This window comes from Miscanthus floridulus, chromosome 3, assembly GCF_019320115.1.
Source record: "Miscanthus floridulus cultivar M001 chromosome 3, ASM1932011v1, whole genome shotgun sequence".
Taxonomy (NCBI): Eukaryota; Viridiplantae; Streptophyta; class Magnoliopsida; order Poales; family Poaceae; genus Miscanthus; species Miscanthus floridulus.
The window spans coordinates 45,860,075-45,914,783 of record NC_089582.1 but is presented as its reverse complement, the minus strand read 5'-3'; the positions used below and the strand labels follow the sequence as shown (position 1 = coordinate 45,914,783).

General features: G+C 43.9%; 5 protein-coding genes, 1 long non-coding RNA gene and 1 pseudogene across 7 annotated transcripts; all 7 read right to left on the bottom strand.

Moving 5' to 3' along the window:
• Window positions 1–4,786: 4,786 nt before the first annotated feature.
• LOC136543663 (uncharacterized) lies at window positions 4,787–6,274 on the bottom strand. Its single transcript, XM_066536049.1, has 5 exons — window positions 6,245–6,274; window positions 5,940–6,020; window positions 5,812–5,865; window positions 4,949–5,011; window positions 4,787–4,873 (listed from the first exon to the last, which is right to left on the bottom strand). The coding sequence occupies exons 2-5, from the start codon at window positions 6,015–6,017 to the stop codon at window positions 4,787–4,789; spliced, it is 282 nt and encodes a 93-aa protein (XP_066392146.1). The 5' UTR covers window positions 6,018–6,020; window positions 6,245–6,274.
• Window positions 6,275–14,334: 8,060 nt separating this feature from the next.
• On the bottom strand, window positions 14,335–14,885 carry LOC136543662 (uncharacterized). Its single transcript, XM_066536048.1, has 2 exons — window positions 14,555–14,885; window positions 14,335–14,423 (listed from the first exon to the last, which is right to left on the bottom strand). The coding sequence occupies exons 1-2, from the start codon at window positions 14,883–14,885 to the stop codon at window positions 14,335–14,337; spliced, it is 420 nt and encodes a 139-aa protein (XP_066392145.1).
• Window positions 14,886–20,196: 5,311 nt separating this feature from the next.
• LOC136543661 (beta-amylase 2, chloroplastic-like) lies at window positions 20,197–21,051 on the bottom strand. The gene is made up of 2 exons (XM_066536047.1): window positions 20,959–21,051; window positions 20,197–20,889 (listed from the first exon to the last, which is right to left on the bottom strand). Exons 1-2 carry the CDS (start codon window positions 21,049–21,051, stop codon window positions 20,197–20,199), a joined length of 786 nt encoding a protein of 261 aa, XP_066392144.1.
• Window positions 21,052–26,169: 5,118 nt separating this feature from the next.
• Window positions 26,170–31,260, bottom strand: LOC136543660 (uncharacterized; annotated as a pseudogene).
• Window positions 31,261–35,155: 3,895 nt separating this feature from the next.
• LOC136543659 (uncharacterized) lies at window positions 35,156–37,900 on the bottom strand. Its single transcript, XM_066536046.1, has 6 exons — window positions 37,072–37,900; window positions 36,531–36,588; window positions 36,284–36,428; window positions 36,059–36,145; window positions 35,767–35,966; window positions 35,156–35,699 (listed from the first exon to the last, which is right to left on the bottom strand). Exons 1-6 carry the CDS (start codon window positions 37,898–37,900, stop codon window positions 35,156–35,158), a joined length of 1,863 nt encoding a protein of 620 aa, XP_066392143.1.
• A 2,927-nt stretch (window positions 37,901–40,827) lies between these two features.
• LOC136545631 (uncharacterized) lies at window positions 40,828–42,560 on the bottom strand. Its single transcript, XR_010781099.1, has 3 exons — window positions 42,283–42,560; window positions 41,916–42,154; window positions 40,828–41,564 (listed from the first exon to the last, which is right to left on the bottom strand). It is a non-coding gene; the product is annotated as an uncharacterized lncRNA (long non-coding RNA).
• Window positions 42,561–46,033: 3,473 nt separating this feature from the next.
• On the bottom strand, window positions 46,034–52,126 carry LOC136545630 (disease resistance protein Pik-2-like). 2 transcript variants are annotated; one of them, XM_066537637.1, is made up of 3 exons: window positions 51,191–52,126; window positions 46,552–48,311; window positions 46,292–46,472 (listed from the first exon to the last, which is right to left on the bottom strand). In XM_066537637.1, the coding sequence occupies exons 1-3, from the start codon at window positions 52,042–52,044 to the stop codon at window positions 46,426–46,428; spliced, it is 2,661 nt and encodes an 886-aa protein (XP_066393734.1). In that variant the 5' UTR covers window positions 52,045–52,126; the 3' UTR covers window positions 46,292–46,425. The 2 variants fall into 2 exon arrangements, with proteins under 2 accessions (XP_066393733.1, XP_066393734.1); XM_066537636.1 differs by having other exon boundaries at window positions 46,034–48,311.
• Between the last annotated feature and the right edge of the window lie 2,583 nt (window positions 52,127–54,709).

The following is a 54,709-nucleotide window of genomic DNA, read 5'->3' as shown; positions in this document are numbered from 1 at the left end:
TTACACAATGGGAGTTGGATCATATCGCTGCAGACGCGTATCACAACAACTGCGCAAATCAGGGAGTTCATCTCGATCTGTGGATCAAATTACTAGATGTGCAGCTGCCGGAGGGCGTGCAGGACTCAATCACTTGAAAGTGGACGGCTGAAGGAAATTACTCCACTCGCTCGGCATATAGGATACAATTTCGAGGTTCACATCGGAAATTTCACCATGACCTCATCTGGAAAGCACATGTGGAAAGCAAATGCAAAATCCACGCCTGGATCCTCATGATGATAAAATCCTAATGGCAGGTAATCTTAAGAAGAGAGGATGGCCACACCAAGAGCACTGTGTCATGTGTAATGGCCCCTGGAGACAGGGGTACATCTCTCCTTGTTGTGCCCTTTCGCTAGAGCAGTTTGGAACCAAATTCTGTCATAGGAAAATTTCTGTGTGCAACTACCACAGCCGTACCTGCTTTGCCAATTGGTGGGAGGAGGCGGCAAGCAAGGTGCCAAAACAAGACCGAAGGCGGTTCAATGGAATCATCATTTACATTGTATGGAACTTATGGAAGGAGAGGAATAGGAGGATCTTCAACAACGCCCAGAAAACGGCCCAGCAGGTGGCCTACTTGACAAAAGAGGATATAATGCAACGTCGCACGCAAGGTTTTCATTTTCGGGAATTAAAATTTATCGGGGGTCACAGATAAAGAAGATAAACAGGATATATCAGAAATATCGGACCAAATTCAAATAAAATTTAATTTGAATTTAAGTAAATTTAAATAAATTTAAACAAAATTTGTACAAAAAAGATAGATATTTTCTTATCGGCACCTACGGATAAAAAGGATATATCAGAAATATCAGGAGATTTCGGCCGAAAAAGGAAACCATGGTCGCAGGCTGTGTCCTTTGATAGGTAAATCCTCTTAAGGGTGGGACATGTGTTTCATTTCTGGTCTTACGACCGTAGTGTTGGCACCAGGGGTGCCTCCTTTACGTAAAACTCTTACCCCGCGGCACTGCCTTTTGTTAAAAAAAAAAGAATATGTGCAAAGGAGCACAGTTCCAACGACTAATGCTTGAAGGGTTCATAGCAATATTTTTCTGGGGAATTCTGTTCTTTTGGCATTGGTGGTGTCATTGTGTCGACACCGAATTGTGGCTAGCTGACAGCACATTATTACTGATTTGATTTGAAACAGAGATACACTGAAATAACGCATGGTTTCGTGGTGTAGTTGGTTATCACGTCAGTCTAACACACTGAAGGTCTCCGGTCCGGGCGAAGCCAATTTTTTTAATCGCAAAACAGGATTGCTCCTCTCTCTCTCTCTCTCTCTCTCTCTCTCTCTCTCTCTCTAACCTTGCTTCCACCAGGCTTAGACCATCTTGTGCTATCACTTACACAAACATATACTATCATAAGGTAAGGTAATAATATCACTGCCTTTTGGGATTACCACGTGAAACGGACATCTTGTGCTACCTCTTACATATCCTACAAAAGGTAGAAGTAAAGCACTTCTGTGTAAAAATAATTCTTTACACGGGCCTTTTGCTGGTTGCTGTGCTAGCGCTACACTGTTGCCCTTGTTACACAAGAAAAGTTCCCAGGTTTCTCCCGCGCAACTCTGTTCCCAGAGGCAGTCAACACTGACTTGAAATTCAGCCCCCTGTGCACCTGCGCAGAATCAAATGCCGAACAAAGTTTAATTTCATCCACATGATGTAAATCCCAAAATATGAACATGGAGCACGACCCACCTCAATCACGTGTTCCATCTTTGTATTGCACCGAGAAGTGAAACATTGCTATATTTCTCGCCACAGCCCAAAACTAGGAGGTACGAGCACCTCATCGTCACACCCAGTTTTAAAAAACTGAGTACTAACTATATGTGTGTCTAGGAAGTCAAATCACACATATAGTGACAAATTACAATAGTATTAAGAGACAATGCTTTATTATATAACAAAAATATACTCATATTTAATACTTACATCAAAGTATCATGGAACGGTAGCTAATCTTGAGGCTCCATCCTTCACAGGGACAGCTGACTGGGGTATCATATGCCTAGCACTCAGTCTTCTGGGAACTTATTTGTAACTCCATCAATCTTCGGAGCAACTTTTCTAAAGTCGGGTGGTGTGGAAAAATAGCAAGGGTGAGCACATGTCGTACTCAGCAAATATAACATGGGGTTCATGGGGCTCAAAAGGTTTGACACAGGTTTAACAGCATTTAGCTTTTAGTTATCATAATTTTAGCATATGAATAGCATCAAGTTGTCGTAATCCCATAGTAAACACATGATCAGTGTAAACATGATTAATGAATAGCATAAACAAATAATTAATAGTGATCTTCTATTCCATAAGGGTTCCAAAGCCGCTTGTGACCGTGAGCACAACTGATATACCAGTTTTACACTCTGCAGAGGTTGTACACTTCACTATAAGTCGTGTTTCCTATTTGCCCGGGGTTTGCAAGTGCCCAAAACACTACCAAGGTAAGCAGGCAGGGTACACTATGAAACATTTCAAAGGTTCGTCTAACAAGTTAAGGCCGCTAGGTTTCTGTGCCCTGCAAATGTAGGGCTCCCCTTTCCGATGGCACATTCCGCGCAGGCTATACACACAAGGACAGAGGGCGCACTACACCCAACCCGAAACACACCCCATTTGCGCCTTTTAGTAACCTCTAACAAGCTAAAAAAAAGGTCCTTGTACTGAGCTAAAGCCAAAGCCATGTGGCCCTCATAGTTGTACTGTAAATCCCGGATGATCACTTATAGATAAGTCCTTAGGAAGAGGAATCTACAGCACCATAAAACCCAATGCTCCAGCCCTCTTAAACTAAGTTGCTAAAAAGCATATTTTAACGTTTATTGCATATACCATTAGTCAAGTTACAAGATCATGGTTTCGTTGAGCACTAGCATTAGCTACCCAATGCAATATCCCATAGGAGAGGCATAAGTACAATTCTAGAAAATCCTTATCAAGGTGACACATGCATATATGAATTAAATGGATTAAGGTTAATAGGAAACAAAGATCTCACATACTATACTTGCCTTAAACACTTGCTCAACTCTCACACCATCAGCTTTCGGTCATGACCTTCTTATCTGATCTCAGCGCTCATAAACAGTTCTTAGTTCTATTCATAGCAAGCACCATGCATAGGCAACAAATAAAAAGCAACTAAGAACAGTACACCACATGAGAGAAAAACAACGTACTAAAAGAGAGCTAATTCTACGGTCACGAGATCACAAGAAACGTCGATAACGAAACTACCGTTAAAAAGAAATGGCTACCAGATGTTTTATATTATAAAAGAAAAGGTAAAGCCTACATGCTTGTTTTAATTAAACAAAATCATGTGAGCTAACTAATTTAGATTAGAGAAGTTATATATTTCAGTTTAAAAAGACAGGGTTAAAACTAGTTATATTTTATTTATTATAAATAGTTGAACATCATTTATACTGATAACTTTAACTTACAAATGCAAATTGACATGTGCGAGCATCTAATCGAATTGTATATACGTGTTTAAACTAAGCAAACTTATAATTTAAAAGCATGTTAATGTTTGCAATTAGTCATATTAATATTTGTTTATAAAACACCGAAATATATACCTATATGGCTTTTAAATTAGAAAACTAGTTGCTAGCACATTAATCAATTTAATTATAAACATATAAATTACGTCTCTACAAATCTAGTGCGGAAAGAACAAGCTGAAACATAGCTACGGCGTGAACATGTTAACTTTAGAAGAATTATCAGGAAATAAGATCGATGGAAATATGAACAGAGGAGCAGTGAACCGCACCGGAAAGACACATGATATGAGTTTACATGGAATTAACCATGTACATAAGATGGAATTAGATGATGGGAGCATGACGAGACAGGATGAATAATGTATGTAATTTCAGATGCAAGCATGACGTCTGGAATGTGTGGTAACCAATAAAATTATGAGGAAACTAATTGGAGTTGCAGCTCACCTTTTAAAACACGATCCTCTATCCATCATGATCGAGCAGCAGCTGCATGGTCCTGCGTGCTGCACCAGAGCACCGCTTTGGCCAAGTTGGAGAACAGAGGCGAGCTTAGATTGCATCGGACCGGTGCTAGAGTCTCAAGACTGCGGACCTTGCGAGTCAGGCGACCAAGGTATAGGCACTGCAGATGAGGTTCGTGCTGGCGTTACGGGTCTGCCGCAGCAGACATGGATATCAGCAAATTGGCGTTGACAGATATTCAGATGTAAATCACGTATGTGGACATAGAGCTTGCATGGCACACAGGCTCCATGGTTAGCGTACGTGATCAAAAGCGAGAGGATCAGCAACCGGACAAGCGAACAGATAAGATAGAGAGAACCATTGTGCGCGATTTCTTACCAAAGCACAGCAACGATGAAGTCGAAACGGACCGGGGCGATGATGAACTCCGGAACGGGTCGGACACCAGAGTTTGCATAGAAGTCGTACGTAAACGACAGCCTTGGATGATGCAACAACACCGGAGGCACCGGCATCAAGTCTTCAAGCAGGCAACCAGAACCAGAACCAGCCCCGTCGCTGAGTAGATATACGATTTTGGTGGCACATCACGCACGGCATGTCACGGCTGCCGAGCGCCTCGAGCAACGGCGAGGTACTAGTACGTAGGTTAAGTCAACAAAATCTAACGTAATTTGAATGGATTAAAACAGGGGGAGGCTGCAAAGTTATGTGCACGCTAATACAACGTCGCAAAATTTACCTTCCAGTTACTGGCACATTGTTACTGGGTCTTGAATCGTCGAACTGTCCATGGTAGAAAAGTTCAAAAGGCCTTCGCCCGTCCTGCTCTCCGACGAAGAGAATCAGTTATTATTCAGATACTGCACAATTGGTGAACGCTTGACTCGGTGGTCTTACTTTTTTGAGTAAGTAAAACTCAGGTGTGCAGACTGCTCCAAAAGCCTTAGCTACTTCTTGAGACTGTAAGTTGCAATAATAATAGTGACAAACAAAAAATAAATAAAATTAGTCAAAAGGAAGAACTCCGATGCTAAAAGCATAGCACTTGAACTAAACATATTCATGGGCACTGAAAAGCATAGCACCTCACTGTCACTAAGCAAAAGTTATTGTGTAATATATGCTGATTAAATTTTGAAAATTTGAGTATGATAGATGTAAGAGCACATAGAAAGAGTGCTTTTGCTGGTATGGTGCGATGGCTCCCAGAATGATGCCGACAGAATGGTGGGCGTGGTACCAAGATCTGGAGCGCCCTGGTGGAGGACTGCCTGGATCCCCTGTGGTAACATCCACTTAGTTGGTGTCCTCGTGTGATTAGCTGTGCTTAGTGGTGGGTGGTAGTGTTCCTTTTGATGTTCGTCAGGTCTTGGAGGACTGTGCGTTTTTCCTGGAGTTTGTGTTCTTGAGCGTTGAGGCTCTGGCTGGTAGTTGGTTGTTGGTTTGAAGGTTTCAGATGGTATGCCATCATGGTGCTGTATAACGGTTTAAACTGTCTTTTAACTAATGTTGAAAGACTGGGGCTATGCCCTATAATTCTAAAAAAGAAAGAGTGCTTTACAGTCTGTAGTTTTGTTTTACCGGAGTAGTCATAGTCAAAGTCTTGCATTCCAGACCTTAAGAATTAAAAGGCACAATAAATTTTGGGGATCCTTATGTTGTGTCCAAAAGAGACTCCTGGTGCTGTTTCAGAAAAAAAAAAAAAAAAAAGCAGAAAAACTAAGTGAGAAGTAAGGCAATCATCGGTTGCAACTCCTAACCTGTGGATGTGTCCTAACTGAGTTCGATGATATGGCAACAGCACCAAGTCCTTTCTGCATATTTTATCTAGAAGTCATTACAAATGTAAACAGAAGAGGAAGCTCTGCCAGCTCTTCCAGGTCGTTACCTCCACATAGAAAGAGGTGAGCTTGGCAATGTCCTTCTTCAGATGTTTTACAAATGGACAGTGGTTGCATATGAACATAACCTGAAAAGGAAACAATTCAGACAGGGTTTCAGAATGTGAAGTGCAAGAGCAGACAACAATCAACAATGGAACTGAGCATATGTCTATAGATGGTGAACAGAGATGTTTGTTTCTTCAGTCAAGTTACAAGCAGAAATCAGACACAGTTAGCTGCAGAGGAAATGTGGTGTACGTGTTGAATGAACTTGAGGACATATATAATACTGAAATAAAAATCCACTGACAAGCAGTGCAGAGTTGCCCTCGAAGTCATCCAACGTCCCTTCCTATCGCAGCAAACGAATTCATGTATCCACTCCAATCCACGTGCTTTAACATGCGCATGCAAACAGTGCACCCATCGCAGCCGTCCCTTCCTATCCATCGCAGCCGGTCCCCCGTCTCCGGCGCTAAAAAAAATCTCCACCGCCTCGCTGCTACCCCGCAAGGTCGCCTCTCTCTCTTCCTCTCCCCGGCCGCCGCCGACACCCGGCGGCTCGGTGGCCTCAGCGCTTGGCCGCCGCTGCCCTCGTCGATCCGCCACTGCCCGCGCTCGCTGGTCCGCCGCTGGCGGCGACCTTGGCCTTAGCACTTGGCCGCCGCCACCCTCGCCGATCCATGACTACCCGCGCTCGCCAGTCCGCCGCTGGCCATCAATGCGGATGTGTTTGCTGATCCGCCGCTGGCGGCGAACTCCCTCGCCGTCGCCACCCCGTCGCTCCATGCCGTCTGCCGCCTCTCCTCTGCTTCATCCTCCTCCGCCCCCGCTAGCTAGCCTGACCCAAGTCGGCAAACCGGAGGATTGCTTCCTCACTGGGATACAAACCGTATTCATGGAAAAGCACAGCCCTCGGCCATGCCTCGACGATCTTGCCCGCGCCGCTGATGGCAGGCATAATCTGGCGGCCTATCTAGTCGCCCTATTGCTCTATAGGCACAATGGCGATGCAGGCGACAACGACACTGTGAGGCGGTACATCAGACGGGTCGAGGGCGAGGAAGTATCACGGGCGGCGGCGGCGAACCAACGAGTAGGTGGCTAAGCAACAAGGGGTGTGTGCTGTATCCACATCAATGCACATGTGTTGGAGTGCAATGGAATGGAATTTAGTTTAATTCCACTCCAATCCACTTCAATACATGTGCATCGAGAAGAATACGTGCGCATCCAAACAAGGCCTTAGGTGGGTTAAACTCTGTTGAGCGTGGTGTAGCTCAGGTCCTTTGGCCATTTTGTAGCTGGTTTGTAGCCCCTGTTGGTTGCTTTTCGCTGCAGATTTCTTAGTTGTCTTTGATCTGATCTATAATATGCTAAACATTCATGAGTGCCTTTGATCTCTGTTGAAGCCAACTCGTGTCTTTGATAAAATTTATTGAACTGGTAAGAACCATGCAACGAGGAGTTCATCTGAACAAGTCTAGAATATTGTTTTTTCTTTTGGTTTTCTATTGTTTTGTTTCAATTTTATTTGTTTCTGTTAGGGATTCAACGAAGGGACTCGTATGAGACAGGTTTTCATGTATAACGTGAGATGTGTTTGCCCCAGTCAGATTTACAATGTTGGGACTTTCTTGCGTGCCCAGTAAATTTGAATACCTATGTGGCTCCCTAAAGGAAACAAATCTAAAGAAGGTACATGTGACAACCATTACAATTTCCGCACTAGGAGCAAGTCTCGCACTTACAATCTATTGAGCGCAATGTAGCTCAGGTCATTTGGTTTCTATTCGTTTTTTGTTGCCTTGGTGTCTTTGTCAATCTTTGTTGAACTTGCAAGAACCTTGCAACGAGGAGCAAGTCTCGCCTCAGTGTAATGCAGAGCAGAGGAACCATTGGTGTTGAAATGTTATTGCACACGTAAGAAAGTTCGACCTCAAGTCTCTCAGTCTAATGCAAAGCAGAGGAGACATTGATGTTGAAATGTTATTGCACGCGTAAGAAAGTCTAACGTCTGTACATTTGAACGTGTTTGACAGTATCCTCCGTAGGTTTCCTTGTCTTCCTGTGATGCTTGTTACTGTGTTATTTACGATTTTAAGTTTAGCTAACTTAATAGTAGCATAGCCTAGTAGTACAATTTGGTGGGTGCATTGTAGTCCTTTTGAAGTGTCATTTTTTTGTATTTTGGAGTGCCCTCATCAGCATACCCCATGTACCCATGACATTAGAAATCAATATAAGTATTCTACTACAGCTAAATTAATAGATGAAACAGCGACGGGAGCTGTAACACCACCATAGCACATGTGCGCACCAAATAAATAATTCAATTTGCAAACAAAACAAAGATGACACACTAGTTTAGCTGAAATAATGACAGCATCCATCATTGAGGAAATTAACATGTCCATAGACAAGCAAACAACATTGGTAATTTTAAAATGCATGACAGAGAGATACATCAAATGCAGCTTTATTTACTGCTCTGCTAATGAATCCAAGAACAAGGGAACATAAGAAAGATAGTATGGTCTGCAGATAAACTCTTTTTTAACGGTACGTCTACCATACCAAAAGACATAGACAGGGATGACATGAACTTTTTTGCGGTCCATGTTATATGCGATGATTGTTCCATCCTCCCTAGCCAAGAAAATTAAACTCCATTCTGGGTGAACTGTGATCACTATGTCCTCGTCATCAAAATCTAGGTAACCAAATCTAATATTAATCCTTCCAAATAGAATCCGCGTGGTGACCATATGCTCCAATGTCCTATTATGAGTACCATAGTTTTCAAGGATCCAGATTGAAAGCTTGTAATCATTGGGACCATCAACAGCACATAAATACAAGTGACCCTGAGCTTGATGCATGGAGTGGTGAAGACCATCTGGCCTATCAATTTTCCTCCATGTGTTTCCCTCCATATCAGCAGCTTAAACATTATTGGCCTTAGTGATGTGAATGGTGGACACAAAGCATTGATTTGCTTTCGATGCCTTCCTCCTGTTTGGAACCAAATGGATAACTTGGCTGTCAATAAGGAGAAGACATAGAAAGAAAACATATGAGCTGCATTCTAATACATCCAACAGCCATGTAGACACCATTGGCATAGAAATGTCACGCTGATGAAGCAGGTGTCGTCGACGTTGAGGTTGTTGTCAGTGCAGAAGGCGCCCCACCCGTACTTGAATGACACTCGCAAGACTTTGTTCATGCGGGTCCTCTCCAAGCCCATGAACCAAGACTGCCTAGCCATCTGCAGCTCGACCATGCGCCGCTGCTTGTAGTCATGCGCTCTCTTGAAGTCCACTGGCACGTTCTTCGCCTCAAACAAAAAAAGACTGATGACAAAGAGGACAATGGTAACTTGCGACATCATCAGTATATTCTGCATCTCGCATGAGTGCAAACTAGATATTTCACTTTGAGGTGGTACTTCCTTAGGATCACTGTAAAACTCCTTGGCTCCGCGATGGGCAGGGAGAGCTGACTACCACTGGCCTTGAAGTCGTGTGGGTACTACTTGTGGTAGGTGGTAAGGTTGAAGACCTTAACGTTAATCTATGACCGACCGTCATACCGTAATACAAGAGAGAACCCGTCTTGGAGGTCGAGGGTGCGGGCTAAGTGCTTCCATTCCCAGTAGAGGTACAAGTGACCGTCGTCGGGAAACACCTCCACCTTCCACTAGGCCAGGCTCTGCTCATCGTCTAGACAAAGCTTGAGTTTCCTGTGACCTCCGATGGCCTGGGCCATTGTCGCCGGCAGTTTCTATGTGCACAACAATCAACATAGCTAGATAGAGGGACAAGTTCATTCCCAAAGGCAAAACCTAGCAGATCAGATTCAACACATAGAAAATGGGCACTTACCAATGTTTCTGCATACAATCTAGGACGAAGGATCTTCATGCACTCTAGGTCACTCTATCTCGGTCTTGCCATGTCTTCTTTCAGCTCCGCCATGCCAACTAGGGAAATTGACAGTCTTGAGGAATCCTTGCTGGTATGTCTCTGTTCTCAATCTCCTCTCGTGGTGGTGGTGGGGGGCTTTCTTTTTCTATGTTTCTGGTGTTGTCACAAACGCAAGGAGTGCACACACTATTGGGGCATTACTGGAGGAGCTAACATGTAGTAAAAACCGGCACCGAGACTGACGCCATCTCATCGGCGTAAATGGAGGAGACGTGCTCTGTTTTCATCAGTATATGCTTGGGAATGTCAATACTCCTACATGTCTGGTCGAACACGCCTTCTGTGGTCTGACTGGTTGAGGTTCCCGAGGGAGTGCGACAGCACCCGAGGCGAAGCACACCGATTGAAAAAAAATATTTATCTTGCCTTGCCTTAGAGTCCCTGTGATGGTTCAACCATTGTAAATCAGACTGAGCCAGACACGCCTTAAGTCTGCCCCTCAACAGTTGTGACTGCTTGGATTGGAATCAAATAAGTACAGAAAAGACCTATCACAACCGCACTAGGCATTCAAGTCTCAAGCGTGTCAAAAGCTCCTTTTCTCGAATCACTTCTTTGTGTCCAGCTTTCCTAACGCGTTCGCTTCACTCTCATATTTTACTGCGCTCGCAAGTAAGTCCAAATACGGCACATTTGATCTCATCGAACACTATACAGTACAGAGCTATGAGTAAAACTATTGCCTACGAAGTGCACTCGGTCACAACATTTGTATCAGTAGTAGTTGTAGTCATGAGTGGCTTTGATCTGTGTTGAACCCAACTCGTCTTATTTTTGTGTATTTGATAAAATTTGTTGAACTTGCAAGAACCATGCATTAAGGATTATTTTTATTTAGAAACTTTATACTTTACAGGATCACACAAGGTTCGGCCGTCTAAAATCTTGACTACCCGAATGACGTGCTCCTGCATTCTTGTACAGGCGCGCGTGCGTGGGTGGCGTTAGCAGCCTATTCCAGCAAGGGAAATCACCTCTTGGCCCATCGCATTGACGTGACGGGGTGAAGCCCCATCGCCCACCCATGTAAATGTCTCGGTCGTGGGGTGATCGACGGCCCCAAACTATAACAGCAAAGACAAGGGGCAAGAGGGAAGGTTATACTTGCTGCCTTCTCTCTCCAGAGCTTCTAATTCCATCCCAAAGCTTTTGCCTTCCACCCTACTATGCCGCCGACGCCTCCTGCCAGGACCATGGCGGAGCGGAGGAGGTCGTCTGTTGATGTGGAGTCCCCGGAGGCCTTCAATGTCGGCAATCCTCCATCGATAGATGGATCTCTTGTTGGCCTGCTCTCTAACCCGCCAGTTCCCCCTTTCGAGGTGGATCATCACTGCTCTTCATGTTGTTTATCTTCATTTAACCAGAGTATGCGAGCAATGTTCACACTAGTATTTGTGCCCATGCTGTTTAATTTAACTAGTATTTGGAATTTGCCTACTATCTCAATGGGTGTTCATGGGCATGATGGCATCCCGAGCCTTGTTTGCCCCGGAGCCCGGTTCTTTGTCTGCGTTCGCGCATGGAAAGCGGCCCCACGAGGCATTCCCCGATGGAGGCAGCCACCTATGATTCCATGCCATGCTACGCCTGTCAATTCAATAAAAGTCGTTTCCCTTCTAAATCAAATCACTCTCCCCCTTATCCTATATGGGCTTGAACTTGGCTTGCATTGTGCAGCACTTCTTCCATGGTGGCGCCATCCTAGGTCATGGGGCTTTCCCCTAGTGGTGCCGGAGAGTCGTCCTGTCGCCGCTTGCCACCGCCGAGCCCGTCTATCCTCGCATAGCCCTCTGGTTCTGAAGTGGGCAAATCATCAAAAGAGCATGAATCCTCACATGACGTAGAGTACCATCAATTATTGAAGGATTACCGCGAGGTCCAAGCAGATTTATCATCGACCAGGCTGAACGCAGAGACGCTGCGCAGTAAGCTGGACGCCACGCGCGATGCACTTCAAGCTTCCAAGAATCTACCCTCCTAGGCATGAGCTGACTTGGCGATCGCCCAACAGCAGGCCCAACACATGATGAACCTTGTTGTGGTGCTGAGCACGCGGGTCGACACCCTATAGATGTCCGTGCTAGCCGCCTGTAACTCAGCCTTCCCTATTGGAAGAGTGGATAATCTGTTGGTCGCAGAGGAGCACCTCCAAGGCCTGTTGGCTTGAATTCGAGCCATGCTAATTGAAGCCATTCGTCAGGGGGCTGCCATGGTGCTGGCTGCTATCTAGCTTCAGATTGGCACAACAGTGAACCTCGGAGTGACAGAGCAGGGTTTTCCACCGCGTTCGACGGACGATGACATCACCAATCTTATCAAGAGTTTTGAGCCGGCCGCCAACTCCGTCTTACCGAAGGTGGACGTGGACGAGATCCTACATGCCAACCTCAGCCCTTGATCTGTGGGACATATTAGTAGTATTAGTAGTCATGAATAAGTTTGATCTGCAGGATGCCCTTGCAAAATATGTGAACTCTTATTTGCATGTTGGTGTTAACTTTTGTTGAACTTTGTATTAGGCCTTGTTTGGATGCATGTGTATCCACATCAATCCACATGTGTTGGAGTGCAATGAAATGAAATTTAGTTTAATTCCACTTCAATACATGTGGATCGAGAAGAATACATGCGCATCCAAACAAGGCCTTAGGTGGGTTAAACTCTGTTGAGCGTGGTGTAGCTCAGGTCCTTTGGTCATTTTGTAGATGGTTTGTAGCCCCTATTGGTTGCTTTTCGCTGCAGACTTCTTTCTAGTTGTCTTTGATATGATCTATAATATGCTAAACATTCATGAGTGCCTTTGATCTCTGCTGAAGCCAACTCGTGTCTTTGATAAATTTTGTTGAACTTGAAAGAACCATGCAACGAGGATTCACCTGAACAAGTCTAAAATATTGCTTTTACTTTTGCTTTTCTATTGTTTTATTTCAATTTTATTTGTTTTCGTTAGGGATTCAATGAAAGTACTCGTACGAAACATGTTTCCATGTATAACGTGAGATGTGTCCGGCTCGGTCAGATTTATGATGGTGGGACTTTCTTCGTGCCCAGTAAATTTGAATACCTATGTGGCTCCCTAAAGGAAACAAATCTAAAGAAGGTACATGCGACAACCATTACAATTTCCGCACCAGGAGCAAGTCTCGCACTTACAATCTGTTGAGCACGATGTAGCTCAGGTCATTTGGTTTCTTTTTTTTTTTGCCTTGATGTCTTTGTCAATCTTTGTTGAACTTGCAAGAACCTTGCAGTGAGGAGCAAGTCTCACCTCAGTGTAATGCAGAGCAGAGGAGCCATTGGTGTCGTAATGTTATTGCACACATAAGAAAGTCTGACCTGAAGTCTTGCCTCAGTCTAATGCAAAGCAGAGGAGCCATTGGTGTTAAAATGTTATTGCACACATAAGAAAGTCTGACCTCTGTACATTTGAACGCGTCTGACAGTATACTCTGTAGGTTTCCTCGTCTTACTGTGATGCTTGTTACTGTGTCGTTTATGATTTTAAGTTTAGCTAACTTAATAGTAGGATAGCCTAGTAGTACAATTTGGTGGGTGCATTGTAGTGCTTTTGAAGTGTCATTTTTTGTATTTTGGAGTGCCCTCATCAGCATACCCCATGTACCCATGACACTAGAAATCAATATAAGTATTAGTCTACAGCTGAATTAATAGATGAAACAGTGACGGGAGCTGTAACACCACCGTAGCACATGTGCATACCAAACAAATAATTCAATTTGCAAACAAAACAAAGATGGCACACTAGTTTAGCTGAAATAATGACAACATCCATCATTGAGGAAATTAACATGTCCATAGACAAGCAAACAACATTGGTCCATTTAAAATGCATGACAGAGAGATACATCAAATGCGGCTTTATTTACTGCTCTACTAATGAATCCAAGAATAAGGGAACATAAGAAAGATAGTATGGTCTGCAGATGAACTCTTTTTTAATGGTACGTCTACCATACCAAAAGACATGGACAGGGATGACATGAACTTTCTTACGGTCCATGTTATATGCGATGATTGTTCCATCCTCCCTAGCAAAGAAAATTAAACTCCATTCTGGATGAACTATGATCACTATGTCCTCGTCATCAAAATCTAGGTAACCAAATCTAATATTAATCCTTCCAAACAGGATCCGCGTGGTGACCGTATGCTCTAATGTCCAATTATGAGTACCATAGTCTTCAAGGATCCAGATTGAAAGCTTGTAATCATTGGGACCATCAACAGCACATAAATACAAGTGACCCTGAGCTTGATGCATGGAGTGGTGAAGACCATCTGGTCTATCAATTTTCCTTCATGTGTTTCCCTCTATATCGACAGCAGATATTATAGAGTACCTCCCGGAGTGCCCCATAATGTGCAAACGACCGTTAAGAAACACACTTGGTTATCTGTAAAATATCACATCAATATGCTCGCCCCATTCAGATTCCTTATAGATCCATGCTGCAGTTTGAGATGAGTAGATCTCCACACCTGCGCACACAGCGTTGACATCCACATATTCAATCACATGGAAGTGCGAGGAGGTTGTCAGATCAAATGCCAAGCGAGCCTCACCAACGGCATGGCCAACATCATAGGTGCTAGGCGACAAAATTTTAAACTTCTGGTCATTGGAATGCAGAAGACATAGCGGTATCCATCAGCCCTAAGGCACCAGCATAGGATGAGGCCGTTGCAGCAATATGAGAGAGCTACATTATCAATGTTGAATGGCAATAATTCCAAGGAGCGGGGGTGTACACCATGGACGACACTGGTGAAGTTTCGATTGCCGTTCTCACTGTCGTAGAAGAAGCCGGTCATGGTTTGGGGCAGCTTCTTATGGTTGTTGGGGTCCGAGATGAGTTTTTTCCGGTAGCGACAGACACATTTGCAGCAGAACAAGGAGTAGGCGGGGACGCGGTGGAGGATCTCGAAAATGACATCCTCCATGAGGCTGGCCAGTGCGTTCCTCTTATTGGGGCCTCCACCATTTCGTCAGTGTGCAGTACGATGAGAGCTTCCTCAATAATGAGATCACTGAAGAGGAAAATAATCCAACAAAGATCCATCAGTGAAGTCTACAACTCATACCAAAATGCAACTTGAACAACCATTAACAGTTTTCATAGTATGACCTCATATAAATTTAGAGTAGTACCACATAGATATATATAGCTCAAACTAGAGTAGCAGTTAATGGAGCTGTAACCATTCCAATTTTAGTAGTTAATTGAGCTTCTTCAGTTTTAACAAGTAGAATGTCAGTGAACAAGTGGTAGTGATCATCATTGGCATCAGTAGTAATATGTGCAGCTTAAACATTATTGGCCTTAGTGATGTGAATGATGGACACAAAGCATTGATTTGCTTTCGATGCCTTCCTCTTGTTTGGAACCAAATGGATAATTTAGTTGTCAACAAGGAGAAGACACAGAAAGCAAACATATGAGCTGCATCCTAATACATCCAATAGCCATGTAGACACCATTGGCATAGAAATGTGGCCTCAGATATGTTACAAGTTCAAAATACCATAAGGACTCACCGGTGGCACTGGAGCATACGAAACAGAAATATAGAATCAAGCAAGTGCCAGACAGAAAAAGCAGTTTAAGGCAGAAGCGAAGGGCCTATATGTTTGCCTAGGTAGATAGGTATAATTAAGCAAGCACTTGACAATTAACAGGCCTAGTTGCACACAGGCATTTACAGTAAGAACACTGAACATATCCAGAAAACCAAGACACTAGCAGAAAATCAACCAGTGCCACCTCCTAGTTGTTTTCAACAGCATTATCCTAACCAGATCTGCAACGCTATAATATTTCTTGTATACCTCATGTTCAATCAAGGACCAAAACAGTGAAGGCAAGAAAAGGCGAGAAAGGAGACCTGCAGATCAGATCTATCACCTCTGCCGCGACACACGATGGACACAGACGCCAATGTCGTCGCGCTCCATCGAGAAGACCCGCCGTCTAGCCTCCAAAAGGACGTCTGAGCCACCGTAGCACACTAGGGATCCTCCATTGCTGCCGCCACTGCCGCCAGCGCAAGTCCAACAGGCACAGATTTGTTTCCACATGTAGGGGATACATCCAATATATAAGTCACACTGTCCACACAGAGAACATATACTACTATTAGGATTCCAAAGACATGTCAACACAACCAGGCGTCTAGTGCAATGGTGAAGACGGTCTATTCCTTGATCTGGGTCCCGGGTTCGACTCCCAGGTCTCATGGTTTTTTTGAGTTTGAATTTATTAAACCCCGGCGGCAACAAGTGACACGCAAGCCGTCGGGTCCCACAGGTCGGATGGAGATGGAGAAAGGTCCCACTGGCCGTCGGGTCCCAAAGGTCGGATGGTCCCACAGGTACACATGACACGCAATCCGTCGAGACCCACAGATCGGATGGAGATGGAGAACGGTTCCACAGGTACACGTGTCACATAAGTCGTCTGGTCCCACAAGTCGGATGTTGAAGGGTCCCATAGGAACTTGTCGGATGGAGAAAGGACCGAGTGGAGACTTCTATGACGAATTGCAAGCGTCACGGATGAGTAACTAAGGTCCCATAGGTACACGTCGGATGGAGAAAGGATCGAGCGGAGACTTTTATGATGAATTGCAAGCGTCACGGATGAGTAACTACAGGTCCCATAGGTACACGTCGGATGGAGAAAGTACAGTGTGAAGATCTATGACAAAGCCGTTCGATACAGATCAAATATTGTCCGTCACAGATGTGTAATTAGTTCAATGATGAAGCCTTGTTCGTCATAGGTTTAAACGAGATCGTCACAGATGAGCCACGTGAGTGATCTGTGACGAAACCCTACGCTCTTCTATGACGTTTTTTGTGATGATGCCTGATTTCGTCATATAAATGGAGGGTTGCAGGATCATCACCACTGATCTATGACGAAATGGAAATATTCGTCATAAAAAGTGATCTTCTATGATGATTTCGGATTCGTCATTAACATTTTCGTCATAGAAGTGGATATTTCTAGTAGTGAATCTTTTATGTTGTGTTTGCTGTCAGCGCGTCAATACCATGCAATGCACTCCATTTCAAAATTATCGCCCTCAATATGGTGAAGATTCTGAAATATTCAGCTCTTTTTTAAATAAAAATATTGTGCAGTAACTTGCATATTTCCAATTAAGGTTATGGCAATTTATTACCAGGTATCCTTGATGATGATCCACCTGATAACATCATTGCTTGGTTAGGAGTTGTATCTGCTTGCTGCAAAAATCATGTAGACATTTTTAACACACTGGATTTTTTAACTAGTATTTCAGCCTGGACGCTTACACAAGTCTAAACTAGTAGACACCACAGTAGAATCAACCTTTAATTATTTTGTTATGAAATTCAATGTATACTCTCTTTGGTGATTTGTTTTGTCAAGTTCTATCTACAATAGAATATCCAGGGTGATACTTGTATTGGTGATTTTACCGTAGCGTTAGCACGGGCAATATACTAGTTTAATATAAAAGAAGCAATATCTGTTTCATAATGAGTATCTAACATTTATCGGATACATTTATTTGTATTTGTTACCAAGAAAAATCTGCTCATATTCATATCTACCACTATTCTTTTCTGGCTCCAATGAAAAATCAAAAAATAAATATGGTGTGAGCAATATCCATCTGCATCCAATCCGATTACACCCCTAGTAAGAGCCGCCACTGGAGTCACTCGTCAATTTTGGCCAGGTAGGCTGGTGTCTTTTAATCGCCATTTATTGAGACGGCTGGAATGCCCGTCTTTGAAAATTTAATATATGGTTTCCAAAAAACAAAAAAAAAACTCAGATCCATGGCCTATTTCTCAACACAAACACCTCCTTACCGCTGCACCATAGAATCGGTTATGAGTATATATAGGATTCTACCTTTTGTACAAATATTTCATGATCTTGTATTGAATATTTTAACTACTAAATGAACACAAACAAGAAACTTTTAACTACAATTTTTTAAATATTGTAAAGCACTACAATTTAGGTATAGAATGTGTCTTGACCCGAGATTGTTTAAAAAAATTAAAAATTTCAATCTCAAAATATATCTCACGTATCTTTGGCTTGTGCCTGACAACCGAGGTGCTTAACCTATGGCTTGTTCATATACTAAAATCTTATTTTACTTTAATGCTTTCTTTTAAATGTCTTGAAATAATTTCCTAGGGGCAGGCAACCTAAGATGACCAACAGTAGAAATCATTTCCGAAGGGCCTACTGTTTATGGAAGTCGAGCATTTTCAGAGCCCTTTCACCAGAGGATAAGGGCACTCACGATACAGAAACTAGGAATAATTTATATGGCATAGGATACTATGTCTAGAAATCATCCTTCACAATTCAACTTTTTTTTTTTTTACTTTTGAGTCTAGATTAAAATCATCCGCTCGTTCACCCCGGACAGAAAGCACAAGGCAGAATGCTCGTCGAGCCATTGGGCTCTCAATCGCTCGACACCAAAAACGCACAAGTGCTGAGCATGGTGGTGGCATTCCAGCGTGATGGACTGAAGGCACGAGCATGTCCCCCCCGGCCCCCGCCATGCATCATGCGCGCGGGCTGAGCTGGAGCGCGCCCTCTGCTGCAACGCCGAGCTGGAGGACAGGCTTCGCCGAGCTGCAATGCCGAGATGGAGAATCACGAAGCCGTGTGCCGGCATCTGTGCCTGTAACGTGAGCGCGAGGTTCTACACGACCTACGACGGGCGGCCGTGAGCTCCGCAGCTAGTGGGACCGGACAGGTGCGCGTGGGCCGGGCGAATGCGGTGAGCCAGGGCAGACACGGTAGCGAGCTCCGTCAGGCAGGTTCCACGCGAGCTGCGCCGGGCGGTCGCGACCTCCGTAGGTGGTGGCGACGGATGGCCACGCGCAAGCCGGGGCGGACGCGGCTATGAGCTCCGTCGGGCAGGTTCCACGGGAGCTCCGCCGGCCGTTGTGACCTTCACAGACAGCGGCGACGGACGGCCGCGCGCGAGCCGCACAGACACAAACTCTGTCGGACAGGTTCCATGCGAGCTTCGCCGGGGAGCCGCGAGCTCCGCCGGACACGGTAGCAAGCTGCCCGGGTGGCGCGGCGGCGATGGGGAGGGAAGGGGAGGGCGCACGGGATCCGAGTTTGTGGGATAGAAATGATGGATCCGTACCCAACGTTGTTTTCTCACCAAGACGTCGTTTCTAAGGAAGAAATGATTTCTACAAATTTTCCTCTCTCTTCAATAACTCTCTTGAAACATCAGCAAAAAGCTAAGCTGGTAAGATAATAAGAACACATAGATACTGTGGTGATTTCTGCATTGTGAGTACCCTAAGTGGGTTTGATCGTCCCTAAGAATTGAATTCATAGTAACAGAACGTGGATCGGATTCTACATGGAGAATTACGAGTCCTATAGATTCCATACGTTTCAAATTGAATTCATAGTAGCAGAACGTGGATCGGATGCTGACAGTGCCCACTTTTTTTGTCTGTTACCCGTAGATAAAACTTCTATAGATTCCATATGTTTCAAATTGGGAAAAGTCATACGCCCGTTCGCTTAAACTTATCAGCCATGTAGCAAGCTCCTGCAGCTACACTCATATTTCTCCAGTGTAGATAAAGCGACTGAAGCCAGTTTCCAGGTGTGCAGCGATGATAGGAGATGTGAGGGCTGCCTATCCATGGGAAGAGAAAGCCTCAGACCTATGGCGCGACGACATCCGTAATCTATAATGTTTGCATCATAACTATTGGCTGATGTAGCTGACAAAGGAAAGTAAAGCGTTCATTTTTTTAAGTTTTTCCTCTGATCCTGTTACTTTGGTTCCCTTATCCCCTAACAAGACTAGGTGCAAGTCTCCATTTCAGAAAATTGAGGGGAAAATATGCTTAGTTCTAAAGATTTACCCAGTGCTGTCAGCTTGGTGATACAAAAAAATTCATATGCCATTCTCCCTTATTTTTTTTAGAGTTAAATGCACCAGAGATTCATTAACTTATGAGGAAGTTTCAGTTGAGTCCATCAACTTTCAAAGTGGCTTTTTGGGTCCATAAATTTTTTAAATGGTTCACTGCAGTCCATACCTATTTATTTAACCTTAAATTCAAAACACATTTGTAGAAAACCCCTTCCCACACGCATGCAGTGCATGCGTGGCCGGGTTTAGTGCTTTACTTGCTCATGCCTTCCTCCACGTACGACCATCTCGGCAGTGGGTGGGAACGCCGGCCACCTGCACATCAATCGGTGAGCGCGACGGCGGCCTCGTGCACGAGCGGCTGGGTGGCGTGCGCGACGCCCTCGGCCTCGCACTCCACCTGCTCCCGGCACGCCTCCCGTGCGCCCGGCTGGGACATGCGCTTGACGAAGGCGGCGAAGCGGCGCCAGTTGTCGGGCTGGAACAGATCGGGCCCTATGCGCGGGTACATGAACGCCACCATGCGGTCCTCGGCAGCCCTGTCGGCGGCCGTGGCCACCACCTGGTCGTGCGCCGTCTCGTCGTAGCGTGGCAGCGCGTTCTCCCCGGCCAGACCGACACCAGCCTCCCGCGTCGCGGCGGCCACCTGCTGCACCAGCGCCTCGGGGCGGCAGTGCGCGTCCTGCGGCTGCTCGTGGTCCCGCATCTCGACGCACGTGACGTTGAGCACGGTGTCGTGGCGCGCCAGCATGCGCACAATGGGCGCGTACCCGTCGTGCTGCCGGGTGTTGTAGTACCCCGCCGTCAGCTCCGCCGCGTGGGACCGGGTGCCGTAGTGCCAGTGGATCCCGGCCACCTTCACCGAGATCTTCACGGCGGGGGACCCCGTGAACACGCCCGTCGCCGCCGACAGGATGCGCTCGCCATGCTCCAGCAGCATCCTCGAGTACCAGCTCATGAAGAACTGCCCGTACTCCGTGCTCCACCCGCCCTCACGACGGAAGAAGCCCGTGTCCTTTATCACTCTTTATACATACACATATACCCCCCCCCCCCCCCCCCCCCCCCCCCCCCCCCCCCCTGCCCACGTGCTAATAAATGTCTTCTTCCCTGTGCAGGTTTTCTGTAGATTAAATTGTTGAGCAATCATCATGGCAGAGATGGTGAGTTCGGCCATAGTTGGGGAGACAGTGAATAGAATCATGTCAAGCATTACTGGCAAGGATGAAGAGAAATCCAAGCAAAAAGAAAATATAGAAAGGTTGGAGATGGCACACATCAAGATGAAGGCCGTGCTCCAAGTATCCGACAGATGGCAGATCACCGAGTTGCCACTGCTACAATGGCGGAGCAAACTTAAGCGTGCTGCTCAGGAATGTGATGATGCTTTGCTAAAATGCAAGCAGCGTGCCCTAGAACAGGAAGAGACAAGGCAGCAGCTAAGCCAGTCCCCATTTCCCAAACGGATTGCTCATGCTACCAAGTCACTATTATCATCTTTCATTGGAACTAATGATGAGTCCAGCAGCTCTGCCAATGTTCATAGATTTGAGAGGTATGCAAAAGGTGCAAATGAATTCCTAAAGACTCTCGAGTTTGGTGGAACTCCATGGAGGTATACGTTCTTCAACCCTCTCATCAGACACCTTCTTAAAGGGGAGTATGTAAAGTATCAAGCATTTCAGGACGACAAACTTTACTACTTGAACATTCGACCCGTGAGCTCTGCAGAGCGTGGTGTAGAGGCATTGATGGGTTTTGCCTGCCGTGATTTAATGGATCCTATAAAGAGTTTCTATGTAGCCTGCATGCTGCGTCTCTCTGAAAGCACAGACATATTTGATGTCATAATCAAGTGTGTTCAGCCAGTCGCACCTCATTTCAAGTTTGTCGCTGAAGGTCTTACAAGGACTCGTTCAACTGCCTACACAGGATTTTACCTGGGATTCTCCTTACAGCCAAAGTGAGGTTTGGGTGAACGTCCAAAACACTTTGGCACAATGGCACCGTCCAAATCCACTCTGTTGCAATGAGCATGGGCATCATCAGATCGCTTCCTCTAGGACCAGCAACATAATGCTCAATCCATGGCAGTTGTCTAACATATTTCCTGAGGAGGTTATCAACTTTCTTTTGAAGTGGCACATCCCGCTATCAGATGGGGACACAAACAATACAAGCTCAACTGTTGTACACGGACAACGTAGTTCTCAGAATTCAGATATTCCTACTATGAAGCTAGGAGGTTTAGTCATACCCCATGAATCTCCAGAGGACATAAAGCCTGCAGCTGAGAGCTACGCTTTCGAGGTCATTGATGGAAAGGAACAAGGAATGATACACACCAATGCACACCTACAGGACTTGGGTGAGAAGCTCATGCCAAAGGCCATAGAGTACCTTCATCAGAATTCTGAATCTGAGACATACCAAATGTGTTTGAAGTCTAGACATGGTACTGCTCACGTTTGTTTGGATAAGAAAAGCATACAAATTCAAACAGCTGAGAGCATTTTAATTTTAGAGACCTTTCACCGGAGGCGGTTGGCCGACCCATTTATATAAGTGTAGCACCCAGGAATACATATGTGCTTTAAAGATTGATTAACTTTTTTTAGTGAGGTTTGACCAGGCACTTTAAAGGGAGATCAAAAGTTGACATTATCATCCGTTCCTCAAATGAATGATGAGAGGTCATGGATACATAGGGCTAGTCGAATGTAGGGCTCGTCAAATGTATTCCGTTTGACTACTCACATGCGCTATTTCGATGTTGGATGATAAAGTTGCTTAAGCTGAAAAGCTGGTTGGCAAAAATTCCAAATGCTACAGTGTCCACATGCTACGGTACCCATCATACAGTATCCAGGTTGGAGTTGTATCCTGTGTGCCTGACCGAGTCCCTTCCTTTTATTCTCTTTCTCCATTTTCTTTCTGGCCGTCTCTCTACAAGCAAACAAATGAAAAGAAGAAGGGAGAGAAGGAAGAGATGGCTTAGGTTTCACGTCTTCGCCCTCCGTGTCTTCCATAGCACCGATCGGAACGATGGTCCGGTGGTAGCGACAAGGATCGCCGTGAGGTGGAAAAAAGGAAGGAGGGAGTGGATCATTGGGGGCTTGTCATCTTGCATGCTGTGATTGCCCTAGGTGAGATGCCGTGAAGTAATTACACACTCTTTCTACATTGCACACATGTGCAACAAGAGTACTCTTCCCAACTGCGGCTTGACCAAGAATTGGTAGAACACCTCTTTTTGTACTATGCGGCTCTACTAGCATAAGAAAGTTCATGATACTCTCCATCTCCATCTGACGACCAAAAATTGCATTTTTTAAGAATGAAGTGCATGCTGTAGGGTTGACGATGCAGTGGAGGACAACTCTTCAAAAATGTGACAAACTCAGTGGCATCTGATAGATAAGCCTAGTGCAAAAGCACTTGTATCTTATTTTTTTTGCACTTTTACTTTCCTTGGCTTTCAAAGCCTAGGGGTGAATATGGTCAGCATCCACTTTAGTGGTTAGAATATGCTGTAGCAAGTGAGAGTCCACATGCCTACTACAAGGTTTCACCCCTAATGCAACGGCCTAAAAGTATTGCAATATACAAAAAAAATGGTTGCAATAGACAAAATTACAACACAAAAATTTCGTTGGCAGGCGTTGCCATGGTAACCGTGGTCTAAAGTTTGCACCACAATTCATTTTGGTGTTGCAATAGGTTTTCCCCTATTGCAACACAATCGAGTGTTGTTGCAACACCATGTAGTGTTGCAAGCCATAGTATAAGCAACCACAGTGGGTGTTGCAATATTGCAACACAGCCGGTGTTGCTAGAGGTACCTATTGCCACATATGTAAATAGTGGCAATAGGTGCACTAACAACGAAAATAGTTGTTGCAATAGACCTTACTGCCACGCTTCAGTAGCATTGCATTAGATAGACCCTTTGTTGCCACGTTATCTATGTGGTTGCTATAGGTGGAACCCTCTATTGTCACGACAAATATTTGGTTGCTATAGTTACCCTCTCTTGCCACACTATCTATGTGGTTGTCATAGGTGGAACCATCTATTGCCACGACAAATATTTGGTTGCTAGAGGTAGCCTCTCTATTGCCACACTAAACATTGCGGTTGCTATAGGTGGAACCCTCTATTGCCATGATAAATGTTTGGTTGCTAGAGGTTGCCTCTCTATTGCCACGATCAATACTTGGTTGCTATACTTGGACCCTCTATTGCCACGCTTACTATTGTGTTGCGCTACAGTTTGGAGACTCTATTGCCACGCCCACTGTTTCGTTGGTATGAGGTTTTTTGCCACACCATTTGTTTGTTGCTATAGCATATATTGCAACGTCAAATTATTATGCCGATGGTCCATATTGCAACACGTTGTTTTGGTAGCTTTAAATAATAATTGCACGCCGAACAATATATGATGAATGAAGCATTTAGACATCCATTAAACCAAAATATGCTTTGTTTGTACAAATCATTAATGAAACCATCCAACGTCAAACTTAGTCGATAACACACGCAAAACTTTAACACATAAGGTATCCGACACACACTAGCTAGTTTGAACATATCAAAATGTAATGAGATATATCTAGTACCGTAACAATGGTTGGCTTGACGTTGACCGTCCCATCACTTGTGCGCTCCACTCAAACTCTATCTTGCTCCTAGAAAAAAAATCATTAACATTAGTATATGCAATAGGTAAACTGAAATTGTTTTATTTTGGCAATAGCGACATGGACTGAACAATTTTGAAGGTAAGCAATTTGGAATCATAAATTAAAGAGTAATGGGTTTGCAAATTTGTTGATTCATTCAAAGTAAAATTATTCATCAAAAGACTATATGATCAATTCCTTTTTATTTCTCAAATGACCAACTTTCAGTTAATGAATGATCTTTGGGAATAAAAAATTCCTTCCGTGACTAACGTGAGCAACAGCAAGGCAGCTTCAGAACAAGCTAATAAAATATCAAGAGACAGTCACGACAGGAGGCACTAGGTGCTCTTGGCCAGCACGATTGTTCACAGGCTTAGCAGCAGGTGTTCATGCCAAATAAAGAAAGGAACAACTGATATCCACTCACAGCAAGCCAAAAGTCCGGACTAATTTAATCAGAGAACCAAACACAAGAAGCAGCAAGTACGTAATATTTTCAGAGCACAATAGAATAGCTGCCTAACCAATTCCGTTGATAAATATGACACAAGCAGTAGTAGGAACAGAGATGATAAAGAGATTGGCTTACAAAACTTGCAATCCAAACCCTAGATAATTTGCTTGCATTTTCAGTCATATTGATGAGGAAAACGAAAACAAAAAAACTACTAAAGACTAGCAGGTTTGCAAATAAAATTGCAGAATTATTCAAAAGTAAAATTACCCATGAAAAGGTTATATGATCAAGCCTACAAGTCAATCAGGTATATACAAAAAAACACTCTCGGAGATAGAAATCTGATCCAGAAAAATCACCTGTGCAGCATGTTGATTCTTTTTGGACGACAATGCTCGTTTCTTAGCTGCATTATCCTTCAGTGCTTTTGTAGTAATGAAACTGTCATATTCTCTCCTTTGTTTTGGGTTGTTTGTGACTTATTCGCAGCACTACTTCTAGTTGTGCGAGTAGTACTTGTACCTGCCGCTGCGGTAGCTGCGAGTTGTGTTAGCGGCGGGCTTCTACCTAGGTTATCCTACGAATCAATAGTTGGAGGAAAAATTAGGCGCCATACTATGGACTATCACATGACAACATTAAACACTCTTCAGTTCTCAAACTACCTGCTGATGTGATATTTCTTCACTTTCTGTAGTTGTTACATTTCCTTCCACCATGTTTGTTGCAGCAGCAACCTCTGCAATTTGTCCCCATCTTTATTAGCCTACATTTAAATTTTGGTTAGAAAAATCATGAGTGGAGTTTGAAAGTACAAAAATGATGTTGTTTACGCATTCAAATTTCAGCAGATATGCATAATGTCTACACCAAAACAACGTCTTTGCAATATATGAGAACTAAACTACTACCAGCATGGTTTGTAGCCAACTACCTGAGCCATTGATTTCAGTTCAACAAACTTTCAAAAGGTTAAACCAGCGGGCAGGTATAGAACCTAGAGACACATAAACACGTTAACTAAATCTATTGGGCAAGTTAAGATTTTACATTACTATTACCTGTTGTAATGATACTTGTCCTTGTGCTGCTTGCAACATTGACATAAACTCTTGCCTAAGTGCTTCTCTATCGGCCTCTCTTGCCTTCATCATTTCTTCCATCTGACGCCTATGTTCTTCCCTTTTGGCTTCCCTTTCAACCTCTTGAGATTCAATTCTTTCTTGTAGCATTGAAAACGCGTCCACGAGTGCCACATCCTGACGGATGCGGTACTGGTATTCCTCAGACAATAGCTGCCTTCTAGTTGGGTACCTTGCCAAGTATCCATTTGCAAGGATCTTGGTTGATTTGCATTTTCGTGTTTCCTTGTAGGCTGACTGGAAAATCTAGTTTTGCTCCACGTCTGAGATGATGTTTGCATCTCCATTTGTTTCCCTCTCCGAAATTTTGCTGCTTGCATTATCCTAACAAAGAGAGTACAGTAAAAGTAGTTAATTGAAAATGAAATTGTAGGCATTCACTTTGCATCACTTAATAAGGTTTGTACAAACTGTATACTCACATAGACATCCCTAGATTCTTGGCTTGTCCATCACCCATTCTTACTGTGCGTCAACATAAAGAGCTCCAAATCATTTGGCTCATCACCCGTTATTGGGTCCCTCTAATTTGGCAAGAATGTAACAAATTAGTGATATTTCATCCTGTAAGCAAGCATGGACATGTGCTTTTGAAGTTATTACCTGCTCATAGCTACACTGAGAAAAGACTTTCATCCTGTCAGATGGTGTATCTTTACATTCTGCTGATTCTGAGAATTCTTGCTGCTAATCCTCTGCACAAGGAGTTGATTCTAAAAAATAGTGCAGTGCTCGAAACATAGCTTTTATTTCATCAAGTGCAATTGGCAAGAATAAAATAAATGTCGTCAAACCTGAAATTCTTCACTACCAAAATACAACACCAAATAGTGCCATTTAACAATGTCCAGCTCTTCTGGCTTGTGTCTCATTCTCTCATCATAGGTGGTGTACGCCCTGTACGTAGCACTAAATGTTGAGCGCCATCCTTTGTAACGCTCATTTGCGATGGTCCATATCTTTTTCCTGTTTTCCTCGTTATCCTCAATGTCCCACTTATGCTGTTCAACATAAAACATAAATACTAGGTCACTTCTTAAATAATTTGGTAAGAAAAATGTGTACACAACCAAAAACAAATCAGAAGCTTACCATCATATCAGATGCTATTGATTTTTTTTTACATCTTCGTGGATATCTCTCCATGTTCTCACTCCAATGAGTGGTGCTTTTTTCCTTGTAAACACTACTATTTCATTAGTAAATGTACGTGTGTTCTCACCTCAGCTCCTCCAAGTCTAGAGAATTGGAGTTTAAGCTTCTGACTGCCCTACCTGGATCTCTTGTGGGTGGTTGCCAATCCTTTCATGGTACCTCGTGCCTTCCTCTTTTGAGAGTCTTGTCAATCGAAACAATATACAATGCAAGAGATTAAATAAAATCATTTACATAGAGACAACTGAACTAAACCTCAAAATAAAATCACAATAAGCATTACTTACTATTTCCCTGTGTTTTCTTACACCGAGCATGAGATGGTAGGTTCAGAGGTGGTGTTGGATTGCTATCTTGACTTGAATTTAGTAAATCTATCTGATTCCTACGGTTGTCATATGCACCTGCAGACAATAGGTCACATGTGTAAGCTATAAATGGTTTGCGAAGGACCGATAATAATTTTGGGAAAAGTTGTTATATTACTAATATCATCAAGTTGTCCTTGCACCCTTAACCATTCTTTGTATGTCTAGACTGTGTCGTCCCTGTATATATCTTTAAAATCTGCGAAAACCATGTTGATATCAGTGATGTGGCCATTGCAATATAATATAATATAACCATTTAGAATAGGGCAGCAACATAACTTACTCATGCATTGGCCCTCTTCCTGCATATTGTTAAGCCACACCTTGTAATCATCAATGACTCATCTGTGGAGTCTTCAGTAATTGATGCCATTCTTGGCAATTTAATGGGTGATATCTCTACAGTTCGCTCTATTATTTGATCCCTTGACAATACTAATCTGACCTCCCTCTCCTCCGCATTACTTGATAACATTGCATTTGCATCAACATCATATTCGATCTCGTTTAGTGTTGCTACAGCATTACCACATCTCCTCTTATAGTACAAGTAGTCCCTGGCACCGTACCCCAAATTTGACTTCATTGTTATTAAGTTACCAAATGTGATCGAATCCTTGTCTATTGTATACTGAGCAAATTCTTCCCTGGTGCCCCCTTGCAAGTGAAAGACATAGTCCATGTCCGTTCTGAGCTGTCACAGAATATAATGAGAAACATAAGCACGGGTGATGAAACAATATTTAAAGAAGGAATAACTTGAGAATAGTTTCGGGGAGGATTAACATCTTTTTGGGACAGGTGATGAAATAATGGAACACATCAGATGGAAAGGAAAAGGCATTTCTTGATTCAGATAATAGCATATAGCAGTCCTCATCAAACTGATTGCTGAAAACCGGTGCATACACAAGCTGGAAGCCACAACCAGAATCTAAACATACTTGGTGTCGGTGTTTTGGACCGGCGGGTCCTCAACCAACGAGTGAAAATGTACTGCGTGTCCCTATCCCGGATGGTGATGCAAAGAGACACAAGGTTTATACTGGTTCAGGCAATAGGTGCCCTATGTCTAGTCTGGGAGAGCGATCTTTTATTCCTTGCACCGAGGTGCTCGTAGTAGGGGTTTACAAGCAGGGCGAGAGAGGGAGTTAGTTCCAGGTCTCTGCGTGGAGCGGCATGGGTTGCTTGAGATGTTGATCTCTTGCAGTGAGGGGGCGTGTGTATTACAGAGTGTTGCTCGTTGCTTGCGTGTGTGTCTATCTGAGCGATGTCTCCGTGAGTGCACGTGGGTTTCTCGGGTCTCTCCTAGAAGCGGCCCCGGTTACTCCCTTTTATAGTCGAAGGGAGACACAGGGGCGGTACATGTGTTTGCTACATGGTGCTCTTTTTGGCAGAGGCAGCATGTCTGAGCCCTGTAGCTTGTCACTATGGCGGCATGGTCGACGGAGCGGTCTTGTCCTTGGTGCACTGGAGCGACGCGCTGGTCACGCCTGTTCCTGTGGTGGCAGGCGCGCGTTGGAGACGTGCTGGTCGCTGTGGGTTTGACCGGCGCGGAGAGCCGAGGCCGGGTTGATGCGATGGCGCGGGTACACTGATTCCGAGGCTACAGGAGCTAGGCCTTGTGCGCGACGCGGGGGCTCCTGCAGCCTGACGCAGGATATGGCGCGTTCTGCAGGCGACGTGTCGGTCCTAGAGTGCTGATAACGTAGAGAGCCGAGGCCCAATCGATGCAGAGGCTGAACCATCGTGGGGGGCTCGGCAGGCACAAGTCCTGAGGCTACAGGAAACCTGGGAGCGGATAGCCGAGGCTCGGAGGGAGCAGTTGGTCTTGTTCGTTGATTCCGAGGCTACAGGGACCTGGACTTGACTCTCCACGCCGCGCTGTCCTTGGAGCAGGGGTTAGGCAGCACAGTGCAGTACGGGCGTCAGTCGTGGGCACAGTGCCGAGCACAGCGGCCGGTAACCCCCGCCCCGTCCTGTCCCGGATGGCAGGGCGTTGATGCGACTTCCGTCTTGTCGATTACTCCGATGCACTGTGCCGTCGTGCGGCTGACATTGTGGGAGTGGTTGGTTGCGTTAGTTGGACGTGACGTCCCGGTCGAGGCGGCGGTGACGGGATAGCTGCCGAGCCGGCATCGGGCGAGGCGGAGAATCGATACCTCGTCCGAGGCCTTTCGGGCGGGGCCTCGGGCGAGGGGGCCTCGGGTGAGGCAGAGAGTTGGTACCTCGTCCGAGGCCTTGCGGCGTGGGCCTCGGGCAAATCGGAGAATCGGCCGAGGCCTCGTGGTTGTCCCTTGGCTTCGATATTTAAAAGGTCTAAGCAATTTTTTCGGTTCCCGCTTAGGGTACCCCTTTTTATGGTATCCGACACTTGGAATAACAACTGTGCTCTAACCGAAACTATTTTATGAACTTTAGCTAATACGAAAAGGCATTGCATAAATCAGCCAAAGCAGGGGCGGGCACAGCAGCAGTGGAACTCCCTGTGGAGCCCCCATGAATTTTTAGGCAAAGTTCTATAGTGTAGGGGGGCTGAGACTTAAGATCGAACAGCAGTGTTGTTCAACCCCCTGAAATATTTTCTGGGTCCGCCGCTGAGCCAAAGCATGTCAGCAAAAAACATAGTCTCAGCTTGCGTATCACCTTTCCAATTTCAAGCAACATGGTTACAATAAACTGTAAAATCTTTTAACAATAAACTGCAAAACCATTTAACTTAGAGCGGAAGGAATTGATTGGACTGTTGCAGAAGCCTTGGCATTTGCAACACTTATAGTGGAAAGCAAACATATTAGGCTATGTGGATTGTACTTTTGAGAAAAAAAAATCAGAAAGAGCCTCTAGGGCAGGATATGATGTGCATTGTTTGGCGAATTCATGGTTCAGCTGAAAACATCAAAAGTCTGTACTCTAATAGACTTTTTTTTAAAAAAAAAAGTGTAACCTGAAACTTTTATTCAGATAACAGATGTATTATAGTTATACTTATGAATATTAGACACTTCTTTCTACTCTGTTAGGCTCCAAAGGAATGCATCAAGCATCCAAACAGAGATGGCGAAATTAATCTCACAAGTACTACATGAGAAAAATAAAATCAAGGAGTTCTGTCAGTTAAAAAGAGAGCATGAATCTAATACAACTAAGCCTATTTTTAGGTTACAGTTCAGACACTTTCATACCAAGTAGACATAATCTGAACCATTTCTAAGCTGGAGCATGGTTACAAATATATGAGAAAAACTGCATAGCCAAGTGCGCTTTTGGGAAGGGAGGGGATATTTTGTAACCTTACCTATCGTCTGTCTGAGAGGAATGTCGGCGGCTTTCTCGTCCTTGGCTGGCGTCACCTCCATCTTCATCAGCAAAAGGTGTCGCCATTCTGGACGAAGGTGTCCGAAAAAGCGACATCGTCGCCTTGGGTCTCGACATCGTGGAAGCAGGTGCGCGCGCCGACGCATGTGTTGCCGTGTTGCACGCAGGTACCGTCGCCGCTGCAGGTGTGGGCATCGACGACGACGCAGGTGTCCCCGTTGCCACTCTCGCCGGTCCCTCCGGAGGGGTCGCCATCTTCTTCCTTTGGTCGAAGCCCAAAACCCTAACTGGCGCCTGGCGTGTGCGGCTATCTGCTCTCCCACCCGATTAGATTAGCGAGTATTAGGAAGGGTGATGAATAGTCACGTAATGTGGCGAGGGAAAAACATGGGACCAGTCGTGGGCGCGGGGGTTTTGGCGCTAGAAATTTCGCTGCAATTAAAGAATGGCGCCACTGAGTTTCATTTGGAAAATGTGGTGGGATCTGTGACAGCGGTCCAGGTTTCCCAAATTTTCAAACTTAGCCCTTGTTTAGTTGTAGGAATTTGGATTTGGGGGCTATTGTAGCACGTTCGTTTTTATTTGGCAAATAGTGTTCAAACATGGACTAATTAGGCTTAAAACGTTCGTCTCGCAATTTCCCACCAAACCGTGCAATTAGTTTTTCTTTTCGTCTACATTTAATGCTCCATGCATGGGCCACAAACATTCGATGTGACAGGTACTGTAGCAACTTTTTAAAAGTTAGGGTGGAACTAAACAAGGGGTTATAAGCTGGTTGTCGTCTCATCACGTTGATGGTCCAGGTCCACTAACGATTTGATGATATTTGAACAAGTTTTACTAAGATTCCAATAAACAAAGAGTTAGCTCGATTCAAAAAAAAAAGTGCACGAAGAGCCTTACGACATATCTATTTTTTTTATGCTGCTACCGGAAAACAGATGAATTTTAAATAAAACTTGGTAATTTCAAAAAACTTGGTAATTTTTAAAAAACTTGGTAATTTAAAAAAAAACTTGGTCCACATTTTAAATTCAGAAAACTTATACTAGCACCTTTAAAACTTTACACTTTATAAGATTTAAAACTTTGTAATTTCAAACTTTTTTAAAAATTCACGAACTTTGAACTAGGACAATTTAAAATTTGTATTTCAAGATTTTAGTAGTAGCAGCAGCAGCAGAGTAGTAGTAGTAGTAGTAGCACGGCGCCGCCGCACAAGAAGGTAGCCCCTGCTTGTCTCATCCCGGCATGGCGACGCTCTCCCACGCCTAGTACTCGCCTCGCTCCGCCACTCGTGGGACGCCGCCCAGTACCTCGACTTCGGTGATTCCTCTTCTCTACACCTATTGTTGAGCTCGCTGTCGTCCTCGACGCCGTCTGCGCGCGCCTCACTCTGCCTCTCGTGAGGCATGCCCTAGCGCCAAGGGAATCAGCGCCGACCACCGACCATTGAATCGTGGCCGCTCCAGCAAGAAGGACAGCGAGGGCGAGAGGAGGAGGGCACGCGCCTTTGCAATCGCAGCGGCTCTAGTAGTGGTGGTGGTGGTGGTGGTAGTAGTAGTACGTGTTTAATGTGAGTGGAGATAGTTCCATGGTGAATAAATTCTATAGGTAGTAGTAGTAGTGAAAGGTTTCTTAACATAAGTTTCATAGGGAGGAAAAAATAGTACGAAAACAGCAAAAAATATTTTTCATCAATCAAAGTAGTAAAAAGCAACAATGTTAGAAAGGATTTTGGAAAAGTGGATTAAAAATTAACAAAAAGTGCTCCACGTGGGCATCGAACCCAGGGGCTAGACAGCCTGTTCGGGAGACCGTATCGTATCGTGGATTATTTACTGCTGGCTGGTTTGATGTGAGAGAAAAACACTGTTCCCGGCTGGAAATTTACGATCGTTTACGAGCAAGCGAACAGGCTGTCTCATCTACCATTGGTTACTGAGGTTTGTTCGATGGTAACTGCGGCCTTTATTTTTCTTGTACAGATGTAGAGCAGATTTTCTTAAGTGGGTCGGGTGCGGCGGGCGAGGGGTATGTAAAGCGTGCGCCACAGCCCGTCCTCGTCACGGGCGACTCTCATATTTGCTCGGCTCGACTGTCTCCCAGACCGCTACCCAAAATACAAGACTCATTTTATATTTAGGTAGTGCTACAGGTAAAGGGTTCAATATTTATTTTGGTCTTCTCCAATAACAAGAGCTGAAAGAGAACCTTTTTTATAGATGGGTCTCCAGAGGAGAGAATACTCAAATTTTGGTCATATCTCTCCTGACATTTAAAATAAATTTTTTCTATATATATATTTTATTGGAGACTATATATATTCTATTGGACATCCATTTTAGGTTTGGGTGGCTCTCGCGTTCAAGACAGCCGTCCAAGGCGCGGAGGCGACCGTCGCCGAAGGCGTCGAGGAGCAGGACTCCACACCGGAGTCGAGGAAGCCGGCCCCGCGGACGGCCCCAAGGACTACGACCTCGGCTCGCACGGTTTGACCCTCTCAGATCCGCAACCTATGCCGGCGCCCTTCCCTCCGCCACCAACACCGGCGAAAGTTCTTAGGTATGCAACTGTACTGGTGTGCACCCCTTTTTGCCTATCAAGGTGGCATGTGACCGTTTCTGAAATTGCTTGGTCAGGCACACATGGACCACGATCAATTCTGAATTTGCTTGGTCAGGCACACATGGATTTTATGACACAATTTTATTTTATTTTATTTTGAAACGACGATGACACAATTTGGTTGAACGCAAATCATGAATTCCTCCTCATCGTGGTGGAAGCCCAATCCCTCTCCCTCTCCTGTTTGTAATTCGTTTATTCACATGTGAAAGCAACCCTCTCCCTCTCCTGTTTCTGTAATTCGTTTATTCACATGTGAAAGCAATTTCCATTAACAGGATATCATGTTAATGTATACTACTGTTACAGTACACCCTCTGAGCCTTTTGAGGTCTGTTCAGCACATATTGATGATGTTTATTCTTTCTTTTATGTTGCAGTCAGTTCAGATATGTAAGAAGATCGATAGAAAAACTGAACACCAGCAGAGGTACTGAAGGCAACAATAATTTGCTGAAGTGTGGACAGATGTGCACGAGTGAGCTTCGGATGCCATTTGGAAGAAGCATCAGCCTGTTGTGAACTTAAGTTGATGGATACCTCGTAGAGGTTGCAAAGGACCCAAATAGACTATCGTACAATTTTTTTAGCCTACTTGAGACAATGGCTTTTGTTCTGAAATTGATCTGTAAGAGTTGATCATAGATATGCTATAAGATGTTGTATGCACATTGTAATTTTTTATCTGAAACTTGTATACAAGGTTATTTAGGATGAAGATGATAACACTACTTCGTTTGCTTTGGTTGTGTTTGAGGCCTGTCTAAGCCTTATCTTCGTCCTCCGGTTTGCTGTGCTGCTGCAGCCTGGGCTGTAAATTGTATTTTGTCTGAAAGCTCTCTTTCCGGTCTTAATTGAAAGATAAAGCTCCTGGTATTTTACTTAAAAAAACACGAACCTCAGTGAGAAATTTGAGAAGACGATAAGAAGGGAATTGGAGTTAGGAATTTGGAGTAAGATATGTCTGGACGGAGCAATATAAAAGACATGCTGCCGTCTGAATAGTACTGCACTGCTGCTTGTGTGCATCTTCCATGACAATTTTACTATCACCGTCCGCGTAGTTTCACAATTGAATAAGTAAATTAGTGGAGCTGTAAGCATTTCAGAAAACAAAAAATTGTCCAGCTTCCTGATATTTGTGCTTATGACAGGAACCAATCGACCTGCAGTTACCTTTTGCAAACACTGAAAGAGTCCAGCCGTGGCCTTTCATGGAAAACAAGAGTTATTTGAAAGCTTCAAACGCACACATTCGCGTTTGCCGCGCACTTGCACAGTTGCATTTGCATACCAAATAGAAACATAATGCTATTTTTATTTTCAGATGCCGAATGTGTGCTCTTGTTTATCCAAAAATTATTCAGAAGAAAGCAAAAAAATTCAAGCTTGCAAGTCACACCTCTGAATAGTGCATTGTATTTTATTTTAATTCTGGGGTCCGGACATATCAATAATCAGCAGGAATACAGAGAGAATCAACTAAAGTACGCATCACAGTTGAACAAAAAATAAGTATTTAAACAAAGAAATCATCTTCTAGGCTTTCTACCACAACTGGTGCAACAACTCCATCGTCAATGTAGGTGTCATCTTCGTCGTCATCATCCTCATCAAGTAAGACTGCATCATCTGGTTCGGGAACTGCTTCGCCACGCACCTGATTAATAATGGAGGCATCACCAGTTGTGCCTTCCTTGTCTGCTATTGTCCAATTAGACAAATCCTCATTTGAGCCTACTAAATTCATGTCTTGGATTCCCACATCAAGTAGATTGACTTCCATGTCACCCTCATTTTCTGCTTCTGGTATGGCAAACAAATTTCTTGGTCTCACCGCAACAACACTGGACCATCCCGGCTTGTTCACGAGGTTGATAAAAAACACCGGTTCAGCCTGTGTCGCCAGAATGTAAGGTTCATTTGAATATCGGAACCTAGAAGTATCGATATCGATAACACCATATTTATCCCTATTGTATCCTCTACTTCTGCTAGTATTTATCCCTATTGTATCCTCTACTTCTGCTAGTACTGGTAGCCGGCACATCATACCAATCACACTGAAACAATACAACTTCTTTTTGTATAGGGAATTCGAGTGAGATAATTCTTCTAATCACTCCATACCAGGTCATGTTGCCAGTAGTACCATCACCCCTCACAAGCACACCACTGTTTTGTGTGACGAGGTTTCTCTCAATGGCAGTCGTTCGAAATAGCCAGCTATTGATGTAGCATCTATTGAACACACGAGCTCGATGGTCCGGTCCTTGAGAAAGGGCATACATCAGTTCACTTGCTTCCCCTTTCTCATATAGTTTGGTGATCTGCAAACTCAGTTTGAAAACAAATGTCTCTGTTAATTAGTACATCGTTCTAACCATCACATGGAATAAAAAAATAAAGAAATAGAACTAACATTGTCCTCGAACCACCTTACAAAGTGCTCCTTGTGTCGTTTATTAAGATTCTTTATACTATTTCTTTGAGTTCTTCCATATGCTCCCTACATCGAAATAGCCAATTAATTAGTTGATGCCACAAACAAATAGTACATTAATTAATGTTGGTATATTGCAACTTACTCGACCCGTGGTCTGGCTTCATCGCAGTTACTCATTATGTAGTGCCTCATCTTCCGAACCTCATCTCCACCAAATATCTCGATAGTCTGTCCTATCCTCTTGTAATCCATTTCACCAAATATGCTCAAACCAGACGGCGGCTCATTCACGGCTGTACTTTCATGACGATCAGCGCGATTCAGCTTGGTGTCAACGTCCAAGAATCTAGAACAAAATGTAAGGCACTCCTCAGCTATGTATGCCTCGGCTATTGAACCTTATGGGTGCGCCTTGTTCCTCACATAGCCTTTAACAATACGTAGATACCTCTCAACTGGATACATCCATCTATAACACACGGGCCCTCCAAGTTTAGCCTCTTCAGCTAGATGAAACGGCAAATGAATCATGATATCAAAAAACGCAGGTGGGAATACCATCTCAAGCCGGCAAAGAGTCTCTTTAATTGAACTACTAAGTTTGTCAAGATCTTCTTCCACCAGTTCCTTCGAACAAAGTGCAGTGAAGAACCTACTAAGGTGAATCAATGGCATGACAACATCTTCTGGCAAAATCTTTCTGATGACTAAGGGTAACAGTTTCTATAGAATAATATGGTAATCATAAGTTTTGAGTCCAGATACCTTGCATGCATTTACGTCAACACATCTCCTTATATTGGAGCTAAACCCATCAGGCATCTTCGCTCCTTGTAGAAATTGGCATAAACTTTTCTTATCATCCTTATCTAAAAAGTACAAGGCTGGTGGTAAGATATAATTATCTTCGTCAATCATAGGGTGCTGATCTTGCCTTATCCCTAGCTATTCCATGTCAAGCCGGGCCTTCTCGTTGTCATTACATTTACCTTCCATTTCAAGCAAAGTACCCAATATGCTCTCGCATATGTTTTTCTCAATGTGCATCACGTCCAAATTATGCCTTATGAGCAAAGAAGACCAGTAAGGGAGCTCAAAGAAAATACTCTTCTTCCTCCAATTGTGCCATCTTTTATCTTCATCAGGCTTCCTCTTTTTTGATGTCGCCTTTCCAAAACTCACTTGATCAAAAGTTTCATACTGCTCCAATACCTGTTGACCAGACAGTGGTACTGGAGCCTCCCTGGTTTCCACCTCATTGTTGAAGCTGATCTTGTTCATGCGCCATGGATGGTCTGAGGGCAAAAAACGACAATGTCCCATGTAGCAGTGCTTGTTCCCAAATTTCAACCACAAATAATTTGTATCCTTGTGGCAGTATGGACATGCAAATTTGCCTTTTATGCTACAACCAGAAAGCATCGCATATGCTGGAAAGTCATTAATTGTCCAAAGCAGAATAGCATGTAGTTTAAAATTCTTCTTTACCTTATCATCCCATGTATCAATACCCTTTTCCCAAAGCTCCTTCAGCTCATCAATGAGGGGCCTCAAATATACATCAATATTCATTCCAGGGGATTTTTTACCGGGTATCAACATCGACATCATTGAATAAGGTTGTTTCTCAAACAACCAAGGAGGTAAATTGTAAGGGATTAGGATAACAGGCCATGTGGTGTATGTAACATTTTGCATGCCAAAGGGGTTGAAGCCATCAGAAGCAAGACCCAGCCTAATATTACGAGCATCCTTTGCAAACCATTCATACTTCCTATCCACGTGCTTCCATGCCTTCGAGTCAGCAGGGTGACGCATTTTGCCATCATGACCAATTCTTCCTTATGCCATCGCATTTGTGACGATGTGCTCTCGTTCATATATAATCTTCGTAGCCGAGGAGTAAGAGGAAAGTGCCGTAGGATTTTATGTGGGACACTCTTCTTATTTGTTGTATTAGCACCACCATCCGCATCGCCCCACTGATCATGAGCACCGTCGTCGAGCGTTTTCCACCTAGACTCGCCACATTTGGGACATGTATCCAGATTTGCGTTTTATTCCAAAATAACACACAATCCTTTTTACATGCGTCTATCTTTACATAGTCCTAAGCCTAGATCTCGAACCACCCTTTGCACTTTCTCCATTGTGTTTGGGACACAGTGGCCTTTAGGGAGAAACCTTCAGAACAGATTAAGTACCTCCTCCAATGCTCTGTTACTAATACCGTGCAAGCACTTAACCTGAAAAAGTTCCACAATTAAAGAGACCTTAGTAGCATCCGTGCAACCAGGATACAATTCATTTTCTGCCGCCTGTAATAATTTGAAGAAGATCTTCACATGTTCATTCGGCTGTTCATTGTCATAAGTATCTCTAATCTCTCCATGTATAGCGCCTCTAATTAGGGATCTAACCAAATTAGTGGCACCACGGTCGTCACTCGGTGCGCCTTCTTCATTGTCTATTCCAACTTCATGTGGTGCTGTTTCGTTGTCTACTTCTACATCAGCTGGTGGTGGTGCATCATTGTGTACTTCTACATCAGCTGGTCGTGCGTCCTCATTGTGTAATCCCACATCTGAACCTTCCCCTTCCCTGATAAAGCTTTCAGCAAATCCTCCAGCAAGCAAATGAATCTAGACCACAGACCGCGATCTATATGCCATGCATACACATCTAGGACATGGAAACGCAGCAGTTCCACATCTCGATGTGCCACCAAATGTGATGTCCATAAATTGTTGGAGTTTCTCCATCCACTCAGGTGAAGAATGAGGCAAGCGCATCCAACTCCTATCATCACATGACACTATTCTGCATGATGATGATCACATCAAACAAAAACAAATTAGAATTCTATCAAATATGTTAAAAATAAAAGTATATATATATATATATATATATATATATATATATATATATATATATATATATATATATATATATATAGAGAGAGAGAGAGAGATCAGAAATACTCAGATGAAACGGAGGGTAACTACCACCCTGGGTGCGGTAGCTACCCATCCACTAGAATGTTCAGACAGCTCTGGCTCCGGTCTTCCTTCCCAGCTTTTTTCTCATTTGGGAAAATGCAGGACCACGTCGTTTCGTCCTTTGCTAGCAGATAAAAATCGGTTGCTTCTCTGCACACCCATTCAGGCGCGGTATACCTTTCCACTGACACCCTGCAGAGTAGCACAAAAATTCCATCCGCACTTGCACCAATTCAATGGAAGCGAGACCAGTTCAGCCCTGGTTTACTTGGAACCTAAATTTCAAAAAGTTGCTACAGTACTTGTCACATCGAATATTTGCGGCCCGTGTATGGAGCATTAAATATAGACGAAAAGAAAAACTAATTGCACAGTTTGGTGGGAAATTGTGAGACGAACATTTTGAGCCTAATTAGTCCATGTTTGAACACTATTTGCCAAATAAAAACGAACGTACTACAGCAGTCCAAAATCCAAATTCCTACGACTAAACAAGGGCTCAATGGACGTATAGATGGTTTGTTTATTTTCGATTTTCTTTGTCGGTAGACCCAGACGATCATCCGCACTCACTGGTCCCAGGCAGGCTCCCAGCATGCATGCACAGCCACCTAGCGGATGCCCTCCCCCTGGCACCACACTGGGGGTGCGTTTTAGGATTTCTGGATTTGCTAGCAGAGTATTCTTTTTTTTATAATGGACGAAACGCAGCCCAGGCCTTTATGGTGTGGTCGAATCAGGAACATGCAGAATGCTTGGTCGTGTCTAGCCGAAATTGAAAATTTTCGCTGGCCTTCGAATTTGTTCAGATGTTTTTGGAGGCTGTGGGTTCCGATTTTGTATCATGGACTCATGGCCTTTTTTATTCAGCTACGAGTACCGAGTTTTTGGTGGCTGTATTATCATTTTTTTCTTCAAATGAAAAATGGTCATGTGGGATCTTATTTTGTAGATAAAATCGTAAGAAATATTGAGGTGAAAACAGATTACAAATAGGATATATGGTTAAAAAAATATTAGCAGTTGAAGCTTGATTATCTAAAAATTTTGAACTCTGAGCGGCCTTTTCAGCGGTGATCCTGAACCAGGGTCACGAGATGGATGTGAGACACTGGTCCCAACCTGCTTGGGTGAAGGGGAGCTGAGAAAAGTGCAAAGACGGCTGTGGCGTTGTCGTAGTCCCTTTTGTTCTAGTTACCTGATTTTAATCCAATCAAGTTCATTACAGTGTGACATCGTACTTGTTTCTAAAGCAATTTTTTCTAAATTAAGCTGCAGCAAATCTTGTTAAGTAGGGCACATAATTTTTTCCCAAAACGTTTCTTTGGTTGTGGGGGGACATTTTTTCTCTGGTAATTGTTGTTTTCTTCATTGAAATATGGTTATGTGGGATCTTATTTTGTAGATAAAATCATAAAAAATTATGATGAAAACAAATTACAAATCAGACATGTGGTTAAGTAGATATTAGCATTTGAAGCTTAAAGAATTTTGAACTCTTTGTGCAAACAAAATGTGAGAAAGACGAGAATGGAGTGTCTGAGCACCATATATACAAGGACATCTAAAAGCTGCAAAGCCACGTGGTTGTCACGGACCTTCATCACATTTGTTCAGCAATCCACCCGTGGCCTCTTTGTCCTTTGAAGAAATGATTCGGAAGTCTAGAGACCCAGGTGCCTTCAAAATAAAGAAAATCTAAGTAGACGCCAAAACCTGTGAACATGCAGCAACACCTTTCATGTTTCTTTGATCTTACTACACGTTTGAACAGTATTTAGCAGTCTGCATTACTCAAATCATTAGCCATAATTCAGGATGCTTGTGGTTGTGGGGGGAATCAGGATGATGTGCCGTGGCAGCAGTCCTTCGAGGGGTTGCAGACTGCGGCCATGGATGGCGAATGAAGCATACAGGCAGCAGAAGCACGCCGCGTAATGACAGGCAGGCTGTAGCATACAAGACCGGCCAACCCTGTGCGTGCATGCCACAGTGGTAGGCATGCAAATGGGTCAGAGTTACTAGACCCAAACACTAACCCTCCTATCAACCCACCAAATTCTTTATGGGTTTTGGATCAACCCAACCCACTACGAGTGCAGGACAAGAAACGAAGACGCGTGAGGAGGAAGAAGAAACGTTTTGGGTACCGGGTCAGTGGGTCACCCCATGAAACTCTGCATCGCTACATAGTGTAGTGGTCCTAGTCCGACCCCATAATGCACATCATTTTTTTTGGCCGAAAGTACATGAAAATTTGGCGCACCCATGGCCTCTTTGTCCTTTCTGAACTCTAGACACGCAGCGACGGTCCCAATTGCATGCGTATGCCCCAAAAGCGAACTGAGCAAACGGCAGAGGAGGGGCTGACATCGTACTGCTATGCCATTTGTATTGAACCAACATCGTCCATCAGATTGCGCTACTAAGACACGTGTCCAACATCCAGCAGCGACGGCAGCTTCCACCACCCCCCGGTGGCACTAAATATATACAAAGGTATCAAAAGTTAGTAAATTACCTAGTTGACAACTTGAGATAATGATTATCCACTAAATAGTCTCAACTCTTAGATCAGAATGCCCTAACTGATGCACGTATGCAGTTTGAACCGTATGTCTTATGGGAATGCCAAATCTTGTCCTCTGAAGAATACAAATTGGAGGTAAATAAATATATGATTGGAGGTAAATTCTCTTTGAACTGAAAACTGTGGAGCATTGCTCCCCAGCTATTTTATTAAAACTGAAGGGACCAAAATACAGAGCATTGTCCTCTAAAGCATGAAATATACAAACAAAAAAAATATATAAATACAGAATAAATTAAATTACCTGGATCGGACGATGCCTGATGGAATTGGACAGAGAGAGGCAATCAGCCAATCAGGCAAGCAGCACGTCCCTGGTTCTTGGCAGTTGGCACGAGCAGGCAAGCAGCAGGGCGCGCAGCGCAGGAGGCCAGGACGGCGGAGGCCTGAGCGCAGCGCAGTACACAGCACGCCGGCAACGATTGGCGATGGCCAATGCCCAATAGCCGATTGATCAAGGAAGGCAGGAAGCTAGGGAACTACCTATATACAAAGGCAGCAAGCAGCGCCAAAGGAGAGAAAAAAATTGGAGGTAAATTAAACATTGATTTTTTTTTCGTAGATCAACAAAGGGAAAGGGAAGTAGGAGCAACTGGGCAAACGAACCGTACCTGGAACACCTGACGTGGACTCGTCGCTTGCGTAGGAGTCACGTACGTGGCTACGTGAGTTGGGCTGCCGGCCGCCGGCGACGTCGCAACGGCCGACGACCGCGCAATGGAGCGGCGATCGGATCACCACAATGGAGCGACTCGGCGAGAAACAATTGAACCACCAAAATCACCGAACGTCCGATCGATGGAGACTTGGAGAGGAGCGGCAGCGGCGTGCGGAACTCAGGAGGCAAACCTCTCGTAGGTTTTTCTTGACCGGGTCTCGTAGCTGTTACGATTCGTTGGGCCTTTTTTTGTGACGTGCGTAACTCAGAAGGAAACATGTCGTAGGTTTTTTTTTTTTTTTTTTTTTGACCGGGTCTCGTAGGTTCCTGTTACGAGATTTTTTTGAAGACATACCTGTTATCAGATTGGTTGGGCGTTTTTTTAGGATACGGAGTATACATGTATAGGATTAGACCCCTTGCTTACTATTGTTTTCTATTATTTATTAGCTTTCTATTATTTTTCTAAAATGATTAAAACAGCTTATGAGTATTAATTAAATAAACAAAGTAAAATATTAGGCGTGGAAAAAATTGGTGACAACCTGCAACACATGGGAACATATCTAATAGATGATATATATGGGGTTGGTCCCTTGGCCTCGAGGGCCCAATGTGGCTGCAGAGCTCGACCCCCCTTAGGACCGGGCCTGACTGGCATTCTACGAGACGACACGTCTAGGGAGCCAGCCGAAGGCTGCTGGCTAGGTGTGCCCGATCCAGATGACGATGATCGATCGATGGGGAGAGTCGCATGCATTTCTAACCAACATAACGTTCACATATGCTGTTGGGTCCTAGACAAAGAAAGGCCCACCAAATACTTTAGTCTATAGCAACACAAAAAAACCGTGGCAATAGTAACATGATGTTGCATCCATTTAGGATTGTAGTTGCAATAACTACCTAACAATTGCAACGCCATAGAAGATTATTGCAACCCCAAAAAACCATGGCAATAGAAACATGCTACTGCAAGCATTTCAGATTTCTTGTTGCAATAACCACCTAGCAATTGCAGCACCACTGAAGACTATTGCAACCCAGAATAACCATGGCAATAGTTACAAGCAAAAGCAACCAAATCTAATATAGTTGCAATAACACCAAGTAATTGCAACAAAAAATCAATACTAATGCAATTCCAAAGCACCATGGCAATAACACCAACTAATCGCAACACAATTCTAAAATGGTTGAGTAGCAGACTCTTGTAACGATAAATCACACATATTGCAACACATTTAGTCCGTTGCATTATAGACACATATTGCAACCATTTCACGGAAAGGTTGCAATACGACCCCCTATAGCAACCAAATTTGTAATGTTGCAATCGTGTGGCGTGGCATTAGGGGGGAAATCCTTGTAGTGAATGAATGATCCAAAATGAAGGAAATCCTGCTTAATCTTCATTGAGCATCTCCAACAGTTCCCTAAATCCCTTCCTAATCCTTGGTTTTAGCAAGATGAGAAAAAACCCCTCTCCAACCACTCCTAATCCATCCTCCTAATCTTTTAGAACTTGAGAAAAGTCACCCTGTTCCGCGTAAAGTTACGCGCTTCTGAGTCGCGCATATCTTGTCTCTCCCGCGCGTGTTTATCGGCCAATCTAAAGTTGGAAGGGCGTGGAAAGGATAAAGAGTAGGAAAGAGTTCCTGATGCAAATGTACAAGAGAGAAAGAATATATAAAAGTGGTTAGGATAATTTAGAAATAGTATAGGATTCTGGATGTAAAATTGTCTTCTATATTTTAGGAGTGGATTATTAAAAACTTTTGGAGATGGCCTTCTTTATTCCTTCCAATACTTGTTTAGGAGTTGTAAAACTTCATATTTTTAGGAAGAAGATATTAGGAACTCGGTGTTTATCTTTCCAACTACTGAGTATATTCTCAAACTACTCCTCCACTTTCTTCCAAATTTTTTTTCTTTATTTCTTATAATGGAAAAAACTAAATAATTGATTGGAAGATTACCCACTCTGCAGCAGAATATATTGGACATCTCCAAAGCAATACAACCCCGCTTTTATGGAAATTTATTTTGAGACCTAACACCTCCTCGAATGCACACAAAGCAAGAGCTTCATATTATGAGCTTTCTTCAAGATGATGTTCATAAAAAGAATGGTGTCATATCCATATTTTTTTAACTGATCGTCTGCATATTATTGAATAGATAAGCCGTCATCAACTAGATGTGGTACTATAGCATTGATCCGCCAATCATCTTTCACCCTCTTTATGATGACTCTTAACATATCTACGACAATATAAAAAAGGAGCATAAAAGGGATCTCCACAATACTATATATTTTTGAATGTGTTTAAATTGTGAAAACAGAATTGAAATTCAAATAAAATGGCAAAAAATATTTTTTAAATAGGGCCATCTCCGTTAATCCTTTAACAGAGGCGGGTGCCTTCTAACGACCGCCTTCGTTAAAGCATATTAACATAGGCGGTCTCCTTTAAGGCAGACGCCTACGTTAATATGGTTGATGGAGGCGGCCAAGGCACCCGCCTCCGTAAAGCACCATTAACGCATACACTTAATCGGAGGCCGATGCCCTGTCCGCCTCTGTCAAGCCATTTTGAGCGCCACCTTTAACATAGGCACTAGTAGTGTTCATCACTCGCTTGAATAAGTACTAGCGACCGATGGCAGTCCGTCGGGCATACACGACTCAACCCGCCTATTTAGGCTTGATCCAGGCCACGCGACACCATCCAAGGTCTTGTGAGGATACACTCGTATTTTGAGTGAATTGAGATGAAACTTATTTTAATTTTCATCTTCATCTCAATGCACTCCAACAGGGGTGGATTGAGATAACGAGTGTATCCGAATAAGCCCTGATGCATGAGTTGATCCACGTTAGCCTGGTAGTGCGTGAGTTGGGCTAGGCCACCTAGTGCGACTTCCTCGCCGTGGCCCAGTTTCGCGTTCATTGCTTAACTCTGTGATACAGGATTAGGATCATCCTTTTGAGCAATGCTAACACAACTCACCATAAATCGTCGAAGCAGAGCAGCAACCTCATGCTGCCGTAGCCGTTGCGATACTCCCCTACATGCGAATTGGGCAGGCCCTCCCTCTGTCTTCGACGCTAGGAGACCCTCCTCATCGTGTAGGAGCAACGGTGCTTTGCTACCGATGCCAGGGAGAACAAGGCTGCAGCTGCACGTCAGCTCATGCACTCTCGGGACTACAGTCCATGGAGATGTCGCACTCCTGTTAGGCGACTTTGTGGCTTGGAGTTGTTGTTGATTGGGCTGCGACCTGCCCTGCATGCGCTTCCAGCATCGGTAGCAAAACACCAGAAAGTACAGTCGCCTTCACAGCAAGCGAAAGTACAGCACGGTCCCAAAATGAATTAAGAGACCAGAAAAACCAACCTTCCGCCATCCTTTGGTCGTCAAGCAGAGGACAGAGGAGGACCCTCGTTCTGGACCTTTGGCTTGGCGGTGCGCGGGACGAGGGCAGAGACACAGAGAGACATAACCATAGGGGGACGGTCCCTTGCGCTGTAGCCTGGTAGTCGTTCGTTCCGACGTGAAGCCGCCAAGCCAAGTGCCAACTGCCGAATTAGGCGGGATAGGCACTACCGTGGGCACGGCAGGCATCAGCAGGAAGGGGAACTGAGATTTGGGAAGCAGGGCTCTGGTTGTCGGGTCCCTTAATTCGCACTACGGGAGGTACCTATAGACATCAAGTAGCGCGTGTAATGTCCAACACAAACACAAGTCTGTGGAAGGCTCACCTGAAATCACGAGTGCACAACAGTGTACACACAAACTAGTACGTTTTCCATAAAGACAAGGGAACTCTTTTTTTTGGGGAAGACTACATAACATTAGGAGGAAAAGAAGCAGTACTATAAAGGGTACAAAAGAGACACGGCCGGAGAACTAGCTTTGATGTTCTCAACAGTAGTAATTAAGACGATACAACAATCACCAATATTTAACTGCAATTTGGAACTGGTTGGACCTCGAGCGCCTGTCATTTTCAGCCTTCATCTGCTCAAGTACTGTGTCGACTAGTGCATGATAGTCACCTCGACACTCAAGCATAACCTTTTTCAGGTTGGTCAAGTGTTCAATGCCAACGATGCTCCTCTCCGCCACGTGTCTGGACCTGCGGTCAAAGCGAAGTTCAAGCATCTCAAGCATTGCCATGGATCCTTCCTCAAACCGGATAACTTTGGGTAGATAACCTCCAAGTATCAGGTCCCTGAGCACCGGAAATTTGTGGATGGTGCGTGCAGCCAGCTCATCACCCCTATAGCAGTCCCAATCCATGTACAATGTCTTCAGGTTGGGCAGCATACACAGGACGCCAAAGAGCTTATCATCAGTAAGGGTTGTAACTAGCATAGTAAAACTAACAAGATGTGCGAGTGACCCAATCCAGCTGGGCAACCCATTAATGATGTCACTTGTGATCCAAAGGACTCGGAGGAGTCGCGGTGGTGTTGGTAGGTCATGGAGAAAGTTTAGTATCTTAACACCATCATCACTACTTCCATGTTGTCCGATACTGAGCCACCGGAGCGAGTGCATCTTACTTATGGACAGAGCAAGTTCTTTGAGAACCTCCTCATCAATGGCCTTGTTGATGTTGATGGATATTTCTAACTCTTCTAGTTCCTCAAGTTCACCTACCTCTTGGGCAACTTTAGAGTCATCCCCAAGAGATACCCCACGCAGCACATGTAGAGCCTTCATTTTGTTTATTCCTCGGGGCATAGTCCACATAGTACCCCAATGATTATCCTTGTTGGAGAACAGTATGTACTCGAGTTTCTCTAGCTTTGTGATAGTTTTTGGTAGTCCAGTAAGGAGTGTTGTCCCTAAATCAAGTGTCTGTAAATGCTCTAGATTCCCGATCTGCCTAGGCACCATGCTTATGTTTGTGGCCCTCAAGCTTAGGAACCTAAGTAGGTACAGATTGCAGGCGTACCTTACATGCTTGTTTGTTATGCCCTCACAGTCTTCTAGGTCAAGCACCCTCAAGAGGACGAAGTTGCCTAGCGTTTTTAGGAGTTTGTGTTGCCCATGGAGCTGGAACATGCTCAGTGCTCGAACATGTTGTATGTTCAAATTATCCTCGCCTCGGCGGCCTTCAACATTTCTCTTTGCTACAGAATCTACACTTTCTACGTCAGCATGGATGGAGAGGCGACGGATCTTGTCATACAACATCCCCTTATACTGCCCTCCATGCAGGCTAAGAAAGTTAGCTTCCAAGGACTTGGACACCATGACCTCAAGAAGCATGTCATGCACCCTGTATGTTTGCTCCCTCCAGGCATAACCACCCAAATGACCTGCTTCTTCAATCATGTTCCTACTCAAGAGTTCATCCAAGTAAGACTCTGCAACCTCCCATGTAGTCAACCCCCGCTTTTGATGAACCAATCCTTCAGCCATCCATCTATTCAATAGTCGGCCCTTTCTGATCACATAGTCCTCAGGAAAAATGCTAAAGTACATCATGCAACCCTTGAGCTCATGTGGGAGGTGATTGTAGCTAAGTGTGACTATATGCTTCATCCCCTCAAGGGTAGGGTGGATCTCCATTTGAGAACCAAGTGATTTGCAGACTCTATCCCACTTATCTTTGCCTCCTGGTGATTTGTACCCTACCAAAACACTAGCAATGCTGATAATGGCCAATGGCAGCCCACCGCATTTTTTCAAGATGTCACTCATTACATCTTCAAACTCCTTGGGGTAAGCGACATCCAGGGAGCCAAACACTCTACTGACGAACAACTTCTTGGAATCTTCAAGCTTGAGCGGTTGCATTTTATGAATGCAATGGCCACTAGCACTATCATGACTGCATGCATTGGCCACTGTTTCTATGCGAGTGGTCACGATGACTCTACTGCCCTTGTTATTCTCTGGCAACTTAGATTGGATTGCCTCCCATGTTCGTACGGTCCAGACATCATCAATCACAATGAGGTACCTAGTTAAGCATGTGTAGTAAAGTTAGTTTAGTCAGATATCGAGAAGGTAATTTATGACCCCTCATGTGCAAAATGTATGAAAATGTTTATGTGCAGTCTCTTTATTTTTTTAGAACAGGTTACAAGAGTGGGAAATGCAATTATTATTATTTCTTATACTAGTCTATCAACTCATGCTCTATACATATTAGAAGAGTAGGAAGTGTTAGAAATTCATAGATAAGTTTAGGCCGCATCTATTCAAACTACTTGCATTTTTCCTCTCTAATTCTTCATGTTCTAACACGGTATTTATATAGATATTTTCTTATCTTTCCCTAGTTGTGATAGATTTTAGTTTCCAATTATACTTACTATATACTTTTTAATACCCATTCATTGTTTTCCACGTTCACTACTATAGAAAAGATTTTACGAGACAATGCCATTTTATTATCTGAGGCGGGCGGGCTGGACGGTCGCCTCCGTTAATAGGTGGCAGGGCCGCCGCCCGAGCACCCACCTCTCGGTTAATGCTCAACAGAGGCGAGCAGCATTAAGCATCCGTCTCTGTTAATCCATTAACCGAAGCGGGCAACTTAAGACGTCTTTCTCTGTTAATTGTTTATTTTCGGAGGCGGTCGTTTTTTTCGGAGGCGGACGTTCTAAGGGTCCGCCTCCATAAATCAATTTACAAAGGCGGGTGCCTTAAGATGTATGCCTCGATTAATGATTGCAATAAAAAATAATTCATAACTTTTTCATATAAACTCGGATGAAGGCAAACTTTATATCAAAATTGTAGCTCTCAATGAGATCTATAACTTTGTAGTTGAAAGTTTTTGAATTGAAATTGTTTAGGGTTCCAAAATATTGTTGTAAATGCACAGATTTTGAAATTTAAAATTTAAAATTATCAAACGGTCTTGAATGTTGACATGGTCTATACAAAAGTTAAAGTTCTAAATAGAATCTACAACTTTATAGTTGAAAAGTTTTTAATTTGAAGATATTTAGAGTCCCAAATACGTGTTCGAATGTTATAGATTTTGAAATTTAAAATTTAGAATTTCTAAACGATCTCAAATGTTCACATAGTTAATACCAAAGTTCTAGTGGCCGACCCAATCTACATGTTTGATATTGATAAGTTTCTGATTTAAAGTCATCTAGAGTCTCAAATATGTGTTTTTGAAATTCACATGTTTTGAGACTCAATTTTTAAAATTTTTTAAACTATCTCTGATGGAGATGCATCCCACACCAAAGTTGTAGTACTTAACAAGATTTAAAACTTTGTAGTTAAAAGTTTTTTCCATTTGAGTTCATTTAGTAGCCAAAGTATTCAATCTAAGATTACAAAATATTGATATAAAATAATAACATATTATATATAGACATGAATTAGTGTGTGGTTCAGTGGTAGAGATGTGGTAGTGTTGAGCGCCAAGTTGTGGGTTTAACTCTCCAAAGTTGCAAGTTTTTTGGTTTTTTGAATTTTCTGGAGAACATTAACGGAGGTTTGTTAATTGATTCTGCCTGAGGTGGGCAAAGCAACCGTCTCCGTTAATCTGCATTAACGAAGGCGTTTGATTGGAAGCGGTTGCAATGCCTGTCCCCGTTAATCGATTCCGCCCGCCTCTAGCAATTTTTCTATAGTAGTGATTGCCACACGTCTCTATGTGTATTTGACATATACTTAGCTAAAACCTTAGTTTCAACTAATATGCTTGACCTAGAAATAGATATGTGACCATTGTTTCTTATACAAATATGTATACAAGGTCATGTTTGTCACGACTTCAACTCCTTGCTATAGTGCGTGAAGAAACCAGAGCAGGTGAAGCAAAAAATATGGTTTTTAGTTTATTTTGATAAGAAAGATACATTAACTTTGTGCTACACGACCCAAGGAGGAGCTAGAGCCAAGCCGGCCAGAGCTCCACCAAATGGGACCTTGGTGCGAATGGTGACTGACATCATGATTGTATTACTTAAGTTAGTTTGTTTCTATATTTAAGAAGTCAGAGATGGATATTGTATAAGCACATATATTAGTACTTTGGTATTTTATAAATGATAGATGTAGGTAGATGCAAATTTAGACAATTACTTTATGTTATTTTTCATAACCTGGACTAGAGGTTCCCTCGTGCAAAAGCCTACGGCTCTGGCCGTTGGGCGGGTGACTTTAGTCCTGATTGGTTGCTCCAATCGGGACTAATCCTCTCTTTGGTCCTAGGCCCAAATATGGCCGAGACTAAAGCCAAAAACCGATCAAACGAAAAGTTTGTTCTCTACTAGTATAACAACATTGCTATAGGTTACTTTAGGTTATTTACAGCAATGGTTGGGCCGGTGATTTAAATGCAAATTTATGAGCCTATACTTTCATAGTGGCATAGATGCATGGTTAGTTAGGATGAAGATTAAGGGCTTGCCTTATATTATTTTCACAATTTTCATAATAATAGAAGCGGGAAATTTAGAATTAAGTTTAAGGTGTAACTTTTGAATCTTTTCACAATGTCAGATGTGGTAATTAGAAAAACAGAATAGATCCAATAGTGACAATCATTACCGGCGTTGTACTTCTAATTAGGGTTAATGCGAACTTTTCAAAGGAAGACTATAATAACAATAGATAGTGTAAATATGGTATCATTAGAACTACCATGATCCGTGGGAAGTCACTTTTATCATTAGATAGTATAAATTGGAAGCTCCTTTAATTTAAAGGTGCACATAACAAAAACTACGTATTTCCTCCAAACCAAATTATAAGTCGTTTTGACTTTTTTTTTTGATACATGTCAACTAAAAAAGTCAAAGTGATTTATAATTTGAAACGGATGGAGTATCATATCGTATAATTTGGAGCAGAGGAGTACAGTAGTACCTTTTGTCCACGAGAAGCTCCTCGAGTCTTTTGGCTAGCCCGTTGTCATCCAGGTCGTCGATTGCACCCAGGGCAGCCTCTTCCTTGATGCCCCTGTCGTCAGCTGTTTCGGGCTTCACGACCTGCCGAAGAAGGTTCGTGAGCAACACCTTGAGGTCCCTGCTCGGCTCGAACGCCTGAGACACGGACACCATCCCCTGCCACGGGAACTCCGCTTCTAGCCGCCGGCACACCTCCATGGCCAGCGTCGTCTTGCCAAGGCCGCCGAACCCCACGATGGAGAAAACGGCCTTGCGTTCACCCTCGTCGCCAACCGGCGCCTTCAGCCGTGCAGCCAGTTTATCAGCCTGCTCCGCGATGCCGACCAGTCGGTGGCGGCGGTCGGCGTCGTTAGCTGGAGCGGACACTGTCATGGGGGCGGGTAGCAGAGGAGGGGAGCGGCGCAGCGCGTCACGGTTGACGCCGAACCGCGCCTGGCGCTCGCTGATGGCGAGGGTGCGGGCGCGAAGGGCTCTGATCTCACAGGCGAGGCGGCGGCGAGACGGGAGCGTCCCGAGCAGGCGTCCCAGCCAGGCGCGCACGCCGTCGGTGGGCCGGGACCTGATGCGCAGGTTGTAAAGGTCGATGCAGTCCTCTGCGTCGTAGGCAACCTCGCCCAGCTGCCTCATGCACACATGGAGGAAGCGGTCCACGGCCCCATCCTCTGCCTCGGACTGCATGAGGAGGAGGGCGTTGATGGCGTCCAGCTCGTCCCGCAGCTCAGCGACGTCGCCACCGACGCCACGGAGCTGCTGGTACTCCATGCTCAGCAGCTGCCCGGCGTTGCTCAGCAATGTTTGCGCCGCGCCCTCCATAACGCGCGCTCTCTCTCTTTCTCGCTCGCTCGCTTGCCGTGTAATGTAACAAGAAGAGAGAAGAAGCGCTCAGCAGAGCCGCAGTGTGCCACACAACTGTCGGTTGAGTTGGGGTTGGGGAGAGATTTATGCTGGTCAGCTGGTCTGGACTCCGGAGTAGCGGGCCTCGTTTAGATTGTAAGTTTTTTTATTCTCTCTCCATTACATTAAATCTTTGATACACGTATAGAGTATTAAATGTAGATAAAAAATAACTAATTACACAGTTTGATTGTAAATTACGAGACGAATCTTTTGAGTCTAGTTAGGCCATGATTGGACAATAATTGTCAAATATAAATAAAAGTGCTACAGTGCCCGATACTGATTCCTAGCAGCAATCTAAACAAGGCCGTAGTGTAGTGGAGGTCTCATCAGTCCCAGAGTTCGACGCCACCGAGGGACCCCTTGTTTAGTTCCACCCTAATTTTCAAAAAGTTGCTACAGTACCTGTCACATCGAATGCTTGCGGCCCGTGCATGGAGCATTAAATGTAGACGAAAAGAAAAACTAATTGTACAGTTTGATGGGAAATTGCGAGACGAACGTTTTAAGCCTAATTAGTCCATGTTTAAACACTATTTATCAAATAAAAACGAACGTGCTACAGTAACCCAAAATCCAAATTCCTGCTACTAAACGAGGCCTCCAAGAAATGGGGGCGAACTTCGCAAGAGAACGCGTGGGCGTGGCGTGTTCGTCACCGCATGGCGGCCGCGACTGGGGAGGGTGCCTCTATAGCATAATAAATGCACGTTTTTCATGAACTTTGCGAGGTTGGAACTTGCTGGTCAGGTTCATTTCAGCTTTTTTTCCGGGAGACCAAAGGCAGACTCTTTAGTCTTTACGCACGGTAGGTATCTTGGAAGGCGAGGACCATCTCCCTGCCTAGCGCGTTTTTTTTTTTAGAAGTACCATGGCCCATTGGTCTTTTGGCTTGCCGTGTCCGCGTGCGGCTCACGCGGGGCGGTGGGACACCAGAACGCGAACACTCGAACAGAGCGTAGCGTGTGCGGTGAAATTGGTTATTTATACAATCACATAATGCGTGCTGACGTTTACATAACAGCCCAAATAGGAACAGGAAACATCGCATCGCACCAACTTCACTTACTCCGTTACGGCATCCAGACGCAGCAGCCTAACATAGGTCCAAACATGAACAGACTCTGTAGGGATGTCTCCGTGTAGAGCTATTCAACACCAGCATCAGCCATCTAGGCGGGCATCGGGCAAGCGCGCATCCCTCCCTAGTACTACAGGATCTGGGGAGAGAATTCAGTTGACCGCAGCCGGCACCTGATCCAAGGAAGGGATCAAAATCATCATTAAATATAAACTAAAAAATAACTAATTACACAGATTGTGACTAATTTACAAGACGAATTTTTTAAGCCTAATTAGTTCATGATTTGACAATGTAGTGCTACAGTAAACATGTGCTAATGGTAGATTAATTAGGCTTAATAAATTCGTCTCGCGGATTACCGAGGACTTTTATAATTTGTTTTATTATTACTGTCCGAACACTTCCATGTGATACCCCATGTGACACCCAACGTGAAATCTCTAAACTTTACTCTCTGGATTTAAACATTACCTAAATCTCTCCATTCATCGTCTCTCTTTTACCTTCTCTCTTGATAGTAAGTATACAATGGTGCAGAGCAAATGACTTGTTGCTTACTGGTTCGCAGGGTTGCCATACCGGAAATAGCAGCATCAGTGTAGCAGCCCCCAGGACCAGTGGAGGAAATCCAATCAGCTCCATCGGACCGATTCTCACAATCCTGTCAGTAAGCCAACCAGCCTCCTCAGTCTTCATATCGTCGTCCTTTTCAGTTTTGTTTTGCTAGTTATCCTGATTCTCCCGTAAACAAACAACACAGGTGATCCGATGGAACACAGTTCTAGCAAGTAATCCGTCAGTCCTGCACACAGGCCGAGCAATACAACCTACGTGTTACCGGCAGCCTTTTCGCTTGTTCGATAAGCCGCTTGTGCTGATTTGTATGGCTAATTTATTGTGAGAGAAAAACACTGTACCATAATTAATAAGCCCCGGCTGAAACAAACAAGCAAACAGATATGTCTCTGATGTACTCCATAGGCAGGATCCGTTTTTCTAAAAAATGAAAACAGGGCCTCGTTCACTTTGCAAAAAAAGTGAACCCGATGAATAGTATCACTTTCGTCTTATTTGATAAATATTGTGCAATCGTGGATCAACTAGGCTCAAAAGATTCATCTCGTGATTTCCAACTAAACTGTATAATTAGTTTTTTTTACCTACATTTAACACTCCATACAAGCGGCTAAAAATTGATGTGATGGAGAGAGTGTGAAAAAACTTCGAATTTGGATGGCATCTAAACAAGACCCAGCTCACGCCTCTGCGACTGAGCGCAAACAAGCTCTCACAAAAAGTTTTCTACTTTTCTAGGTAATCCATTGAGCTAGAAAATAATCATAGAAAAGTCTATTGTTTGCTTCTCAATCCATTCCTGCGGGAACGGAAAATATTCAAAGCAACGACCTCAAATGCTCTGCACACCAAGCGAATTGTTTTCCTTGTGTCTTCATGTTGCAGTATTTGTCTAGAATCGTATCCAGTAAGCTCCAGTGA

Coding starts and splice junctions, on each gene's coding strand:
- LOC136543663 (XM_066536049.1), bottom strand. CDS start 6,017: ATGTTCATATGCAACCACTGTCCATTTGTAAAACATCTGAAGAAGGAC. Junction 5,866..5,939: donor TCACCTCTTTCTATGTGGAG/GTAACGACCTGG, acceptor TAAAATATGCAG/AAAGGACTTGGTGCTGTTGC. Junction 5,012..5,811: donor CAGTTAGGACACATCCACAG/GTTAGGAGTTGC, acceptor TGCAACTTACAG/TCTCAAGAAGTAGCTAAGGC.
- LOC136543662 (XM_066536048.1), bottom strand. CDS start 14,885: ATGGAGGATGTCATTTTCGAGATCCTCCACCGCGTCCCCGCCTACTCC. Junction 14,424..14,554: donor CTGCATTCCAATGACCAGAA/GTTTAAAATTTT, acceptor CTGTGTGCGCAG/GTGTGGAGATCTACTCATCT.
- LOC136543661 (XM_066536047.1), bottom strand. CDS start 21,051: ATGGCCGAACTCACCATCTCTGCCATGATGATTGCTCAACAATTTAAT. Junction 20,890..20,958: donor AGACATTTATTAGCACGTGG/GCAGGGGGGGGG, acceptor AGAGTGATAAAG/GACACGGGCTTCTTCCGTCG.
- LOC136543659 (XM_066536046.1), bottom strand. CDS start 37,900: ATGCGTCACCCTGCTGACTCGAAGGCATGGAAGCACGTGGATAGGAAG. Junction 36,146..36,283: donor AGATATTTGGTGGAGATGAG/GTTCGGAAGATG, acceptor ATTTCGATGTAG/GGAGCATATGGAAGAACTCA. Junction 35,967..36,058: donor TAAGGTGGTTCGAGGACAAT/GTTAGTTCTATT, acceptor CTGAGTTTGCAG/ATCACCAAACTATATGAGAA.
- LOC136545630 (XM_066537636.1), bottom strand. CDS start 52,044: ATGGAGGGCGCGGCGCAAACATTGCTGAGCAACGCCGGGCAGCTGCTG. Junction 48,312..51,190: donor GAGCTTCTCGTGGACAAAAG/GTACTACTGTAC, acceptor ATGCTTAACTAG/GTACCTCATTGTGATTGATG.